The 58,614-nt window shown below is 33.7% G+C and overlaps 1 protein-coding gene and 2 pseudogenes across 8 annotated transcripts; all 3 read right to left on the bottom strand.

Moving 5' to 3' along the window:
* The window catches only part of LOC142610456 (TMV resistance protein N-like), a 7,324-nt pseudogene extending 2,954 nt beyond the window's left edge, over nucleotides 1–4,370 (bottom strand).
* Nucleotides 4,371–18,682: 14,312 nt separating this feature from the next.
* Nucleotides 18,683–32,265, bottom strand: LOC142610583 (TMV resistance protein N-like). Of its 8 annotated transcripts, none has more exons than XM_075782426.1 (8): nucleotides 31,941–32,265; nucleotides 30,982–31,498; nucleotides 24,097–25,252; nucleotides 22,812–23,090; nucleotides 21,744–22,622; nucleotides 20,930–21,669; nucleotides 19,845–20,091; nucleotides 18,683–19,703 (listed from the first exon to the last, which is right to left on the bottom strand). In XM_075782426.1, exons 1-6 carry the CDS (start codon nucleotides 32,062–32,064, stop codon nucleotides 20,980–20,982), a joined length of 3,645 nt encoding a protein of 1,214 aa, XP_075638541.1. In that variant the 5' UTR covers nucleotides 32,065–32,265; the 3' UTR covers nucleotides 18,683–19,703; nucleotides 19,845–20,091; nucleotides 20,930–20,979. The 8 variants fall into 8 exon arrangements, with proteins under 8 accessions (XP_075638541.1, XP_075638543.1, XP_075638542.1 ...); XM_075782428.1 differs by having other exon boundaries at nucleotides 18,683–19,446; XM_075782427.1 differs by having other exon boundaries at nucleotides 18,683–19,440.
* A 3,358-nt stretch (nucleotides 32,266–35,623) lies between these two features.
* On the bottom strand, nucleotides 35,624–56,052 carry LOC142610584 (TMV resistance protein N-like; annotated as a pseudogene).
* Between the last annotated feature and the right edge of the window lie 2,562 nt (nucleotides 56,053–58,614).

Below are 58,614 nucleotides of genomic sequence, written 5' to 3'. Positions count from 1 at the left end.
GTAATTAATAGATTGTAGTACACTAGTACCGCATCATATTTTAATTATATAGTGTATTACATATTTAGCCATATTAGTAACTAAAAGATCCTAGTACATCATATTTTAAAGATTTTATATTATTTTTTAATCAATTTGAAACTCATACTGTACATTAAAACAATAAAGGCGCACTTTTACGCATGGTTTAAAAACTGGAACAGTTAGAGAATAAAAAATGGGTTCGGTTCCTAGTTTTTACAGGTTGAACAGGCGACTATCATGGCTTAACCAATGGTCATATCATGTAAAAATGTGCTTTTTGAAAAAGCTACAATAACCATGTAAATATAGAGGTTACTATAGTTTTGTATTTCATTTTTTAATTCTCTCTCTCTCGGTTGCTCCCCAATCCAAACAGTCCAACCACCACTGCAACCCAGCACCACTACCACAACCCATTACAAAATTTGATCATCCTATCACAAAATCCAATTGAGCCATCAACCGAAAAATCCAAATCAAACCCAACAGTCTCTTAAACTCATCAACCCAAACCTAAAATTAAATCTAATCAGCAACACAAAAAATCATACAACAAAGATCCAAGATGTGGAGCAACTCCGAATCTTGCCATCGGTGTATAAGGGAACTCAAAATCATCAACTAAGGTCGCCAATCAGACTAAGGAGGATCTGGTTGTTTGGATCTTTGCAGAATTGGTTGTGGATGGATTTTGGGTTGATATTTGATGGCGGGATAGGTGGCAATGACGTGAGAGAGTGCTTTCCTCGCGCGCGCGTGTGTCTTGGGTTTGATGAGTTTGGAAAGGTAGAAAGAGTGAGTGAAACTAACTGTGTGTGAGAGAGATAGTGATTTTTGTTTGAGAAGAAGAGAGATATGATTTGGGAGCATTAATAAATAAAAATTAATAAAGAAATAGTATTTTAATAAAATGTAGTGTAAATAGATAATCTAATGTGGATGTTTTTAAAAAATAGTTGTGTAAAATAGAACAAGTAAGCTCTTATACTAAAATTGACAGTAAATTTTACATAGGCTAATATGAATGCTCTAAGAAATCGTTATAGACAATATATTAGCATGTTAAATGAACATATTCTATATTCTGTTACTTAGATACTTAGGTAACCACTTACCAATCGAAGTTTTTTTTTTTTTAAGAACTAATTTATTGAAAACAATTATGTAACTATACCTACTCAATCTTATTTGCTAAAATAAAATTACAAATTCTTACCATATTTTTCTCCAATAGAAACAAATCCTTAATAAGCCACAACCTACTTTGCCTTACAAGCTTTCCACATGATCGTTGACGAACAATTTTTTCACCCATTTCTTTTAGGAGATCATGCATCCCCAATGTTTCTTCATCGCAATAGAAAGATCTTGTGAGAGTCAAGAGAGATTTGTCCATGAGAACACGTATACCAATACTTGCATAAAAACCACAGTTCTCTAATATATGTGTTACTGTACTTTTGGGCCACCCCGTAAAGAAACATGCAATATCTAAGAATACCTCCTTCAGCATATCCTCTAGTCCATCAAAACTTATTTTAAGTATATCAAATATTTCTTTTGGAGGATTTTTTTTAAAATAGTCCAATGCACTTTGCCATTCACCTCTTGTTCTTCCAACTAAAAAGGAACCCAAAGTAACAAGAGCTAATGGAAGACCATAAGAATATTTTACCACATCCTGAGAGAGCTGCACATAACCTTCTTTGGGTTGTACATTATTGAAGGCTTTCAAACAAAACATTTTCAAAGCATCATCATAATTTAGTACTTTAGGCTTATATATTTTAAGAACTCCATGTGCAACCAACACATGTTCATCTCTAGTTGTTACAATGATCCAACTCCCCAATCCAAACCAGTGATGCTCTCCAGCCAATTTTTCTAATTGGTCCACATGATTAACATCATCTAGGACAAGTAGAACTTTTTTATGATGTAACCTATTTTTGATCATGTCAACTCCTTGATGAACAACCGATATATTTGTATTTGTTACCCCCAAAATATCATCCAAAATTTTTTTTTTGTAATTGAAGCAAACCATATTTTTTCGAATTTTCCCTAACATCAGCAATAAAACTAGAAGCTTCAAATTTATCAGAATGCATATCATAAACAACTCTAGCAAGAGTAGTCTTTCCAATTCCCCCCATACCACAAATCCCTATCATGCAAACATTATTCCCAAAATCTAAATACGAAGGGATCAATTCTGCCACAATAGATTCTATTCCTATAAGGTTTTTGTTAATGATTAAGAATTTTGAATTCAATTTCTTTATCGTCTCTTCAACAATTTCTTGGATAAATTCTGACTCATACCTGCAAAGAAGATAGAAAATCTTTATGTGATGGCCCAAACTAAATATAAAATATTATTTTTTCACAATGTGCTGGATGAATTCTAACCCATGCCAATAAATGAGATTGAAAATATTTACATGATGGTTTATACCAATAAAAAAACCCCAATTAGGAAGAAAAATATTAGCCTACTTGCTCAAACACATTTGAATTCATTTGCTCAAGTAACGTGGATAGAACTATCCATATAGGAACACAAGGGATTTACTTGGACTAAATAACATGCATGTAACTACCCTTCGCATAAGCGGAAGTATAAAATAAAGAACATATGTGAGTTATGTGGTTTAGTCTAGCGGTATACATCCACGAAGGAAACCCTTGGGAGTTATATCTTTGATACTCGAGTGAAGTACAAATCTTGTATTACAATGAATCCAATTATGAGTGCAAGCATAAATTTTTGTTTGGGGGGAGAGGGACGAGACTAAACTATCATATTAATTTACAATTCAAGAAAAACTCAAGGTACTATACACACACACACACACACACACACGAAAGTTACACATCAACAAAATTATCTTATATGAGAATTTTACATCCTTTTAAACTTTGCTTGAGTGTACATGAGTTTTTAAATTTGCCATTGATATATATAATAAATACTCAAAAAAAAAAAATCATTTAGCATCTTCCATTAAAATTATAATCAACAGTGGTCTTTCATAATAAAAATTCATCCATTATCATCTCCATTGTGAAATTTTGAGCAATTTCTTTTTCAATGTAAACTATCAATTAAACATTATTAAGGTCACTTTTTGCTCTAAATTTCTCAACGCCAAACCCGAATGGAAAAAAGACTCTCCTCCCTTGAGGTTTGAAAAAATTAACACCCACCTTTTTGTTTATATTAGTAACGAAATATTCTAAATTTCTATAAGAATCTCTTTACAAAAGTTTAACAATGGTTAATAAAAAAAAAACTGATAAATTTATAATAAAAATACAAAATTTATCAAGCACCAAAACACTTGCAACAGCAAATCTCTCCATAACTTGTTAAAAAAAAAAAGAAGAAGAAAGGGTCACATACTATTTTCGACCATATAACAAAGTTTAACAAGTAAGGCCCGTTTGGTACACTCACTCAAACACATGTTTTCAGTTTTAAACAACATTACACGTATTTTCATACATTTTTTCACTCACATATATTTCCACACATGTTTTCAGTTTTTAAGTGCACGTACTAAACACCCCATAAAGGTTGTAATATTTATTTTTATTTGAGAAATAAATAAAATATACTGCTAACTCAGTAGCTCAAACCCTTTCCCCTAGACCCCCAAGCATTTTGTAAATAGGAATGTGTCAATTCAGCTACAAGACCTTTGACAAAATGCTGTAATATTTCATTCCATGCATATTATGCCACATTCTAATAACTATTTATATTATATACTTCATGATATATGAAATAAGACAGGGCATTTATATATAAGAGAAATAAATTTGTCATGAAAATTATACCTATTCTGTAAATCCCAACCAGAGAGATTAGCCACTTCTGTCAAAGTACATCTCCATGTTTCCACCATCTCTATGCTCTCCTTAAAACATTCTTTATGTTTATCAAATGCTTCTGCAAAAGTTCCCTTCTGTTTCCGTACATCAGATGGTTCCACATGGTAAAAAATTGGAAAAACTTCTAATCTTTTCTCTTTCTTGCATCTCACAATATGCACTAGTTCATCCAAGCACCATGTTGAAAATGCATAGTTTATTGAGAAAATAACAATAGCAAATCTTGATTCTTCAATAGCTTTCACGAGCTCTTGTGAGATGAATTTTCCTCTCTCAAGTTCTTCATCGTCCCTAAAGGTGAAAATGCCTTTATTTTTCAAAGCATTATATAGATGATCCGTAAAGCCTTTACGGGTGTCGTCGCCTCTAAAACTGAGAAAGACATCGTATGTCCACCGCGTTGTTGAAGAAGAAGACGGTGATGAAGTTGAGGCTCCTTGGGTGCTCATGGAAACCTGTAAATCTTGAGCTATAATATAGATCCACAAAAAAAAAGAAAAAAAAAAAAAGAAGAAGAAGAGACGTTCAATTAAAATGAAGAGAAATATATTAAAAGGAAAGAAAATTAAGGAAAGAGAAAACAATTTGATGTGGATTTTTCATCTCAAGGGCGAAGTCAAAGGAAAAATATAAAAGTGATGAATGTGTGAGAAAATTGAGAACATACAGATCGAAACTCTCCTGAAACAACGCCCGATTTAATTCCTACTAGATAAGTTTCCCGTTTAGTAAAGGAATGAGTTCTGTGCTTTCTCCGTGTGTGCATGTGTAAGAGAGAAATAGGGGGATTTATTCACAGTTTCGGTAATTTCGCAGTGACCAGGCTAAAAACAATGCCCCACAGCTGGTTTGTCTTTTCCCTTAGAAAAATAATGCTTTATAGCGTGGCAAAGGTCAGAGTAACTTCGCGGTGACGAGCTGTGAAATACCGTCTAAATTTCTTGTCTAATGGTAATAAAATACTAATATTTGTTATAAAATTTAAATTACAAATGGCAAATTTTAACTTTGTGCCAAATTTAAGTAGGATTTTACTAACGTGTGCCCTTAGGACACACAATAGTATACTATTTTTGAAAAAAAATTTATCGAGAATTTATCGAGAATTGAAAAAAATTTCAAAAATGAATGGTTTAATGTGTGCTCTTAACCGGGCTCATTTAAGTATAGTTCTAGAATCATAAATTATTTCACAATTGTTTTGTCACAACTTTAAGGTTACAGATTGTAAGTAATTAATCATCACTTATACATGAACTTATCATTTTTTTTCATCAATTACTCTTTGCCATGTCATAATTGTGGCAAGAAGTTGTAAAAAATATTGTGGTCTTAGACTTTTTTGAAATTTAATTCAAAATAAGAGGTTCAAAGTTCAATTCCCACATTTAGGGGTATTCATGATGCAGTTATTCGGCAAACTTGCCACTGTACATTAGGAACCGGTTACCACTTCATTAGCTCCACTCATGATTGCCGGCAATTAGTTCTTTGATCTCCTAATTTTTGGGCACCAGTGAAGCTTAGTTCGGTCGGCACAACCACAAATCCCACAAATTTCCCAAATCTAACCTATAGCCAAAATCCACTAATCAAGCCCACAAATCGTAAATCAAACCCATAGATCCAACAAATCAAACCCACATATCAAAAAATTAAAACCCATATATCAAAACATCAAATCAAAGAGAAAATATGAAGGGCTAGAGAGACTCACCTTCAATTGACCTTAATTTGCTTCAAATTTGCTATAGTTTGTTTTAGATATACTTCGATAATTTCGATTCGCTACAGTTTGTTTTAGATATACTTTGATTATTTGGATTTATGGTACTAAGTTATTGGGTTTGGTGTGAGTTTTTGGGTTTAGTATGAGTGTGGGTTTTTGGGCTTGGACTTTGATGAGAGAGAGAGAGAGAGGAGGATGGGTTTTGTGAGATATACATACATATATCTGTGTGGTTCAGTTTGTAGTGAAATATCATATTCAATTCCAACCACTTCTCTAAACCAGTGACAAAATGAGAGGTTGTCTCCGGTCACCTATTTCAGTCCAGTCAATTGTCTTGTTTTCCGGTGCGGCACCTCGATCTTTGTTCGAAGCTTCAGTGCAAATCAGTTGCTGAATACCACTACTCATAATGCCCCTTTCTTTTTTCAAAAAATAAAAAAAAATTTGCTTGAAAATCAAATCAGTCCTATAAATTTACTTTCATTTAATTCAGCCCTTTAAGTTTCAATGTTATTTAATTAAATTTTTTCCATTAGTCTTTGTCAAAATTGGTGTTTGTGATCCTAAAAAAACGATCTAGTTTTACTTTTGGCAAAATTGTGTGTTGAGCCTTGATTTGTTTTAAAAAAGATTTTTATTAATTTTTCATAAAATTAATATGAAGCATTAATTTTTTTTTTTAAAAGCATTAATATTTATGAAAAATTAATAACAATATTTTTTTGAAAAAATCAAGGCTCAAGTCATGTTTGAAAAAACTTAATATGTTTCTAAACAAAGTTTTTATGAAAGCTAGTGTAAAAAAATTTCTCCAAACTAGGCTAGGTGGTACTTTATAAAGTTGACATATGTACTTAACCCGAGTAAACCAAAACCCAAACCCCTCTCTCCCTCCACTGGTTTGTCTCTGTCTCTAAGTAAGGAATTATATGATCTCCTTTCAATAATCACTCTCTTTTATAATTTTTGAGAGTTGAACCTTTTTTTTTTCTTTTTTTCTTTTTTTCTTCTTCTTTGCTTTTCACTTTTATTCAGATGTCGTATGGTGTGTGTGTGTGTGGCTGGGTCCCAATTGAATAGAAAAAGGAAAAGGAGAAGACAAGATTTAAAGGTGGTAGTGGGTAAAGCAAAAAAGCTAGCTCTAAATTGAAATAATGCAACCACTCAATAAAGTTGAGATGAATTGTGTGTGTTGGGAACTTAATAAATTATAAACTAGGATATCTTTTCTTTTTTAGTTTAGTTTAGTTTACTTTTCTTTCTTTTTTTTTCTTTTTTTTTTCCTAGGAAAATTTTCAAGGTAAAATTTAAAATTTCCAATGTAAATCCTAAATTTATCTAAAATTTAACAGTGAATATACTATTATCATTATTAGGGCAAAAATTTCATAGATTCCCATTTTCAAATTCAACCGTGACAACTTTTTTTCTCAGGAAAAAAAAATAAAACAGCTTCACATCATAGCGTTAAAGCACCTTTTATTTTGTTCCTCATGAGAAAACCCATCATTTTCTCATATGGGGCAAAGACAAACACTTTGTTTAGTTACGAGGGATTTGGGAAGAAAAGAAAATGAAGGAAATAAATTCCTCCATGGCCCATCATACTCTTTCCTCGAAAGAGAGAAGAGAGAAGAGAGAGTACTTATGGTGGGACCCATCAATAAGGTGTGTTTCCCTTCATTTCTTCCTTACAAACCAAACAAGAGAAAGGAAGAAATTTATCATTTCTCTTCCCTCTCCTCTCCCCTATCTTCCCCCCTTTCCCTTCCCTTCTCTCCCCCCTTTGTTTTACCAAACACAGTGATAACGTACACCCACCAAATTAAAGAACTCCAATATTAAATTGGACAACAAAAACTAAAGACAAAGTCTTTGCCCATTTGAAGCTGATTTACACAAAACTCAATCAAAGACCAATTCTGATTATCAAAATTAGACAAAGGCCCATTACTCAAAATTGAATAACAAGAAATGGAAACTTCTCTGACATTGAAAGGGGACGAGAACATTTTCGTAGAGGGATACACATCTTGAAAGATTCACTCTCATTGCATGAAATTCATAACAAATCAAAAAAGCTTTTGATTTGGTTTAGTTGTTTTTTGAGATCTAAGATCTCAAAGCACAATCCTGGTCCTAAAAGAAGGGTTCTAGAACTTCTAAAATATGTTGTCCATTCAACTAGCTTTTAGTTTTTATCTCTTATGTACAGCTTTTTAAAATCTCACGTTTTCCTCACGTCTTATCACTTTTTTCAAGGTATAAGTATACTTAGAGTCCGTTTGGATAGAACTTATTGCTGAAAACTGAAAACTGAAAACACTGTACAAAAATAATTTTTTAATGTGTAAAAATTACTGTTCATCCCAAAAAGTACTGTTCATTGGCCTAAAATCACTGTTCATGGCCAATGAACAGTGACACATGCGCATGGAAAAAAAAAAAAAAAAAAAACGGCCAGACGTGGACGCAACTGTGCTATCCAAACGCCCTCTTAGTGTGTGTTTGGCTCCAGCTTAAAAAACCAACCTATTTTACTATTCAGTTTATTTTTGCTACTATTCATGGGCCCACTGCACTTTTTGGTACTATTCATAAGTCCCACTATACTATTTTAGCTAACTTTTTTCTTTGGATCGGTATAGATTCAGCGTTTTGGGCGTCTGGCGTTTTGCGTTTTCAGCTTTTTTTTTTTTTTTTTTAGCCGTGAATGTTGACTTTCAGCGTGAACAGTGCACCCATGCACTGTTCACGAGACTTACAAATATCACTTTTTAACAACTTTTTTATTAAAAATGGGTCTCATGGTACTATTCACACATTTAAAAATTATTTTGCTACAGTGTTTTCAGTTTTCAGTTGTATCCAAATGGACCATTTATCTACAGTATTTTTAGCACAAAATTTTCAGTTTCAACAAAATAAGTGGATTCCAAACAAACCCTTAAGTTGCATTTGGGATAGCTTATATTGGCCAGTTTGTTTTACTATTTAACTTATTTTTATTACTTTTTATGGGTTTCATTGCAGTTTTTAGAACTATTCATGAGTCTTACTGTACTATTTCAACTAACTTTTAGCTTCTATTTACAGTACTTTTTACAAAAAGTTTTCAATTTGAGTTAAATAAGTTATTCCTAAACAGACCCTTAAGCACACTTTCAATAAAAAAATTCCAGCAAAAAGTTAAATAAGTTATTTCCAAACGAATAATTTGAGATCTGATCTAAAAATCACCATCATATATCCTTTCTCTGGCTTTTACATCAACGTAAATCCAACTAAACATTTATTAGGAGCGAACACTATTGGAACTTTCTCCAGCTAAGCATTCAAAATTTGTTTAGTCTCAGTAAGCCTAGAATGTTTCACTTACCACTAGAGGACAATTATTAGATTTTCATAGGATGAGATGTGTGTAACCACTTCTGTCAGTCTGACCATATATATATATATATATATATATATATATATATATATATATATATATATATATATATATTTTTTTTTTTTTTTTTTTTTTTTTTTTTTTTCTTTAGATAAAAATCTTCCCTATTTAGCGGACAATCAAAGTAAAAACATAACATGAGCGTCATCCTCCTCATACATTTCAACCATTATCATCTCCATATTCGTAAAAACTTGAGTTAGTATGATACTATAATCAAAACAAAAAATAATGATAATGCACTCATTAATAATCAGTATAATCGAAGTTCCTCATTGCCTTCTCAGTTTTCTAGAAGACATGGCACCATTGATTATGAAGTACAGACATAATAGTGAAGGAAGTACTATACAGACTATAGCTTTCACGTTTCAAATATTGACGATGAAAAATTCTCTTGTTTTTGCTAGCACAACACGAGGTGAATATGAAAATTAGCATAATGCTTGAACATTTACAAATGGGATGATAAAATTGGTCTGAACCATCTATCTTAGCAAAATCCTTAAACTTTGAAATCGAAAACCTCATAAAACGACGACAGAGTGGGCACTATTACTTCTAAGAATTTAAGTAAATAGTAAACAAAAATGGTTTCCTTTACTATATCCATATATTTACTAAACAAAGAAGCTGAGCTGGGAAAGTTAGCACTCAAAAAATTTAGATATAAAACAACAAAACAGCTTTATCTCTGCTTTCTCATCATCTAAAGAGGAATTAAAGAAATTTTAAAAACAAATTTAAAAAATCTGAGAATTCATAGAGCATTGCTTAAGAAAAGAGAGAGCCTTGCAGATGCGGATATCAACAGAGAGGCTTGAATAATTCATCGCAACAAAACTTTTTTGTTTTTAGGCACATACTGACATGATTAAAGTAGGTGACAACTACAAATTGGTAATGAGCTACTATTTGTAATTTAATTTGGATGATAGAAAACAACGTATGTTTGTATAAATTTATCATTCTTATTTCAATTATAATTTGTGTAATTATGCACATACTGACATAATTTAGCTGAGGTTTTGAGTTCAGTCAAACACAAAGGTAGTCTAGTTTCAACTTTCAAGTTTTCAACCATACCGAAGTTTGGATAGCCCAATAAACAATTGAGCTGAACAATTTTGCAACTTTGTTATACATATATTGCATTAGTGATTGGTAAATCCAAAGGTGTGCCTTCTATTCTACGCTGATAAAAGCAGGGCATTGGCACAAACGCAGAAGCCATTGGAAGGAAAAGAAAGGTGAAGTCTCTCATTTGACAGCCGTTAATTTGGTTGGTCTGAACAATCAAATCCAATAAGTGGCAAGCCACAATCAAGAAGTGGTTGGTCTAATCGTAAAAACCTAAATGAAATATGCTAATAATATCCTAACACATATTTAGAATCCTAAACATCATTTTTATGGCTTAATCACTTTTAGTCTAAACTTCTAATTAGTGAAATATAAGTGATTAGCCAATTTCCATATATCAAACACAAAGCTACTATAAACTAAACAAGTAAATAACAAAATGGAAATAAGGTAAATGAAAGCAAATCAACACCAAACACAAAGAAGTGTTTAGGAAGAGGAAAACCTGAGACTTGGGCAAAAAACCTCTCCCCTAACAAAAATCTCTGCTAGGTAAATAATTGCAATACAATAGACATCCTGAGTCCTCCAAACCTAACTAGCAACCAACTACTTCCTCACTTGCCAAAGACACCTCCATTGAACCACCAATAGATAACCACTAATAAGATTGAATTTGAGATGGTTTCCTATATTTCCACAACTTCACTTATATCTCGCCATGATCTGTGTGTGTATGAGATGAAGTGAATAAAAATCTCTCTCAAAGTATGAGAGGGATGAAGAGAGGATGAGAGTTTCTTGGCTCAAAACTAAAAACTTTCTCTTTTCTTACAAAGGTGACTAGATGGATAATAAGAATGATGTGTAGAGATTAAGTTATACTCTGATCACTCTCTCTTGCCACATTCAACATACACATAATGTGTGTGTTGGCATTTTTACAGCGGACAGAAAAATATCATAAAACAGAACAATCTGATTATGCAATTTGTGACATTATCACAACCTGGCTGGTCGCAAGATGCCTAGTCAACACTTTGATCTAATTCTTCTGTCACATGTCACTTGTGAGCTGAGCAAGTCACCTGAGGTCACGAGTTGACCCAGAATGCAACTTTCATAAATATCACAAGGCTCAAGTACTTTTTATCCCAAATACAATTAAGACCAAAAAGATACACATAAATTTGTCATTGAATAATGCCAATTAAAAACATGAAATTTACAATCTCCCTCTTTGGCCATTCTAGGACAAAATACACCTATACAGACTTTAAACTTCAATGTGAATTAGAAACCTACGAACAACAAAAGACTCACACCTAACTCTAATGACTATAGCAAAACTTGAACTTGAAAACCAATGAACTTAAGGCAAGTAGAATAAAGTAAAAAAGAATAAACAAATACAATGCTATAAAGTATATATGAATTATATGCATGAATGAAACTTGATCAATCAAACAACAACCATTTTAAAAAAATGGCTACCATGATCAAAACACCAAGTAGTGATCATCCAAACATGCAAGCAATTAAGCACACAAGCACAAGATAATTGCATGTCGAACATTAAAGAACAATGTAATGGAAATAGTTAAGCATAATATAAAGTTTTAAATCCAAAACACCACACAAGTCAAATAGGCCTAAACACAGCCATAAGTACATACTAGCAACTAGAGTTATAAAGACTATAAATAAAGGCTAGATAAAAACAGTACGCATATAAAATAAGTTACAACAAAAGGAAACGAGTTAGATTTAAAGTCCGTTTGGATAGAACTTATTACTGAAAACTGAAAATACTGTAACAAAATAATTTTTAAATGTATAAATAGTATTGTAGGACCCATTTTTAATAAAAAAAATTGTTAAAAAAGTACATGAACAGTGCGCGCATAGTACGCACACTGTGCACTTTGTCCCCAGTAGCAAAAACGAAAAAAAAAAAAATGTAAGTTTAGAAAACGCAGCCACAACCATCTCTATCCAAACACATTCTTAGTGTAGCTAGTCAATCTTCTCTCCCCCTTTTTGGCAGAATAGGCAAAGGTAGTTCTCTAATCCTCCGCAGGAGGTGAAGGAGGAGGTGGAGACGAAACATGTAGAAATTGCTCAATCCAACCAACCCTTGAGTCAAGAACGCAAGTTGAGTGTACAAGTCAACAAAGCGAGAATCCACATGGGAGAAACTCGATGCGAATCCACATGGTAGAAACCCGATGCAATCTGAATCGATATCTCTTTAAACATTGCTTGGATATCAAGCATATCGAATGGAGGAGGGGCACCCTATTCTACCATCCTTTCAGTCTCCGCATCAAGGTCAACATTGGCACCACCAAATCCAAGGGCCTCTTGGTGACTAGAAGAACCTATCTCTTTATTCTTCTCAATATGTGCACAAATCCTTGCAAGAATGGAGATGCCGATCGGTCACCGAAAAATAGTCACAAATCTTGAGCACAAGAGAGGGAAATAATAAGCCATTTCTGGAAGAAGTTGGGGGGACCCTTCTTGACAAAAACAATGATAGATGTGGTAGCAGATGTCAATGGAGACGCACTTGATAAGATCATTGAGAAACCTTGAACGACCGGAGTTGAGAGTTGTCAAATGATCAATAGGATATAGATTGGTGCCCATGATGGTGAGCAAAGCCTTATTCTTAACCGAGAAACCTTTAGTCATTATAGAACTACGTCCAGGCTGACACCGTCCACCAAGGAATGATGCAGCTTAATCAATATTGTGGAGTAGTAGGCTTCTGTCTCGACTCTCGGAAGAAAATTAACAACAATGATACAAGATATGTCACCCGGCGTGAGTTCAAAACAAACACCTCTAGAATAGCGTAAAAGACTCTCAATACCGCTAAGATTTGCATATAACTCTCAAACTAAATTTGCTGTATATCTAGACTTGGAAAAAATGAAATAAACCTTTCTCAATGCGGAAGAGAGTTTAGAGGAAAGAGCAGATGAATATATCACCACACAACACTAACTAGTAACCTCTTCTGGACTTGAAGTGTTTACCATATGTGAATTCAAATCAGGGCTGTCCACGGGTCGGGTTTATGCCCAACCCGGAACCGACCCGCCCACCTCGGATTTCTCATTTCCAGACCCGCCGCCGACCGGTGATCAGAGTCGGTTCGGGTGGTTGGATTTTCTTCGGGTACAGATCGGTCCTCGGTCGGTTTCGGGTTGTGAGAAACATGCCGGATTTCACTAAAAGCCGCCCGATCTCGGCGAGATCTCGAAGAGATCAGGCCAATCTCGGCGAGAACTGGCCGGATCTCGATGAGATCTCGGTGGATCTCGAAGAGATCAAGCCGATCTCTGCGAGATCTGGCCAGATCTCGATGTGATCTCGGCATATCTCGAAGATCAAATAAGTTTTGATGATTTTCCGGTCAGTGTGTTCTTGTTTTCTTGACAAATCGGACAGAAAATCGGCGACATTCCTCACAGATATGGTCGGGTCGGTTAAAATCGGTTTTTCAGCCTCAAAACCGCCAACCGACCCGCCGTTTTCGGGTTAAGGAGGCTGAGACCTGCCGCCGACCCGTCACCGACGTCGGGTCGGCCGGTTGTCGGTCTGGATCGGACGGTTTTTGCGGGTGGGTCGGGTCCCGGTTTTGCTTGGACACCCCTAATTCAAATAATTCATCCTAGTCTTCCTACTGGCATAAGATTGATAAGTCGGAAAATTACCTAATTACCTTGACCAACTATATTTGGCATTATCAAATTGATATCTTTTCTATGGAATATTATGGTAAATGTACGGTCAGTCTCGGATATGCACTGCAAAGTAATGTCAAGCACCCAGCTTCTCCTTCCCTAGTATGGAAAGCCGACAAGGCATTATAAGTTTTAGTTCCATTTGGTGGGGGAGACATTAATCCCCCTTCAAATTTGGGTCCTCTCTCTAACCTATAAAAAAAAGTAAGGGAAAATTGGTCAAAACAAACCGAATGGCAGGTCTGCTGATTAAACCAAATTATCAATGAGATACGAGAAATCACCTAAAAGAAGTTTCGTCTGCTTCAATTCTATAGATCATGCTCCATTTCTCATCAGCAAGAGGAATCATGCTTCATTCTAGCATTCACCATCAGCACACAGACGGATTAAAAACCATATGAAATGCAAACAAGCTCGGCCTTCCTTCACAATAACGCAACTAAAACCTGGTGGGTTATAGCATCATTGTGAAACATACATAACATGGTCAACTGTCTAAGTTTTTCATAACCACCTCATCAACTCAACCTAAACTAGATTCAATGGCAAATCACATGATGACACCCAAAATTGCAAATGAGCATGGCGGCATCATGCAGTGGCAAATTAATGACAGACCTCTTTCTCATGCCAAACCAACTCACCATATATACAAGCCTAACTTCACAGCATACTTTAAACTTTTAAGAGTAATCCTAACAATGATGCTGGAAGAATTTCACAGAACTAGGATGCACAACAAACAAATCATAGGACAGCTAGAAATACAAGTTAGAATAGGAAACAATAATTCGAAACAAATTATATACACTACAAAATTCGTCAATTACTATAGTCAATTGCCATCACAATCTCTCTCTCTCTGAACAGTAAAACAACTCTTTATATTCTAGAATGGGTTAACAATAAGGAAAATCCAAGGCAGAATTGAATTATGACTAAAAATTGGTGAGGCTTTGAAGGGGACAATCAACCATGCCAACTCTACTTGAGCTTGACAATAATAGCTCTTCTATCCACTGAGGAAGCAATGCACAAATCATAGTATAGTCTAATAGTATTGAATTCCATGTCGTTTTACCCATCCGTAGAGGGTCATATTAGCAATATCATTCAAATGAGTTAACCAAGTCAACCAAGATCACACCTGAAAGCAAATACAAAATTTGTTGTACCTAAATATCTCCGCCCTAATTTCTTATTTAGATGAAAGAGCACATTTTTCTAGACAATGTTTCCTCTAAACCAATTTGAAGGGATGTCCTTCAACTTAATATATGGTGATCAGACAATCCTTAATGTGTATTTTATTTACAATTTCTTAAACAAGTTACATTGCTTATTAGGACATGTGAATAATTATTTGAATTGTCACGTATTATATTGGAGGAGAATTCTATTATGTTTTCATCATGTAAATGATGAGTTTCTTTTTTCACTAGCTGATGATGATTAGGGACAATGGTGGCGATAACATAACAAGAACGAGATGCACGCAAGCATCAAACTGATTGGCTTTTTTCAAATTAGTATATTACATAAACAACACATCTTTATTTCTTGTTGGTAGAGAAGGCTAATACTAACAAAAACTACTCTCCTGTTAACGAGTACAATTCTGGGGATTAGAAAAAATATCTTCAGCTTGACTATGAGCAAATCAAGCCAAAGCATCGACACTTTAGTTAGCCTCCATAAACATATACAATATCATTTTACAAGAAAACTGGTGGAAGAGACCTATAATCAACAATGAGGCAAATAAACCAAGATTAGTTTTCGCCTAACCCTTTAAGAAGGACCATCACTAGAGCATCTAATTGTACAACCAAACTAGTGAACCTCAAAGAAAGCACGAGATATAAACCATCCCTTTCATGCCCACAATTCAACCACAACACTAGAAGTTATGCCCCCTAGAAAACCCATAGATCCAAAAACCACAATGATCCCGTTGTAGGCCCCCTTATGTTGCCAAATCAAGACTACCCAACGCCAAAAATTCACATTCAACTTAACTCAATCAAGATCCAAATGAATCATCAAACTGCCATAGACATCTCTAAGTGATTAGATTTTGCATCCCTAAAAGATCATAAAGTTCAACCACTCTATGTACACAGTGGAGACAAAATAGATCGAGAAGAATCTCAAAAGACTAAGTCGTTTCTATCAAGCCAAAGACTCCAAATCCATGGGAGACAAGAATTTCCAATGCACATCTTCTTTATGCTTTATGACCTTCAGAGAAAGATCAACTCTAATTTGACTACACACCTATTGTCATCCTTGTGCTATTTTAAGGAAACATGAATTACAAGATTATACTTGAACTTCTAGTGCTTCCAAGGTCAGTGGCTCCAATAAGAACCTTGGTTAAGCCTCAGTTGATTTGTGTGTTTTTTTTTTTTTTTTTTTTTGAAATTCAATAGTTACAACTTACAACTAGAGGAGGAGGGGATTTAAACACGAGTTCTCCTAATAAGGGAGAACATATTGTGGCATTACACTACAAGGCTCTTGGCAGTTGATTTGTGTTTCTAGCCTGCCTTTGGGTCAAATCTTTTATTTTCAGGCAATGAACCAAATACGCCTCTAGTCTCTTTGATATGAATTGAAATCTTCCACAGTTAACCACCACCAAGGCTCCACCCCAAAATCTGTATTATTTCCATCCAACCACAAACAAAACTCTTAATTCTTAAATGACAGCTTTCCTCAATGCTCTGCTCCTTACATTAAAACCAAACTTTCATCATCCAATTCCACAAACATTACCGGGACCCCTTTAATCAACATCCAAACATGCAGCACTATTCTTAACTCACATGTGTAAGCTAGGATTTTTCTTCTATACGCACAACAAACCAAATGGTCAAGACCACAAACAACCCAAATTAAGCCTAATTACATTACAACAACTTCAACCGAAGTAACAAATGAGAATTCCAAACTGGGCTGCAATTTCATTTCAATGACTTAAAACAAAGGATGTTTTAACACTACAATGACATGGAAACAAAGAGTACAAATGGTCCTAACTCCTAAGAACATTAAAAAGCTTCCCTACAAGCCACATACAGATAGGAAATTACATACAGTGACACAAAAGACTGAATTTGTTTTAACACAAAAGACTGAAATGTTTGTTTTTCAATGGGATGTGAATGTGAATGTGAATGTGTTTGGTGGGAAAACGATTGAAATTATGCATTTACCAAACGGGAAATGGGATAATGTTGCTTTGTGTATTTGATATATAAAGTGGGTCGTGAATGTTCTTGGGAGATGGTAAAGGTGGTGGTGTTTTATCTAATGGAAACTGAAGAAAAAAAAATGAGACCGGATTTTTGGCTTTTAATTTAAGGCATGTTTGTTTGGAAAATGGATCAAGGGTAGTGTGAAATTATAACTTGAATTAGAATATGCTTTAAAAATTGTGTGGGAATTTTGAACTTTTAATGAAAATTTTCCCCAAAAAATCTGGGTTGCTTTTGATTAATGACTGAATTTTAGTTTGATAATTTTGAAGAGATGGCGGTTTGGCAGTCAAGTTTTCAACAAATTCTTGTATGTGAGAATGGCTTTCTTGGAAGATTGTCACCCAGGTATATAATCTATATAGTTTTATTTATTTATTTATTTTTATTTTGTATATATGAAAGACTGGTGTGCAAACAATTTCATTCTACTCGTGCTATCAGTTTTAAAAAGACATCCCAATCAACTTGAAGAATAATGTGCAATAGAACAAACGCACCATCATTAGATAGTCACCATTACTATTTTTGAATTTTCGCATAATATTTAAATCCTGTCTTAAAGCCCAAATCCGGCTACAAATCAGGCATACAAACACTCAGACTCTTATCTCCTCTCTGATACTGTGAGGGCTGTCCTTCGAGCCATCTGTAACAAATCGACAAATTGCACAATATTTAGGTTCTCGAGGTGCAACCTGTATTCCCAGAGCATATTGTTGATGCACACCTCAACAAGCTCATGTTCCTCATTGTCGTCATAACAATCCAAGGCTGTGTCCATGAATCTTCGGATGAATTCCACCACACCTTCATTCATATTTTGCTTGGTGTTAGTACGAAGACTGACTGACAAGTGTTATCCTCTCCTCAACCTAGAAGAACTTACTGCAGAAACCGTTTACCATCTCATCCCGAGTCCTGATAGAACCTGGTGGGAGTCTGGTACACCACGTGGAAGCCCAATCTGTAAGGGATTTAGAAAACTCCCTTAGGCATAGCTCTTCGTTACCAGCATATTGTCCCATTGTATTGAGGAACTTGCTGACATGCTCTATCGCGTTCCCCTTTGTCCCATCATAGCTGACGAAGATAGGCATTTTGTAGTTCTTTGGATAGGGCTTATTCAATAACTCTATTGGATAGGCCTTCGAACGATAGATTGCTGGTTATTGGCGGTAGAGCCAATCTCCTCATTAGACACAGCATTTTCCTTCTGCTTGCTTATAGTCTGTCTGTTGCTTGACTGACTCAACAAGCTCTAGCTATTCTCGCTGCATGGTCTGCAACATTTTATAGAGGGTGGCAACATCTGGTATTGGTACGTGGGAAGAGGCATCATTGCTCTCTCTCTTGATGCTCTTTGACTTTGGAGGCATTTTTGGACACGATGAGGAAGAGGTATTAGGACTATTTGATCCAAGATGCATAGAGCAGAGAATTAAGGAAAAGAAAAAAGAGCAAAAGAGAAACAAAATTCAAAGCTTTTCTGTATTCTCTCAATGATTGTGATCTCTCTTTTCTTTCATCTGCCCCTACAAGTGAGTCTCTTTACCCTTACATAGCGTGAGAATTTAGACTTGAGTTTTCGTAAGCCCCCCCTTTTACCTCTTGGTTTCTCTAGCTTATTTGGGCACTGCCTGTTATCCTCTGAGAAGAGGAAGTCCTTGCCTCGCTTTTTCTTCTCCCTCCTGCTACTGGAATTTCTCACCTCAAACAAGCTTTCAATATGTGATCTCGTTTTTTGCATCTTGCTTTGTCTCCGAGGTGCTAGGCCATTTGACCCTGCTCCCTGGAGTTGATGGTGGCCCGATACAGGACCGTAGGACCTGTCCTTTCGTGAATCTTTGTTAAGGCTACTGAACCATGGCCGAAGTGAGTTCTGAACTTTCCTTGATTGCTTTGCTTGAGGAAGATGCTTGTATTGATGAGGACTGGACCTGGGGTCTTACTTGAATTTGTGTGCAAGTGGGACCCCTACTTGCTGCGGGAACTGCGGATATGTGAGTAGGCGAATTCAGGAAAAACCACTTTAGACCTCTCTCTTTGTGGGTTGTTCCGATACTTGAATCTGATGCTATGTATGGGCTTAACCGAATTAGCCCTCAACAGCTTCCAAGTCCATAACCATCTATCAACTACATTTCTTCAAGTCTCAGTGCCATGAAATTTACTAAAATCAATAGATGGGTGGATCTCAACCAAACTATCACAACAAGAAAAGTCTCCGAACACCTGAAACTTGGAATAATATATTTGATTTATTACTCGATTTCTACACGAACTAATCTTTTTATATAAGTGTTAAATGTTAGCATTGATACACCATGTTGAATATGCTATTATGGATGCGAAAGCGAAAGCATAAAATATAGAACACAATAACACAAGATGATTACGTGGTTCAGCTTAACGGCCTACATCTACGGAAGAAACCCTAAAGGGCTATATATCTCAACCAAACTATCACAACAAGAAAAGTCTCCGAACACCTGAAACTTGGAATAATATATTTGATTTATTACTCGATTTCTACATGAACTAATCTTTTTATATAAGAATAACAAAATTCAACTCCAGAAGACAGCAAACAAATAACTTCATTGTTATAACTAAACAAAGATATAAAGAAAATTTACTTGTATGAGTAAATAAATTTGTAAACAAGGACAAGGATGGTGTACACAGACGGTCATTTAAGACAATTAGCAAGATACTTATCATATGACAACTGCCTCAAATCTTGATTTTCATTTAACCATGTAAACTTTTTAAAATATGTCATTGAATCTTCCTGTTTTCAGTCTCTCTTTCTTGAGATCCAACGAAAAAAGAGCCAAAATAGGTTCTTTCTCCAATTCCCCTTACTCCACAGTCTTTTCCTAACTGCAAAAGCAAAACGAATTAACATGCAAGCCTTAGAAAAATCACGAACAAAGAACAAAAATACATAAAAATAAAAACTCATTCAGACATTTTCACAAACAATACATATGCACTCATTGATGTACTTGAATCTTCAATTAAGAACTAAAATTCCAAACAATAAAAATAACATTCTCAAATTCCTTAGCCACTTCATCAACTATAAAACCCAATGGCAGTATCATCAATATTAATCCAACTAAAAAATTGCACATGGATGTATTTTTTTTTTTTTTTAAAACCTTCAATGTCGAAACAAATCAAAGAGTGGGTAAGAGAAATTGCAGAAATATGAATCTGCCCCCAAAAAATCTCTTTATTGATGACTATTAATGTATAATTTCCTCAAATCTTATCTGTAAGAGTTAACCAAAGAATCATTAGTGCAAACTGCAAAATATCAATGGCAGTAAAAGCAAGAAAAAAAAAAGAAACTATATGAGAATTCTTCAAGATGCAGAAACTTCTCTACTCCCCTTGTCTCTCTCCCTCAAATTTTTATAAAGAAAAAAAAATTTTAACAAATGGTACCAATCTCAAAAACCAACAAAATTTACTCAAAGCATAAATAGCAAATACACACAATGAGAGAACTCGGTTTTCAGTTTTCATATAGATAAAAGAAGGAACACTGATCAACCATAAATAGGATGCAAAATTAGGTTTGAACCATCTACATTAGCAAAATTTCTTATTAGAGCAGTATAATGATCTGACAATGTTGGAGTACGGCAAGAAAGAAAATAAAATAAATTAGGATTAGACTTATAATAGGAAGAATGCTGGAGTTGGTCATTACCATTGGATGAAGAGGGAAATATTTCATTTTTTTTCACATTAAATAAATGCTTAGTCATCACACTCATCAAAGTCATCACACTCATCAAACTCATCAGAGTCATCACACTCATCACAGCTTCTCTTTGAATTGACAAATCCACAATGGACACCATCCCAACCTTCATAAGTATTTGAATTGACAAATCCACAATGGACACCATCCCAACCTTCATAAGTAATGACACCGCTACTGCTGCAGCATTGTGCATTTGCTTGGTTTAACTCTTCCCTCAGTTCCATGTCTTGCTCGTATACCAAACTGACCCCACATTGCAACACATCATCTGTTGGCTCATAGTCCACTCCAAATACAACCTCAATTCGATTGCATTCACCATTCCCAACAGTACTAAACCAATCATCACGAGACAAATACAACAACCAAACGTGGTCCGTCCTAAATGACCCAAAATGAAATTTAGAGACATACTGACTGTGAGGCATATCACCAATGGCTTTCACATGAGCTCTCCAACCAGAATTGACATATCCATTGAAAAAAGCACATAGAGTGAATCCCATCCACCTGCTATTACACCAATTTGGAGACAACACTACGCTTATTGAGTTCCCCCAACTTCGATGAGTTAACCACCGTGGAACTAAACATCCAGGAATAATGATTTGAAATTCAGTTTTAGATCCATCCTCTTTTCTTTTGGTAGCAGTTTCATATCCAAGTTTTTGACAGAAGAGTCCCTGTACCCAAAAAAAAAGATATTCCATTTAACAAGTGAAGAGAAAGAGTCAAAGAGAGAGAAATAAGAGATTACCTGTAGGTAATGGTTCAATATTGTAAATGCCACTCCACCGCTGCTCTCATCATACCCACGAAAAAATGGGGCAGGATAAGGTCGTGACAAATTGCTTTGTCTAAGCAGTGCTGGTAATGGTTCTAGGGAACAACAACGTTCCATATTTATATATCTTAGGGTTGATGGAAGCTCTGACACTGATCGAAGCTCCTCGCAGTTGCTCAAATCAAGAGCTTCAAGTTTTGAAAGTTGACCGACGATTGCAGGCAGGGTGACAAAATCGTTCCAACTTAGTGATAAATATTTTAACGAGGACAAGCAGCCTATACCATTAAGTTTTATTCCTTCAAGTCCATAAGTCCAACTCATATCAAGTCCTTCCAAACACTTTATTTTCCATAAGTTCTCTGGCAGGTTGGCAAGTGTTGAGCATCCGGAAAGATTGAGAAATTTAAGAGACCTCAAACTATCCATGTTGCTTGGAAGACGATTGAGATATCTGCATTTTCTTAGATCTAGAATTTCAAGGGCAGTCAAACACTCGATTGATGAGGGTGGTAGTTCCTCAATAGCAGTCCAACACAAACTAAGTTGCGATAGGCTTTTCATAGTTCCCTTAAATTCTGGAATCTTCTCGATTTTTGAGCAATCAGAAAGATCAATAGACGTAAGGGACTCCATTTTAGCTGACAAGCTGGGAAGATTGGTAAGAGATTCGCAGGAATTCAGATTTAAACTTTTAAGCTTGCTGAGTTGTCCAATAGATGGGTGTAACCCAACCAAATTAGTGCACTGTGCAAGTGCTAGTATCTCAAGTCTCGTAACCCCTGAAAAGTCAGGTGTCCTAATAAGTTTCTCGGAAGAGGAAAGATTGATTGACTTTAACTTTCCTAAACACTGTTAAAAAGAAGAAAAAAAAATCCATTAAACATAGAATTTAGTTTAATAAGTAACGAATTCTTTGAAATTAAAACAACCTTATTAATGAAAGGAGGAAGCACAAATACACCGGCACTATATTGTAGCTACACTTAAAGAAAAGAGAAATAATAAATAATAAAAACGAAGTTAAAAGAACCAAATTACCTTTGCTCCTTCCCAAAGATATTCACACTTGCTATTCTGCAAGTCAAGCCCAACAAGTTCCTTTGGTTGGAAACTAGATGGCAAACATTTTAACGGACAGAATTTCCATGAAAGATGTCTTAGGCCATTAGGAACACAATTGAGAGCATTTGGGATGCGCAACCCATCAATTATTAATAATCTAAGATTAGACATCTCTGAAAAAACTTCAGGAAATTCTTCAAAGTTGAAATCTGCTTTCCAATTGGTGATGCCTATGGCTTGAATTGCATTTGTTGCCTATGATTTCCAAAGCAAACACTTGAGATTTACACCAGCAAATGATAAGAATTAAGAACATTAGAATTACTACAGTAAAGCCTTTAAAGGAGAAAAAAATGTGTAAAACATTTACAAAACTACATTAACCATGTAAATATAGAGGTTACTATAGTTTTTTATTATATTTTTTAATTATTTCTCATCTCTCTCTCTCTCAGTTGCTCCCCGACCCAAACCGTCCAACCACCATTGCAACCCAGCACCAGCACCATAACCCATTACAAATTTTGATCAAACCCAACGGCAACTCAAACCCATTAACCCAAACCCAAAATCAAATCCAATCGGTAGCACAAAAAAGCATACAATAGAGATTCAAGATGTGGATGAACTCATAATCTCACCATCGGTGTTTTGGGGGGGGGGGGGTTGTAATCATCAACTATGGTCGCCAATCAAATCAGGGAGGATCTAGTTGTTTGGATCTTTGCAGAACTGGTTGTGGATGGATTTCCGTGTGGACCGTGTGTGTGCGTGTGTGTGTGTGAGAGAGAGAGAGAGAGAGAGTGTGTAAGTGTGTCTCGGGTTTAATGGGTTTGGAAAGGAAGACCATGTGTGAGGGAGATAGTGGTTTTTGCTTGAGGAGAAGGGAGGTATCGGGTGAATTAATAAATAACTAAAAGAAGAAATTGCACTTAATGAAATAGTGTTTAATGAAATGCAGTGTAAATAAATAATATAGTGGGGTGTTTTTGAAAAATAAGTATGTAAAATAGAACAAATAAGTTTTTATGTTAAAATAGACTGTCAATTTTACATGAACTAACGTTAATGCTCTAAGAAATCGTCATAGCCAATATATTAGAATGTTAAATGAACATATTCTATATTTTGTTACTTAGATACTTAGGTAACCACTTACCTATTGAAGTTTTTTTTTTTTTCAAGAACTAATTTATTAAACACAATTATGTCACAATACTTCCTCGATCTTATTTGCTAAAATAAAATTATAGCTTCTTACCATATTGTTCTCCAATACATTAAACAAGTCCTCAACAAGCCACAATCTACTCTGCCTTCCAAGCTTTCCATGTGATTGTTGACGAACAATTTTTTCACCCATTTCTTGTAGTAGATCATGCATCCCCAATTTTTCTTCGCCTCCTGTTAGGAGAGATTTGTCCAGGGGTCGATGAGCTATCCCGAATACTTCATTGTCTTTTATGACAGTTATTAGAGATTTGTCCAGGAGAACACTTATACCAATTCTTGCATTAAAACCACAATTCTCTAATATACTTATTACTTCATCTTTGGACCACCTTTTAAAGAAACATGCAATATCTAAGAATATCTCCTTCCACTCTTCTTCTAGTCCATCATAACTTATTTTAAGCATATCAAATATTCCTTTTGCAGGTTTTCTTTTAAAATAGTCCAATGCACTTTGCCACTCATCTATTTTTTTTCCAATTAAAAAAGAACCCAATGTAACAAGAGCTAACGGAAGACCACTAGCATATTTTACAACTTTCCGAGAGAGCTGCTTATAATCTTCTTTGGGTTGCTCATTTTTGAAGGCTTTTGAACAAAAAAGTTGTAAAGCATCATCATTATTTAGTCCATTAGGCTTATGTATTATAAGAACTCCATGTTCAACCAACACATGTTCATCTCTAGTTGTGATGATGATCCAACTCCCCGATCCAAACCACTGATGCTTTCCAGCCAAATTTTCTAATTGCTTCACATGATTAACATCATCTAGGACAAGTAGAACTTTTTTATGACGTAACCTATCCTTGATTATGGCAACTCCTTGATCAACATTATATATCTCTGTATTTATTCCCCCCAAACTTTCTTCAAGAAATTGTTTTTGTAATTTAGGCAAATCACCTTTTTCTGACTTTTCCCTAACATCAGCAATAAAACTAGAAACTTCAAATTGATTAGAGTACATTTCAAAAACAACTTTAGCAATAGTTGTCTTTCCAATTCCCCCCATACCACAAATTCCTATCATGCAAACATTATTCCCAAAATCTAAATATGAAGAGATCAATTCTTTCACGATAGATTCTATCCCTATCAAGTTTTTGTTAATTCTTGAGAATTTTGGATTCAATCTCTTCCATATTTCTTCAACGATGTCTTGGATAAATTTTGTCTCATGCCTGCAAAATAAGATGGAAAATATTCATGTGATGGCCAAACCAAATATTTTATTATTTCTCCCAATGTGTTGGATGAATTCTAACTCATGCCAATGAACATGATAGAAAATAATTACATGATGATCCAAACCAATTATAAATAAATAAAACAAAAAAAAAACCCAAGAGGAAGAAAAATATTAGTATCCTTGCTTAAACACATTTGAATTCATTTGCTCAAGTAGCGTGGATAGAACTACCCATATAAGAACAGAAGAGAATTACGTGGACTAAATTCGTGGATGTAACTACCCTTAGCAGAAGCAGAACTATAAAATAAAGAACACATGAGAGTTACATGGTTTAGTCTTGCAGTATACATCTACAAAGGAAACTCTTAAGAGCTACATCTTTAATACATGAGTGAAGTACAAATCTTGTATTATAATAAACCCAATCAGGGGTGAAACTAGAATTTTTTGTTTGGAGGAAGGGGGGCGAGACTAAACTATCATATTAATTTGCAATTCAAGAAAAACTTAAGTTACTATATATCTATATATACACAAAAGTTACACATCAACAAAATTATCTTATATGAGAATTATATATCCTTTCTATACTTTTCTTGAGTGTACATGAGTTTTATAATTTTCCATAGATATATTTAACAAATATTAAAAAAAAAAAAAAAAAGAAAGAAGTATTTAGCATCCTCCATTAAAATTATAATCAATAGTGGTCTTTCATATAATAAAAATCCATCCATTATCATCTCCATTATGAAATTTTGAGCAATTTATTTTTCAATGTAAACTATCAATTAAACATTATTAAGGTCACTTTTTGCTCTAGATTTCTCATATCTTTTGAACAACCATTAGTACATAACATTCATAGATATTAAATATAAGTATATAACAAGAAATTAAATTTAACAAAATCACTATAAGCAACCATAAAATAATGGAGAAATTACACTTTTCCACCCTAAATTATACCCCATTTACACCTACTCCCTTGAACTACAAGACTGTATGATCACCCCCTCAAACTAAAACTTGCGCAACACTTTATCCGCTTCCTTCACTTTTCCAATTAAGTTAGATTAAAAAAACATAGTCACGTGCAACTCATGTAACACTTGCTAACATGGATCCAATAATGCCACTTGGAATGACCGAAATGCCCCTCATTATTAGTAACTTAAAAAGGGGAAAGAAAATACAAAGACATAATAGCCAAGCGCGTAGTTTAATTTCTCGTTGAACCAAATTAAATAAAAAGAAGTGAATCTCTCTCCAAAATGAATCCATAAGAGTATGTGAGAAACCAAAAACAGATAGATCATTCTCCAAATTCCTTCTCGTTGAACCTAAATTCCCTCTCACTGAACCTAGATTGAATCTCTCTATCTCTTGGTTTGTGTATATACTATTGACATAATAGCTTAGCACGTAGGAACCACACACCCAATAAGCCTTGACACGGACCCGAACCTGATTACCCAACCACAACCTGCCGACGACGTAGAGAGAAGCTAGTTGTACAATAACCTCAACCCAAACTCGTCAACAAGAAAGAGAAGAAGCTAGTTGTATGAACTCACAAGAATGTGGTCAAAAGTGGTTGTTCTCCCACCATTCTGACCATCACTACAACACGTGTTAGGTTAGGGTTTGGGTTTTAGCACCTCCTTCAACTGGCAATGATTAAGTAGTTTTGTCGATTTGCTACTTGGGTGTGAGGCAATCAACCTAAAATTTTGACATTTAGGTCAAGGGTTTTCATATCTAGCTGCCTATAAAGCCGAAATAGAGAGTTGAATCAAGTCTGGGTTTGGAGAATTGGGATGAGGTTTGTGTCTGAGTTTGATTTGATGTTGTAATCTTGGGTTTGCTGTTTGATCTCTTTGTGGCATAGTTCATTTTCTGGGTTTGTTGTTAATGTTTTGGGTTTGTTGTTCATCTAGATTTGTTGTTTGATCTTTCTGTGGCATATTTCATTTTATGGGTTTGTTATTTATTTGAATTCGCTGATCATCATAGTTGATTTGTTATCTGATCTCCTATGGCATTGTTCATTTTCTAGGTTTGTTGTTCATCTTGTTCATTTTCGTTTCTTTCCAACCAAACAAGATTTTAGGGGAAATTGGAAATTTACTTTTGGTTTAAGGAGGGCGTTGTGGTCATTTCAGGTGGTGTTAATGGGTTCAATGTCAACAAGTGTCACATGACTCAAGTGCTTTTCCCTCCAACTGAACTAAGAAAATGACAGGAGGGGGAAACGTGTTATACATGTTTTAGTTTAGGGGGCTGATTGTGAATCCTTGTAGTTTGGGGGGTAAGTGTAAAATAGGGTCTAGTTTATGGTGGAAACATTTAATTTCCCATAAAATAATTTAAACTCAACCAAAATAGAGATTTATGGCCAAAAAGGGGGAAAAAAAAAAGAGTTAATATCACTTTTACATTTAAAGGCATTGTCAAATTTTGAATAATCAGGTGATGCCCCTACTAATAATTGCACCAATAAATTTTCATACATCAAATTTTCTTATATATAAGTAAAATTTTTATTAATCAACTAAAAATGTGCCTCCAAGTACACAATAAGAACACAACATTCAGCATGAAATCTTTTTCCATTCATCAACTTCAAGATTTGCTCTTCTTCAAATATCAAAGGCAAATCCAATATTTTATTTCCGACATGTGTATAAGGTTTTTTTTTATAAGTTAGTGCTACCAATTGATTTAATAAATTAAAGGAAAAAGAAGAAAGAAAGTTATAAACTATAAGATAAATAAAAAGAAATTAATCTAAAATATAATTGAAAAGGAAAAAGAAGAATTTTGCACATCTCAAGATTTTAATGTCATTTTTTCCTACCTACAAATAAAAAACTTTTTATTAAGGAAGATGGATGAATTGAGTGAGAATGTGAGAGCATTTGGATGAAAGTGAGAGGCTTTTGCCTTTGGGGAATTGGGTAATTGGCTTCTGTAAGAATTTTGAGATATGAGAATAAAATAGTGGCTTCTAAAACAAGCTAATACAAAAGGCTAAGGATAAACTAAGGTATAATACCTTAAGTGTAGTACATTAGGTTCCTAAATTAAATTAAACACCTTATTGCATTCATCAATAAATACAATATTATTCTTTCCAAGAATAGGGAACTAAATGTAATGCACTACACCTATAAATTAAAGGCTAAACGTGTGAGGGAGGGAGTTTCAATTCAATAGAAAAAGTCAAAATAATAATAAAAGAAAATCAGTATGTTAAGACGAAGAGAAAGCTTAAGGAAAGTGTGGTAGTTGAATTCGAGGATAGCTAGGCCTGCTAGAGATAAGAGAGAAGAGTAACAAATGAGCACACTCTTATTGCTTGAATCATTATACAAATTGTTCTATGCTTTATAGATTTTTTCATTGTGAAAATAATATTTTTTTTAAAGTAAATTTTTTAACAAAATTGGACAAAAAGCTTAAATTGAATAAATTTGAAACTTAGAGGACTCAATTGAACAAAAGTAAAGGTAAAAGATTGAAATGAATTTCAGCCAAACTTAGTCGATGCAATTTGCATTTTAACCTAAATTTTTTTATTCAAATGCTGATGTGGCATTTTTTATTATTATTTTAGTTGACACGTAAGCTTCAAGTGTTTCAACAATGCACACCGTTTGCCATGTTAATGTTTTCCATACTAAGTTAACTGTAAGATTCAAATTGACTGTGATCCAAAAATGTAAAGATCAATATAGTATTTTCACCTGAACTTATCTTATTTTACCAAAGGAACAGAATATATATAATTTATCCATTGATTTGGCCATTTCACAATTTAGTATACAAAGTTTCAATTACTCTTTAAATCCTAAAACCATTAGGGCTCCATCTAAATTAAAGTTCTTTCACACATGTGAGACTTGTGAGCAACTTTATGGACTAGCTTGAAGAAATAACCCCTCACAATTCCAACCCAAGTGCTTGACCATGCTGCAATGGACGAAGAGGAAGAAGAAAAAAGAAATGAAATTGAGGGATGAATTAGTCTAAAAAATACAAAATCTATTAATTTGGGTAGAATCCTAATGGTTTCATTTCAATCCAAAATTTTGGGTATGGATATAATAAGCGAAATTCTGCGAAATCCCAAATCACAAAGAGTAAATTTTAATTTACCAAAAAAATATAATGAAAATAATAGATTGTTAAGTACAAGTTTTGTTGGCTTATTTAGTGACAAATTTTATGTACTTATCTCTCTTTTTTTTTTTTTTTTTGGTATTATGTACTTATTCTCTCATTTTTATGTAGTTTTGTGTGCGTAATTGTATTTGGGATAAGTTTTGTCAAAGTTGTTGGAAGTGCAATTGTGACCAACATCCTAGTTTGTAAATTGGTCTTTATTTTACCATCTAAAACGTTAGACTATCTATTATACCAACTTGTTTCTATTCTTTAACCGCTTAAATTAAATATTAGTTTTTAATTCTTTATTTACCATTTCTTTATTTTTATTTATTATTTCCCTCTCATTCTTTTTGGACAAGAACCCCCACGAATCTACTGACACCACCACCACCACAATCTCACCACCCTGCACTACACACACCTGACACCACCACCGCCGCCACCACCACTAGCAACCCACAAAAATCTACAATCCACCATCAACGCCAAAAAAAAAAAAATTTTGAAGTGGATAGACTAGCACCAATCCACCATCAACACCAAATGCAGCAACCCACAATCCCCGCCGCTGTGAGCAAAACCCAAACTCACGGCAAGCAAAACCCAGGCCCACCGCGAGCAAACCCACGGCCACAATCAACAAACACCTCAAACCACAAATCCAAAACAACAAACCCATCCATCATCCACCACTTACCACAAACCCATCGGAACAAATCAAAACAACCACATCACCACACCCAAATCGGAATAACCACATACCCATACCCAAATTGGAACACATCAAAACAATCACATACCCATACCCAAACCAGAACAACTAAACCCATACCACCGAACCAACCAACCAGCCACCACCACTGAAAATCTGAAGGACACTTCCCTCAGACCTCAAACTCCAACCATCAACACCATAAATTAAAAACAACAATCCACGGTCCCCACCACCGTGAGCAAAACCCAAACCCACCGATCCACCACCATTAGAACACGGAGAACTTAGAGATGAGAGAATCGGAGATCCTACCTAAAATCACGAGGGAGAGTTGAGAGAGAAGAGTTTCAGATATTGAGAAAGCAGTGCAGAGAGTTGAGAGAGGAGAGTTTCGGAGATTGAGAGAGACTGAGGAAGAAGTGCAGAGAGACAGATAGTGAATAAATTTTTTTTATTTATTTCAGAATAAATTATTATTATTTTGTCCACAAACTCGTGAACAGTAATTTGTAAATATCAGTACTTCCTCCTCGCGGATTCTAAAATTTTTAAGTCCTTATTATAAAAAAAAAAAATTATGTCCCTATATAAAATAGTTCTTTTTTTATTATTAGTCCAAAGAAGAGGTCTCACTAAATATAAATAAATAAAAAATAAAAAAGGTCACCTACTATTTCTAATAACAAAAATTAAACAAGTATATGTTGCAATATTTCAATACATGCATAATATACATTTTTTTAATAACCATTTATATTATATACTTCCTGATATATGAAATAAGACTGGGTGTTTATATATGAGAAATAAATTTGTCATGAAAATTATACCTATCTTGTAAATCCCATCCAGAGAGATTAGCCACTTCTGTCAAAGCAGATCTCCATGTATCCACCATCTCCTCCTTAAAAACTTTTTTGTATTTATCAAATGCTTTTGCAAAAGTTCCCTCCTGCTTCCGTATATCAGATGGTTGCACATGGTAAAAAATTGGAAAAACTTTCATTCCTGTCTCTTTCATGCATCTATCAATATGCACTAGTTCATCCAAGCACCATGTGGAAGATGCATAATTCATTGAGAAAATGACAATAGCAAATCTCGATTCTTTTATGGCTTCCACGAGCTCTTGTGAGATGAATTTTCCTCTCTCAAGTTCTTCATCGTCTATAAAGGTGAAAATGCCTTTATTTTTCAAAGCATTATATAGATGACCCGTAAAGCCTTTACGGGTATCCTCGCCTCTAAAACTGAGAAAGACCTCGTATGTCCACCGAGGTGTTGAAGAAGAAGACGGTGATGAAGTTGAGGCTCCTTGGGTGCTCATGGAAACCTGTAAATCTTGAGCTATAATATAGATCCAAGAAAAAAAAAAAAGAAAAAAAAAAGATACGTTCAATTAAAAAGAAGAGAAATATATTAAAAGGAAAGAAAATTAAGGAAAGAGAAAACAATTTGATGCGGATTTTTCAACTCAAGGGCGAAGTGAAAGGAAAGACATAAAAGTTATGAATATGTGAGAAAATTGAGAACATACCGTTCTTTTTTTCCTATCAAATACAAAGATTCAAACTTCAAAAAGCAAAATCAAACTAAACCTCTATATCAAACACAAACACACATTGCATCTAAACACTAATACATTGAAATCCAGAATGGAATTTACAAAAATCCAATCCAAACTAAATTCACCAATTTCTCCGCCAAACAAAAACTCCATAGCGATCCGATACAAACTTCAAAATACCCAACTTCATAAACAAGAAGAAGAAGAAGAAAAATGACAAACCTGCGCGAGTACCAGTGGAACCAGCTTGTTTAAGACCCTTCCTCTTCAAGATGAATTCCGTCCCAATGAACACACTCGACGCCACCGCTAGTATCAGCCACTTCGCATTGTCCAACATTCCCATCTCTCTCTCTCTAGGTCAGAGAAGAATTAAGTGAAAGAATCAAACTATAGCTTCAAATTATAGGAGAGTGATCGAAACTCTCCTGAAACAACGCCTGATTTAATTCCTACTAGATAAGTTTCCTGTTCTTTCTCCGCGCGTGTGTGTGTGTAAGCGAGAAAGAGGGAGATTTATTCACAATTTCGCATCCCCTGTTCTGAGTCAAGCCAACAAGTCTTCTTCTCACCTATAAAGTTCGGTGATTTTGCATTGACCAGGCTGTCAGTTAATAAATATTATTAAATGTCTTTCGATTTAACAATGCATCACAGCTGGTTTGTCTTTTCCAAGCCCTCAGAGTTCATAAAAGAATAAAATAAAATAGAACGGAAAAGAATGATCATAATGAAAGGAAAAAGAAAAGAATGAGATCTATATAAATAAGGAAAAGAAATGAAAAAAATAAAATAGAATTAAGTAATTTTGATTAAATATTTTAAAATAAAAAAATGGAAAAAAAAAATGTAAGTAATTTTATTTAGAAGTAACATGAGAGAATGGAATTAAATTATTTTATGACAATATTATTATTAAATCTCTATTTTAAAATAAAGAGTTAAATATATAGGGCTATTTTGAGAGTTTTCGTAAAAAATTCATTAAATCTAATTTTATTTCTTATCAGTCCTCCTAATTTCGGAGAATGAAAATTTGAGATTTTAAACGAATAGAGAGGAATGAGTGTCCCCTCTTACCTATTTCATTCTCTCAAACTTAAACTCTTAAACAAGGACTTTTTATTTCCTTCATTAAAACTCACAAACAAAAAAAAAAGAAAAATATTTTAAAATTATTCTTATCATTTATTTTCATTTCATTTCCTCCTTCTAAACCAGGCTTAATAAAAATAATGCTTCATAGCGTGGCAAAGGATGAAAGGACAGTGACTTCGTGGTGACCAGACTGTAAGTTATTAAATATTATTAAGAGAGGTGCTATCATTTCTCTTTAAACAATGCATCACAGCTGGTTTGTCTTTTCCCTAAGAAAAATAATGCTTCATAATTTGGCAAAGGATTGAAGGACAGAGACTTCAGGGTGAGCAGCTGTGAAATACCGTTTAAATTTCTTGTAATATTTACTGTAATATTTACTATAAAATTTATATTACAAATGGCAAGTCTTATCTTTGTGAGCGTGGCAAAGGACCGAGACTTCGTGGAAACCAGCTGTGAAATACTGATTAAATTTCTAGTAATATTTACTATAAATTTTAAATTACAAATGGCAAGTTTTATTTTTGTTTGAAATTTGAGAGTAGTTCTATATGACAAATTATTTCGCAACTAATTTGTCACAAGACCCACAACTCTGAAAAATTATACAGTTTTTTAGTGGATTACATCATTTGTCTACTATTTTATTAAAATATTTTTATTTGTTTAAAATTACTGAATCAGTAATTAGTTTTTGTTTAAAAAAAATTTATAACTTAACAATTTTAAACAGATGGAACTCTTTTAGTGGAATAGTAGACCACGTTACTTGTCTACCATGAGGACCTTATAATTTCTCTACAACTCTAATGTTGTAAATTGTAAGTAATTGACTGTCATTTATATATAGACCCACCATTTTTTTTCACCAATTACACTCTGTCATGCTCATATCATAGTAGTAGCATGTAGTTGTAAAAAAAAATTATGGTCCTAGACTTTTTTGAAATTTAATTTAAAGTAAGAGGTCCAATGTTCAATGCTCACATTAGGGTGTTCACGATGTAGTTATTCGGCAAACTTGCCACTATACCTTAGGAACCACTTACCATTTCATTAGCTTCAGTCATGATTGCCAACAATTAATTCTTTAACTTCCCAATTGTTGGGCACTAGTGTGGCTTAGTTTCATTGGCACAACCAAAAATCCCACAAATTTCCCAAATCTAACCTACAGCCGAAATCCACCAATCAAACCCACAAATCCTAAATCAAACCCATAGATCCAACAAATCAATACCACATATCAAAAAAATTAAAATCCACGTATCAAAATATCAAATCAAAGAGAAAATATGAAGGGTTAAAGAGACTCACCTTTGATTGACCTTAATTTGCTTCAAATTCGCTACAGTTTGTCTTAGATATACTTTGATTATTTGGATTTATAGGTTTCTAGCTTACTGGAATATTGGGTTTGGTGTGGGTTTTTGGGTTCAGTATGAGTGTGGGTTGTTGGGTTTGGACTTTGGAGAGAGAGAGAGAGAGAGAGGAGGATGGGTTTTGTGGGATATACATACATATATCCGTGCAGTTCAATTTGTGGTGAAATACTATATTCAATTCCAACCACTTCACCGAACCAACAACAGAATGAGAGATCGTCTCCAGTCACCTATTTCAGTTTAGTCAATAGGCTTGTTTTCCGATTTTTGTCAAAACTGTGTGTTGAGCCTTAATTTTTTTCTAAAAAAAGATTTTTATTAACTTTTCATGAAGATTTAAAACGAAGCATTGTTTTTTTTTTTAAGCATTATCGAGCTTTTTTGGCTAATATACTTCTTGATTTTTCTCATGTTTGTCCAAGATGTAATCTTCCTGAAACTACTTTGCATGTTATAAGGAATTGTATATGGGCCAAAGATGTTTGGATTGCTCTTCCTGGAAAAAGACCCATTAATTTCTTTTTGTTACCCCAAGCTTCTTGATAGAAAGAATATCTTATTCAATAGCATCCAGAAATTCACAATTATAATCCCCCATCTGCCACCCGTAAACAAATGGTGCACAAAACCCTTCACCTCTCTTCAGAATTTCTTCTTCTCATCCATCCTAGAGTTTCTAATATTCCCAAATGCATCTTAAATATATATTGGAAACCTCCTGTTGATCATTTTGTTACTCGAAATACCGATGACAGTACCTTAGGTAATAAGAAATTCACATGGGAGATGGATCACTGGATTTTATTCACATATAGGCTTAACAAAGAATAATATAGCTGAGGTAGACTCTACTTTAGTTATTAAATGTCTAACTTTTCCTAAAGTTATGGCTTAGGCCTTCGCCCCTTTAATTTGTGATTGCTGGATACTCCTGGCAAGAGACTGGATGCTCCGTCCACATCATACTTACCATGAGGCAAGTGGAGTGGCGGACGGGCTAGCAAAAAGGGGAAGGGAGCAAAGCAATCAACTGGAAATATATGCACAATGTTCGTCTTAATAACCTTGTGCAGAAATGCACTCCTAGAGAGTGCTCTGTGAATCCATTTGTAAACTGACACCAACTACATGTGTCTAATGGACTTTGCTTTTAAATATTAAATAAATTCTCCATTTTCACCCCAAAAAAAAAGGAAAGTTATTTTCTTAGTCCTGATAAGCGATAATGAGTGATTGTCTTGTATAACTGAGAATCTTTGCTACATCACTGGCTTTTTAGATTTTGTTTCAATTTATAACGAGTCATGTTTAACTTAATCTATATATATGAAAAGGCACTGTACAAATCATTCAGTTGCCGCAATCCTGACCGCTCAGGTATAAAAGCCCACAGTACCTATATACATGCTTCATTACAAGTTACTGGGAAAGAGACGAATGCTCACATGATCTTTTAATCATCATTTACATTGCACCATAATAATATCGTAACATATTGACATAATGTTAGTATAAAGATAGAGCACGGAATTATAGGATCAGTTTTAAAAATAAATATAAAAAATAAACATAAATTCTCTCTGTATTGTGTTATTTGCTACAAGAGTCTCCTCCATATATCCTCTCTCTAGCTTTAAAAACCTGAAACATCAACAAAAATTCAACCAAGCATTCAAAACTAGTTTAGTCTACAAGCCTGGCACATTTCAGTTGCCACCAATTTTAACAAAAGATAGATTTGATTTTCTAGTCTGGAATACATAGAGAAGCTTTCGAAACTTCATGCTATATGATATAGTTGACATAAACTGCAGTATAAAGAAGACAAATTAGAAGAAGGGAAGAGGGGGAGGGGGGACAATTTTGTAGAAAGGAAGAATCCTTTGTACTAATAACCTGATTTTGCCAATCTGTGAAATTTGTTCCATGAGCATACAGAAATGCTTGTACATTTTCACAAAATAGATAAATATCAACTCAAAATTTTATCCATTGCTTAATAGGGTCTATGCCTATGTACCAAGCCGATGTGTGCTCTTAGTTTTTTTGTTACTATTCCAATTAAGTGAGAAATAAGGCGTAAATGCACTTTTGGTCCCTAGGAGCAAGATCAGTTTAGGGACCAAATCGAGGAATGACCCAAAACGTAGGGACCAAAAGTGCATTTACGCCAAGAAATAATCTACTACCAAATTAAGGTGCTCTGTCATACCCTATGCGTTCAAATTCCACAATCTAAACTCAAATAAGCAGTAAGAATTGGAGTTTTTGAGCAATAAGTTAGTTTGGGCCAGCCATGTTAACCAGACCCAGACTAAGAGGCCAGGAATAGGCCAAGCTAGTCTTAAAGGACAGCAGGTGCTAACCAAACAATAGACTCAACCAGGTTAAAAACAACTTCAAACTGATTCAAGAATATTATGATACCCTCACATCATCCTTTGATTCAAAATTAATTTTCTCTATATCATTTAGAATGGTGTTCATCAGCAAAAGCAATTACAAGTAAACATAATTATTGTTGTTGGCACAAGAAATACAACATCTAAAAGCAAGCAATAATTAATTCACAGGGAATGCTGTTATAATAAAATTAGCAAGCAAGCTCAACCCACACACAATTTAGAACACTTCATCTAACCTTAGTTTTCCTTGAGCCATTCCACTACATCTCTATGTATAATTCATACTAATAATTTTTTTGGTAACTCTTACAGATAAATGGTTAAAACTTGGAATAATGTATTTGAGTTATTACTCGATTTCTACACCAACTAGTCTTTGTATATAAGAATAAAAAAAATCAATTCCAGAAGACAGCAAACAAATAACTTCATTGTCATAATTAAAAAAAATGTAAAGAAGATTGACTTATATGAGTAAATAAATTTGTAAACAAAGACATGGATGGTGTACAGAGACCATCATTTAAGACAATTAGTAAGATGCTTATCATATGACAACTGCCTCAAATCTGGATTCTCATTTAATCAGGTAAACATTTTAAAATGTGACATTGAATCTTCATGTTTTCAGTCCCTCTCTCTTGCTCGATATCATAGATCTAATTCATACCTAATCTAGAAGATCAAAGCCTTAAAATTGCCCTCACTTTTTCACAACAATAATGACAAAAGAATTAATCAAATTATATAAAAGAAAATTTCTAGCAAAATGTAAATTAAATAATGCTATTTAAAATACTTACATGAGATCCAAAGAATAAAAAGCTAAAATAGTGTCTTTCTCCAATTCCACTTACTCCACAGTCTCTTTTTTCTCAAATTTGGTTCTAAACTGCAAAAGCAAAAGGAATTAACATGCAAGCCCATGATAAATCACTAACAAAGAACAAAATACATAAACATAAAAACTCATTCAGACATTTTCACAAACAATACATATGTACTCATTGATGTACTTGAATCTTCAATTAAGAACTAAAATTCCAAAGAATAAAAATAACATTCTTAAATTCCATAGCTACTTCATCAACTGTAAAACCCAATCGCAGTATCATCAATATTAATCCAACTAAATAATTGCACATGGATGAATTTAATTATTAAAAAAAAAAACCTTCAATGTCGAAACAAATCAGAGAGCGGGTAAGAGAGATTGCAGAAATGTTAATCTGCCCCAAAAAATCTCTTTACGGATGGCTATCAATGTATAATTTCCTCAAATCTTAACTGTAAGAGTTGACCAAAACAATCATTAGTGCAAACTGCAAAATATCAATGGCAGTAGAAGCAAGAAAAAAAGAAACTAAATGAGAATTCTCAAAGATGCAGAAACTTCTACTCCCCTTGTCTCTCTTCCTAAAAATTTTACAGAGAAAAAAAATTCAACATGTGGTACCAATCTTAAAGCATGAATACACACAATTTACTCAAAAAACCAATCTCAATTTACTCAAAAACCAACAAATGGTACCAAGCTCAAAAACCAACAAAATTTACTCAATGCGTGAATAGCAAATACACACAATCAGAGAACTAGGTTTTCAGTTTTTACATAGGTAAAAGGAGGAACACTGATCAACCATAAATAGAATGCAAAATTAGGTTTGAACCATCTACATTAGCAAAATTTCTTAGAGCAGTGTAATGAGTGAAGCTTAAGAATGTATTTCCTATCTGAATCATATTCTTAACTCGCCTAAGGTTTTCTACTAGTTATTAAGCTTCTTGAAAGTGATGAAGAAAAACTAAAAGACAACTGGACTATACTTGTTAGCGACCAAACTAGCTGTACGGCAAGAAAGAAAATAAAATAAATTACGATTAGACTTATAAGGGGAAGGATGTTGGAGTTGGTCATTACCATTGGATGAAGAGGGAAATATTTCATTTTTTTCACATTGAATAAATGCTTAGTCATCACACTCATCACAGCTTCTCTTTGAATTGACAACTCCATGATGGACACCATCCCAACCTTCATAAGTAATGACACGGCTACTACTGCAGCATTGTGCATTTTCTTGGTTTAACTCTTCCATCAATTCCATGTCTTGCTCATATACCAAACTGACCCCGCATTGCCCCACAGGATTTTTTGAACTAAAATAGCTTGAACCAGAGTCATTTTCAAATACAACCTCAATCTGACTGCATTCGCCATTCCCAACAGTACTAAACCAATCATCACGAGACAAATACAATAACCAAACGTGGTCTGTACCCCATGTCCCAAAATGAAATTTAGAGACATATTGACTGTGAGGCATATCACCAATGGCTTTCACACGAGCTCTAAAACCAGAATAGGCATCTGCATATTCACTGAAAACAGCACATAGAGTGAATCCCATCCACCTACTATTACACCAATTTGGATACAACACTACGCTTATTGAGTTCCCCCAACTTTGATGAGTTAACCACCGTGAAACTAAACATCCAGGAATACTAATCTGAAATTCAATTTTAGATCCATCTTCTTCTCTTTTGGTAGCAGTTTCATATCCAGTTTTTTGACAAAGGAGTCCCTGTACCCAAAAATAAAAATAAAAAAACACATGATAATCCATTTAACAAGTGAAGAGAAAGAGTCAAAGAGAGAGAAAGAAGAGAGTACCTGTAGGTAACAGTTCAATATTGTAAATGCCACTCCACCACTGCTCTCATCATACCCACGAAAAAATGGGGAAGAACAAGGTTGTGACAAACTGCTTTGTCTATGCAGTGCTGGTGATGGTTCTAGGGAACAACAGTTTTTCATATTTATATATCTCAAGGTTGATGGTAGCTCTGACACTGATCGAAGCTTCTTGCAGTTGCTCAAATCAAGAGCTTCAAGTTTTGAAAGTTTACTGAAGATTGCAGGCAGGGTGACAAAATCGTTCCAACTTAGTGATAAATATTTTAACGAGGACAAGCAGCCTATACCATTAAGTTCTATTTCTTCAATTTGAGGCATCTCACTCAATTCAAGTCTTTCCAAACACTTTATTTTCCATAAGTTCTTTGGCAGGTTGGCAGGTTGGCAAGTTTTGAGCATCCAGAAAGATAGAGAAATTTAAGAGACTTCAAACTATCCATGTTGCTTGGAAGGCATTTGAGATCATTGCAGCCTTTTAGATCTAGAATTTCCAGGGCAGTCAAACACTCGATTGATGAGGGTGGTAGTTCCTCAATAGCAGTCAAACCCAAATGAAGTTGTGATAGGCTTTTCATAGTTCCCTTAAATTCTGGAATCTTCTTGATTTTTGGGCAACCACTAAGATCAAGAGACGTAAGGGACTCCATGTTAGCTGACAAGCTGGGAAGATTGGTAAGAGATTCGCAGAAAATCAGACCTAAACTTTTAAGCTTGCTGAGTTGTCCTATAGATGGATGTAACCCAACCATATTAGTGCACCCATTAAGGCCTAGTATCTCAAGTCTCGTAACCCCTGAAAAGTCAGGTGTCCTAATAAGGTTCACGGACCAGGAAAGATCAATGGACTTTAACTTTCCGAAACACTGTTAAAAAGAAGAAAAAAAAACCATTAAAAACATAATTTAGTTTAATAAGTAAAGAATTCTTTGAAATTAAAACAACCTTATTAATGAAAGGAGAAAGCTCAAATACACCGGCACTATATTGTAGCTACACTTAAAGAAAAGAGAAATAATAAATAATAAAAACGAAGTTAAAAGAACCAAATTACCCTTGCTCCTTCCCAAAGATATTCACACTTGCTAAACTGCAAGTCAAGTTCAACAAGTTCCTTTGGTTGGAAACTAGATGGCAAACATTTTAACGAACAATATTTCCATGAAAGATGTCTTAGGCCATTAGGAACACGATTGAGAGCATTTGGGATGTGCAACTTATCAACTATTAGCAATCTAAGATTAGACATCTTTGAAAAAACTTCCGGAAATTCTTCAGAGTTGAAATCTGCTTTCCAATTCCTGATGACTATGGCTTGAATTGCATCTGTTGCCTATGATTTCAAAAGCAAACACTTGAGATTTACACAAGCAAATGATAAGAATTAAGAACATTAGAATTACTACAGTAAAGCCATCAAAGGAGATAAAAGTATCTAGTCCCTCAATTTTCCATATATATAACCTCCTCTAAATTATTGGCATGCTCAAGAAGGCTGTGAACTGAACTCAAAATAATTTAATTTTTGCATTCCACTTCTCTCCCAAAACAATGGGTCCAACTTTCAAATTTCATAATAGAAAATAGTAAGATGCACTACATATTACCAATTTACCATTTGGCATTGCGATTATGTGGAGAAAAAGAGCAATTTAAATGAAAATATATAGAGATCGGTTTTTAGCCTTGCAATTTTAAGATAATACAATTCATGGAGTGTTTTTTCTTTTCCATTGCATTTTCACACTACGACTTTTTGTATCAAAAATACTTTCCAGTTTCCACAGATTTTATCAAACACTTAATTTCATTTTTAAAAAACGCATTTTTTTAAACAACCCAAACCGACACCAAGAGTTGCATTCGTAATTAATAGATCATGGTACAACATCACATTTTAATTATAAAATGTATTACATATTAAGCCCTATTAGTAACTAATAGATCATAGTACACCATATTTTAAAGATTATATATTTTTTAATCAATTTAAATCTCATACTGTCATACATTAAAACAATAAAGGAGCACTTCTACCTTCTAGAAATTTATGGCCAAGAGGGGAAAAAATAGGAAATGACAACATTACTTTTTGAAGTGATGGAAGAAAGAAAATAAAGCCAAAAGAATGAAGTTTTATTATTATTATTATTATTATTATTATTATTATTATTATTATTATTATAGAAAAAAAATGTTAATATAGCATTTTCTTCTATGCAATAACCAAGAGATTAGTGAATGGTATTACATTAGGAAATATGAATTCAATTTAACAATTACTTAATCATATTATGATTTTAAAATATAAGATCATTCACATCAGTCTACATAAAATAGACTAAGAGTCATATTTTAGCCAACCAACCCAAAAACCACCCATATCATATCATTTAAACATGTATAAAACATTTACAAAGCTAAAGAGAAAATTTGAATTAGTATGTGTATAACAGAAAAATGTGTCAAATTTACACATGTAAACCTCAAAATCACTAACATCAGTCAAGCTAAAAATATATAAATTTGCAAAGTTACCACATTAACTGTGTATTTTACGCGGTCATTGTAGCTTTGTATATCATTTTTAAAATTTTTCTCTCTTACCTCTTGTCCCATCAAATTCCCCTCTCTCTCTCTCTCTAAAGATAATAATAAACAAAGAATGAAGAATAATTATTTAAATAAAATAGAATGTATAATAGATAATCTAATATGAGTATTTTTGAAAAATTGTTGTGTAAAATAGAAAAAATAAATTCTTGTGCTAAAATAGATATAAATTTTTGCACAAGTACTTGATGCGAATGCTCAACCATGTAAATATAGAGGTTACTCTCTCTCTCTCTCTCTCTCTCTCTCTCTCTCTCTCTCTCTCTCTCTCTCTCTCTCTCTCTCTCTCTCTCTCTCTCTCTCTCTCTCTCTCTCTCTCTCTCTCTCTCCCTAACTTGTACCATCTAACTAGTCAACCACCATCGCAATTTAATCATCCTATCACAAAACCCAATGGCAGCTCAATCCATCAACCTAAACCCAAAATAAAACCCAATTGGTAGCAAAAAAAACCATACTACGGAGACAGTGCTGGCTCAATGGTATAAGCCATTGATGCGGCCGCCTAAGGCCCCAAGTGAAAAAAAGGCCTCTAAATTTTAACCAATAGTATTAATTAAGCCAAAATATTAACAAATAAATAAAATAATATTTTATTATCAAATGAAAAACAAATAAAAAAGAGAAAGAAATGTTATATTCAGAACATTTTTCACAGCATTTTTACCACCAAAAAAAAAAAATCCTAAATAACAAATTGTTAAGGGTTGTTATTAACAACAACAAAATAATTTTGGTGATAGGTTCAAATAGAAGACAAGAAGTAACTTAACACCTAAGATTTGTTATGAAAAACATTGTGAATGTAGCATTTCTAAAAGAAAAAACAAAAAAAAAAAGAAAGCAATCCACAAAAAAATTAACAACATTTTTCACAATAGTCGAGTTAGCAAACTTTTACTAGTTTTCAACTAGATTCACTACTAACATCATTCTTTTACTCACTACTATCAATCTACCACATCTACAAATGTAAAAAGTTTTGTCAAATTTTTTTGTGTTTATAAACTTCTACGTGGTTCATGTTAATTAAAGTAATTTTACATATGAAACAAGATAATTAATTTTCGCCTTAGGCCCCCAAATGCATCAAGCCGCCCCTGTACAGAGATCCAAGGTGTGGGGGAACTTCGAATCTCACCATTGGTATATGGGGGAACTCGAAATCATTGACTAAGGTCGCCGAATTGGTTGTGGATGGATTTTGGGTTGATCTATGTGGCAGGGTAGGTGGCGGTTATGTGAGAGAGTGATTTACATGTGTGTGTGTGTGTGTGTGTGTGAGAGAGCGAGAGAGAGAGAGAGAGAGAGAGAGTCTTGGGTTTGATGGGTTTGGAAAGGAAGAAAGAGTCAAATTGATCGTGTGTGAAAGAGACTAGTTTTTTTTTTTAATTTAAGGAGGAGAGAGATATGATTTGGGAGAATTAATTAAAAATTTTGATAGAGAAATAGTATTTTTATGAAATGTAGTGTAAATAGATAATATGACATAGGTGTTTTTGGAAAATAGTTTTGTAAAATTAAACAGGTACGTTCTTTATTAAAATAGACAACAAATTTTGCACGAGCTAACGTGAATGCTCTAAAAAATCATCAAAGACAATATATTAGCGTGTTATATGAACATATTCTATATTTTTTTACTTAGATATTTAGGTAACCACTTACCTATTGAAGTTTTTTTTTAAGAACTAATTCACTGAACACAATTATGTCACTATATCTACTCAATCTTATTTGCAAAAATAAAATTATAGCTTCTTACCATATTGTTCTCCCATACACGAAACAAGTCCTCCAAAAGCCACAGCCTACTTTGCTTTCCAAGCTCTCCACATGATTGTCGACGAACAATTTTTTGACCCATTTCTTTTAGTAGATCATGCATCCCCAAATACTCATAATTATAGTCATATTTGAGAGTTAGGAGAGATTTATCCACGAGAACTCTTATACCAATATTTGCATCAAAACCACAATTTTCTAATATACGTATTACATAATTTTTTTCCAACCCCGTAAAGAAACATGCAATATCTAAGAATATCTCCTTCCACATTTCCTCTAGTCCATCATAACTTATTTTAAGTATATCAAATATTTCTATTGTAGGATCTTTTTTTAAATATTTCAATGCACTTTTCCATTCATCTATTGTTCTTCTAATTAAAAAGGAACCCAAAGTAACAAGAGCTAATGGAAGGCCACTAGCATATTTTACAACTTCCTGAGAGAGCTGCATATAATCTTCTTTGGGTTGCTCCTTTTTGAAGGCTTTCGAACAAAAAAGTTTTAAGGCATCATCATTATTTAGTCCATTAGACTTATATATTTTATCAACTCCATGTTTGACCAACACATGTTCATCTCTAGTTGTTATGATGATCCAACTACCTAATCCAAACCAGTGCTGCTCTCCAGCTAAATTTTCTAATTGGTCCACACGGTCAACATCATCTAGGACAAGTAGAACTTTTTTATGACGTAACCTATTCTTGATTATGTCAACTCCTTGATGAATATCCCATATTTTTTTATTTCTTTCCCCAAAAAAATTTTCGAGAAATTGTTCTTGTAATTGAAGCAAACCACCTTTTTCTGACTTTTCCCTAACATCAGCAATAAAACTAGAAACTTCAAATTGATCAGAATATATATCATAAACAACTCTAGCGAGAGTTGTCTTTCCAATTCCCCCCATTCCACAAATCCCTATCATGCAAACATTATTCCCAAAATCTAAGTACGAAGGGATCAATTCTGCCACTTTAGATTCTATTCCTATGAGATTTTTGTTAATTCTTGAGAATTTTAAATTCAATTTCTTCATCATATTTTCAACAATGTCTTGGATAAATTCTGACTCATGCCTGCAAAGAAGATAGAAAATATTTATGTGATTGCCCAAATCAAATATAAAATATTATTTCTCACAATGTGTTAGATGAATTCTAACTCATTCCAATAAACAAGATAGAAAATAATTACATGATGGTCCAAATCAATTAAAAACCCCCTAGAGGAAGAAAAATATTAGCCTCCTTTCTCAAACACATTTGAATTCATTTGCTCAAGTAATGTACATAGAACTACCCATATAAGAACACAAGAGAATTACATGGACTAAATAACGTGGATGTAACTACCCTTAGTGGAAGTGGAAGTATAAAAGAAAGAACACCTAAGAGTTACATGATTCAGCCTGGCAGCATACATTCACAAAGGAAATTCTTAGGAGTTACATCTTTGATATATGAGTGAAGTACAAATTTTGTATTACAATGAACCCAAACAGGGGTGAAACTAAAAATTTTTGTTCTAGGGGGAGGGGGTGAGACTAAACTATCATATTAAATTGCAATTCAAGAAAAACTCAAGGTACTATATATATCTATATATACACAAAAGTTACACATCGACAAAATTATTTTATATGAGAATTTAACATCCTTTCTAAACTTCACTTGAGTGTACACAAGTTTTTAAAATTGGCATAGACATATTTAACAAATATTCAAAAAAAAGCATTCAGCATCTTCTATTAAAATTATAATCAACAGTGGTCTTTCATATAATAAAAACACATCCATTATCATCTCCATTGTGAAATTTTGAGTAATTTCTTGTTCAATGTAAACTATCAATTAAACATTATTAAGGTCGCTTTTTGCTCTAGATTTCTCATATCTTTTGAACAACCATAAGTAGATAACATTCATAGATATTAAATATAAGTACATAACAAAAAATTAAACGTAACAAAATCACTATAAGCAACCATTAAATAATGGAGAAATTACATTTTTTCACCCTAAACTAATACTTCATTTACACTTACTCCCCTAAACTACAAAATTGTACGATCGCCCCCTTAACTAAAACTTCTGTAACACTTTACCCCCTCCCGTCACTTTCCTAGTTAAGTTAGATATAAAACGTAGTCACGTGCAACTCATGAAACACTTGCTGACATGGAACTCACTAATGCCACCTAAAATGACTGAAATGCCCCTCACTATTTGTAACTTAAAAAGGGGAAATAAAAAAATAAAAAAAAGACATAATAGCCAAGCACATAGTTTAATTTCTAACCAAAATGAATAAAGAGAAAGTGAATCTCTCTCCAAAATGAATCCATAAGAAAAAGTGAGAAACCAAAAAAAGATTGAATCATTCTCCAAAATCCCTCTCACCGAACCTACATTCCTTCTCATCAAACCTAGATTGAATCTCTATATCTCTTGCTTTTTGTATAGACTACATACATAATAACCTAGCACGTAGGAACCACACACCCAATAACCTTGACACGGACTTGAACTTAATTACCCAACTACAACTTGCTGGTGACAAAGAGAGAAGCTAGTTGTACGATAACCATAACCCAAACTTGTCAACAAGGAAGAGAAGAAGCTAGCTATACAAACTCACAAGAACAACACGAATCAAAAGTGGTTGTTCTACCACCATTCTGACCATCACTACGACATGTGCTAAGGTTAGGCTTGGGCTTTAGCACCTCCTTCAATTGGCAATTATTGAGTGGTTTGTTGATTTTACTATTTAGGTGTGAGGGAATCAACCTAGAATTTTAACATTTAGGTCAAGAGTTTTCATATCTAGCTACCTATGAAGCAGATGACCAAAATAGAGAGTTGAATCGAATGTGGGTTTGCCGAATCGGGATTAGGTTTGTGTCTGAGTTTGATTTGATCTTGTAATCTTGGGTTTGCTGTTTGATTTCTTTGTGGCATAGTTCATTTTTCTAGGTTTGTTGTTCATCTGGATTTGTTGTTCAGTTCAATGGGTTTGTTGATTGATCTCTCTGTAGCATATTTCATTTTATGGGTTTATTATCATTCAAATTCGTTGTTCATCACAGTTAATTTGTTGTTTGATCTCCTACGGCATAGTTCATTTTCTAGGCTAATTGTTCATCTTGTTCATTTTCTTTTATCTCCAACCAAAAAAGATTTTTGGGAAAATTGGGAATTTGCTTTTGGGTTAAGGGGGAATTGTGGTCATTTCAGTTGGGGACAAATGTCACATGACTCGTGCTTTTTCCTCCAAATTAACTAAGAAAATGACGGGAGGGGAAAAGTGTTATACAGATTTTAGTTTAGGGGGCTGATTGTGAATTCTTGTAGTTCGGGGGTAAGTATAAAATGTGGTATAGTTTATGGTAGAACCATGTAATTTTCTATAAAATAATTTAAACACAACCAAACTAGAGATTTATAGCCACACAAAAAAAAAAAAAATTAAGATCACTTTTGTATTTAAAGGCATTGTCAAACTTTGCAAGAATAATCAGGTGGTGCACCTACTAGTAATTGCACCGATCTTACATACATACATACATATAAAAGTAAAAGTTTTATTAATCAACTAAAGATGTGCCTCCACGTACACAGGAGGTAGACAATAGGAACACAAAATTCAGCATGAAAATTTATTCAAGATTGCTCTTCTTCAAATATCAAAGGCAAAGCCAATATTTTATTTCCGACATGTGTATAAGGTTTTTTTGATAAGTTAGTGGTAACAATTGATGTAATAAAAAAAGAAGAAAGAAAATTATAAACTATAAGATAAATAAATAGAAATTAAACTTAAATATTATTGAAAAAGGATAAGAAGAGTTTTGCACCTCTCAAGATTTTAATGCCATATTTGCCTACCTCCAAATAAAAAACTTTTTATTAAGGAAGAGGGAGGAACTGAGTGAGAATGTGAGAGCATTTGGATGAAAGTAGGAGGCTTTTGTCTTTGGGAAAATGGATAATTGTTTTCTGTAAGAATTTTGAGATATGAGAATAAAAAGGTGGCTTCTAAAACAAGCCAACACAAAAAACTAAGAATAAACTAAGGTACATTACCTTGGATGTAGTACATTAATGTTTCGTTTGTTTTGACGTAAAATATTTTAAAAAAAATATTTTCTCATTTTATAGGGTTTTTTTTGCAATAAAATATTTAGTCAAAGTAAAATATTTTTAGTCAACCAAATTAACTAGTCAAATTTTTGTAAAATATTTTGCACTTATAATTTTGGTAAAAACATTTTTCATTTGCTTTACAGCCTTCACCCCAATACTCCCTCAAACTCCAGTCCCTCTCACGCTCTCTCCCTTCTCACTCTCAAGTTCTCCCTCTCCACTCTCAAGTTTTCCCTTCCCACAAACCAAAGCCACCAAACCACTCTCAGTTTCATCAGCACCACTCATCTCCGATGGTTCTCACCACCGGCTCCACCTCCACCATTGTTGCCTAACTCGCCTACACACCTTCACCCACCGAGTTTGGTTCAACCGCTCAAACCCACCAATTCGTTTTTTGATCTGACTATACACCAACTCTTAACTCCACCGATTCTTTTATCCTTCATCACACCGGCTCTACCCCCACCTTCATCAACTCATCTGCCTATAAACACCGTATTTTGTACCCGTTAATAAATTTTGGTCTCCGACTCCAATGATAAGCTTGACATATATTAACCAAGGGTAATTAAAGAGTTTATAATAGTTTGGAAGTAATCAAAACTCAAAAGTACTCAAATCACTTTGAAATCAATACTAAAAAATGATATTTGCTCACTATTTTAACCCTAACTTTTTATCCACAGAATTTTTGAGAGGTTTATTTCATTGGAAAGCAAACATCCTGGGCTTCAATTTGAACATAAATTTGAAGGAAAAAACTGGTTTTGTATCTCATACAAAACACATAGCGAAAGTAACCAACAAGAATCTATTTCATTCATGATTGATAACATGCACTATGTAAATTTTAGAATTTAAGAACAAGATAGCATACCTTGGTGTCGTGAAATTCAAAACCAAAGATTGAAATACTTGGGAAAACTTTTAATCTTCACTCCAATTCCACTTTACGCCTAAGATGTGTGGTCTCTCAATCAGTTTTCAAAGGGAGAATGAAAGTGTGTCTCACTCTCACATACAAACCATTTCTTATAGCACTAATAAAAATTATGTATGTTTCTCCCTTTATAACTAATTGATTATCTAATTAGGCTGACCTATTGGGCCTTTTCAATTGGGCTTTAGTGTGTGGGTTGGAGTGGGACCAAAATGGACCAATAAGACACTAACTCCAATTGACCTTGGGCTTTTCCGTCAACTCTTGACAAGTTTAAAGTTATCATTAATTATATTTAATACCACTATATAAAGATAATTGCACTCTAGACCTTATTAATAAATTATATCACAATACTTTATTATACATACAACCCCTTCATTAAAATATTCGTAGTAATACAAAGTCATGAATATAGACTGCCACTTTGAAGATTACTACATCTTAATCCTTGAGTATCCGGTTTAATCATTTATATTATTCATCATATATTTATGAAATTCAATTTCATAAATATATACTTTAGTAACTCTTTACTAAAGTGGTTGGGCCCAACACTCTGAATAACTAAGCCCATTAAACATATCTCAAGGGAATATTTTATATCTCCGTTAAGAGATTATGAATTCCATCTTGAAAATATATGTTCCATCAACACTAAATATGGTTGCCCAACATACTGAGGTTTTAACCGTGACTAATAAATCTTACTTCTGATATATCAAAGTAACCTACATCTCATGATCAGGTCGATTATTCTCTCAGGATTTAGAGTTGATGTAAATAGAAGTCGTGAGATTTATTATTCATTTGACAGTCATTATAAGAATAATAAATTTCACAGCGGTCCAGTTCAATATGTCTTAACTCTTAAAACATATCAACATACCAACTAGAAGTCTCCACTTCCATGGTTAAGACAAATCATCTTAGTTGATATGTTATATTCTTTGTAGATGAAACGCCCAATTTCATCACCGACTACGAACTACATTTTGAGTTTACAAGGAACTTGTAATTTACATCTTCTATGACTAAATCACATAAATCACATACAATGCATCTCATGGACTATGATAATGTCTCATTAGTTCATTTATAGATAGTCTCATATAATTAAACAATTTAATTATTTATGACATGCCAATAAATTGGATTTTAAGGCATAAACCCCAACAAAATTTTGCCTAATTTGGACTTGCATCGTGTAAGTTATGATCATTTAATTTTGGGTCTACTGAGCAGTCCAATTTTATGGGTTTTAAAACTTCATTTTAAGGGCCCAAAACATCTGACTTTGATGTAGGTCAGCCTTTAGACCCTTGGGAACGTCCAAAGACAATTAAAAACCATAATTTTAACTTATAAATACTCATCTTATGTCTCTAATCAAAACCCTAGCTAGAGAGAGTTATTTTTTGGCCCCCATCTTCTCTAAAACCATATTTTCTTTTTTCAAAACCCTAGGGCAGCACCTAAGCACTTTTTTACAAATAAAAAAGCTTTTTTTTTTTCAAAATTGCGGAAATTTGTTTTCAAAATTGTTTTCTAAAACTTTTTCAAAACTTTTTTGTTCTTAAGTTGTGATTACTAACTATTGTTGTGTTCTTTGATTATTTTTGTCTTTCTCTGATTATTTTTGTCTTTTCCATCTAATCTTTGTGTTATAGGCACTAAGGGGTCAATTAAAACAATATAAAATCTGTGATTCTAAAGCAAGGTGAGTCTCTTGTCCATGATTTCCCACCTTGCTACATAATTCACATGAGTTCTTGATGTAGTTTCTCTAGTTATTATATGTTATTTAACTGTTGGTTTTAATTATGTTTGATATGTTTTAGTATCTATTTGGATTGCGCTGAACGTGTCCACGTTCAGCATTTTCCTTCTTCTTCTTTTTTTCCCTGCTGCGCGTTTCAACTTTAGGGGACAAGTCACTGTGCAAGCACTATTCACGTACTGTTCATGCACTTTTCAGCAACTTTTTCATTAAAAATGGGTCTCACGGTACTATTTACACATTTAAAAATTATTTTGCTAAAGTGTTTTCAGTTTTCGGCAATAAATTCTATCCAAACGGACCCTTAATATGATTTTAGGCTGATTATAATCTGTTTTGGTTGTTCTTGTTTTGTTATTTTAGTCTCATGTAAAGTTTAACATGTTTATTTATTTTATGTTAGTTTAGTATGCTATTTGTTTTGTTTCATGCTTATTTGTTTATATTGATGTTTTTTTTTTCTTTATGTTAGTTTAGTGTTTAGAGTTTCTAATTTGTTTATTTGATCTCACATGCTATATCTTTGCTTGATTAAATCTATAAAAATGTGATAATCTGTTTTGTGCTAAAGGATGCATACACATTATCGAGTATGCGTGCGCATGGTTCAACCATACGTACGCATAGTTAAGTATGCGTACACACCCTGAACCCAAATTAGGAAAAAATCTTGTTTTTATTTGTTTTAATCATTTTTCGCATGTTGTTTGATTTTGTTTGACTATGTTTTAGGTTAATTATAGTGTTTAATTATTTTTCCATGTTTGCTTGTGTCTTTTTTTTTTTTGCCATGTTTGCTTCATTTGATATTTTTTTCCTTGTATGTTTTTATTTAATTGTCAACTTTCCATGTTTAATTTATTTTGTTTAATTGTGTTTTACTTGTTTCCTTTTATATTGTGATGTGATCTTTAATATGTTGTGTGTGTTATTTCCTTAAGTGCATGATATATGTTTAGGTTAAGGATTAGGGCTTTCTTAATAAACTCTTTAATTAAATATGCCCTAGTAACATATAATGGAGGCCGGCCCACAAGCCGGGCAGTCTTGGGTGCCTAACACCTTCCCAAATTGTACTGAAACTTCAGACCCATAATCTCGTATGCAAATCCATGCATGTAAGTGATTGGCCCAAAAGGCCCAACATTGTTCCTAGACCTAATCTAGGTGGCGACTCCACTTTTCTCCGCCACAGTCCACTCAACTGAGGCATACTCCCTTGTGCCCACGCCACCGATTCTCAGATCTAGTTTTTTTTACCACTGTAAGGGTTTTTGTTGATTTGGGCTTTTTGGCTAGTTTTATGGGTAGTGATGGGTGGTTGGGTTTTTGAGTTGCAGTGAGCGGCTGCATTTTTGGGTGGCAGCTTTTTTGAGTTGCAGTGATGGTTGTGTTTTTGGGTAGCTGGGATGTTTGTGGGTCCGTTGATGGATAAGTTTTTGGGTGGCTGGAATGGTTTGTAGGCCATGGTAAGGACTGTGTTTGTGGATTATGGTGGGTGGTTGGCTGAATTTGGCTGCTTTTTTTTGTTTTTCCTTGTCCAATTTGTGGATTTGAGTGGTCAATGGAGTGTTGGGGTGGTGGTGGGTGGGTTTTTGTTTATCTGGTGGTGGTTTGGGTGGTTGGTGGAGTGGTGGTGGTTTGGTTTTGTGAAATTGTTAAAATTCTTTCATTTTGCTGAAACACACATTTTTTTGCATTTTTAGGAATACAAACTATTATCAGTAAAATATTTTGCATGTAAAATATTTTACCTTTGCAAATATTTTACATCGAAATAAGCGAAGCGTAATTTCCTAAATTAAATTAAACACCTTGTTAGATTCACCAATAAAATACAATATTATTATTTTTAAGAATAATTAAATGTTTTTTTTTTGCTAAATTAAGAATAATTAAATTTAGCGCAACTATGTTTTTTAAATTTAATTAGAAAGCTTAATGTACTACACTACACCTCACCTAAAAGTCAAAATAATAATAAAAGCAAATCAATATGCTAAGACTAAGAGAAAGCTTAAGGAAACTGTGGTAGTTGAATTCGAGTACAGCTAGAGATTAGAGAGAAGAGTAACAAATGTGTACATTCTTATTGCTTAAATCATTATACATATTGTTCTATGCTTTTTTAGATTTGTTTATTGTGAGGTAAATTTTTTTAATAAAATTGGACGAAAACAGAATGACTGAATTGAATAAATTTGAAACTTAGAGAATTCAATTGAACAAAAATAAAGTTAGAAGACTGAAATGAATTTCAGCCAAGCTTAAAGGGTGCAATTTGCTTTTTAGCCTTAATTTTTTTTTTATTCAAATGCTAATGTGGAGTTTTATCATTATTATTTTAGATCATAGGTAAGCTTCAAGTGTTTCAGCAATGCACATTGTTTTCCATGTAAGCGTTTTCCGTTAGTGAGTTAATATTAAGAACCAAATTAACTATGACTCCAAAATGTAAAGACCAATATGGTACTTTCACCTAAACTTATTTTAACAAAGGAACTGGAAAAAAAAAATTATCCTTTGGTTTGGCCCTTTCACAATTTAGTATAAAAAGTTTCAATTACTATCTTTAAATCCATAAACCATTAGGGTTCTATCTAAATTAGAGTTCTTTCACACATGCGAGACCTATAAGCGATTTCATGGACTAGCTTGAAGAAATAACCCCTCACAATTCCAACTATATTAAATTCTCTTATATTTTTTTCTTGAAAAAGAGTAAGAAAAAGGTTTAAAAATGAAAAATGAAAAATACAAAATGGAGAAGATGAACCAAGCATTGAGCATGGCAACACCAACACAAGTGCTTGACCATAATGCAATGGACAAAGAGAAGAGGAAAAAGGAAATGAAATTGAGGGACGAATTTGTCCACAAAATACAAAATCTATTAAGTTGGGCAGAATCTTAATAGTTTCATTTCAGTCCAAACATTAAGGGTATGAATATAATAATTGAAATTTTGTGAACTAAATTTGTGAAATCCCTAATCAAAAAGAGTAAATTTTAATTTACCAAAACAAATATAATGAAGATAATAGACTGTCAAGTACAAGTTTTGTTGGCCTATTTAGTGACAAATTGTATGTACTTATTCTCTCATTTTTATGTAGTTTTCGGAGCATAACTGTATTTGGGATATAGTGTACTTAAGTTTCGTCAAAGTTGTTGGAGGAGCTTTTATCAAAGGGCAGTTGCAACCAGCTCACAACCTAACTGGGTCTCAACTAGGCCACGAGCTGCATGTAGACAAAATGTCATGCACTTTTATATGTTTATTCAGTTTTCTCAAATATGCCATTTCCAAATAACACACCTTGTGCATGCTGGACTTGAGAAATCAATGGGAGTTTAGTATATACACTTAGAGAGAGTTCATTTTATTCATCCCAAACATTCCATCTTGTTGAGAGAGAGAGCCTTAGCCTAGAGCAAAAAATTCCTTCATCCTCTCTTCTCCATTTCTCTCACAAATGACATATACTTGAGAGAAATTTGTAATCTTCACATCCATCATAAAACCTTGAGTGTTATGAGCTTATTGAATGGTTGGAAACTATTTAAAGCTAATCTCAAATCCAAATCATATTGGTGGCTTTCCGTTGGCAGCTCAACAGTGGTCTCTAGTAATTTAGTTGAAAAAAGGACTCGATGAAGTTGGTTGCTAGCTAGAGCTTGGATGGCTCAAGTACTTATGGGGATATGGGCTTTGAGGGTTCATGATATTTCATGTACTGCAACTATTAAGGCTAGTGGAGATTCCAATGGTGGTGTCGAGGGAGAGGTTTTCTATTGAGGGCTCCAATTTCCTCTTTGAAAACTCTTCTTAGTGTTTTTTGAGTCGTTTGTCATTGCTTATTCTGCATCTTTCTTATTGCTTCTATTTATGTACTTTGACTTTATTGTATGAATGCAATATGAAAATTAGGTTAATAACGTAAATTTGGTTTTAATGTTAGTTTAGGATTAACTGAGTATAAAGTCGCAAAATTGATTATGGGTCTAAATATGTACTTGGGTGTTAGCATCTAATACTTTCATAGACAATCTCAATAGATTTGTAATTCTTAAAGAATAAAAATAAATAAATAAATAAAATAAAAGCTTTTATGTCCCTAAATCAAGTAGTTCTTTTTTAATTATTGCAAAGGAGCGTAACGAAAGTCCTAAAGAAGGGGTCTTGCTATAAAAAAAAAAAAAAGTAATTCTTAGGCCCTCCTAGAACATAAAAAATGGTGCTCCTTCCTCGCACATTCATGGTGGGACCCGTTCATTAAATGCATGGTAGGACCTACTATGAATGTGAGAGGAGAGAGCACCATTTCTCTATATTCCGGGACTACCTAAGAATTTTCCTAAAAAAAAAAAAAAGTCACATACCATTTCTTATAATATAACAAAAGTTTCTATTTCAATCCATGCATATTATGGCTACATTTTAGTAACTACTTATATTATATACTTCATGAATATATACATGAAATAAGACTGCATTTATATATAAGAAGAAATAAATTTGTCAAGAAAATTATACCTATTTTGTAAATCCCAACCAGAGATATTAGCCACTTCTCTCAAAGTGGTTCTCCACGTTTCCACCTTCTCTATACTCTCCTTAAAATTTTCTCTGTGTTCATCAAATGCTTTTGCAAAAGTTCCCATTTGTTTCCGTACATCAGATGGATCCACATGGTAAAAAATTGGCAAAACTTCCAATCCTTTCTCTTTCTTGCATCTAACAATATGCACTAGTTCATCCAAGCACCATGGTGAAAACGCATAGTTTATTGAGAAAATAACAATAGCAAATCTCGATTCTTCTATAGCTTTTACGAGCTCTTGTGAGATGAATTTTCCTCTCTCAAGTTCTATATCGTCCCTAAAGGTGAAAATGCCTTTATTTTTCAAAGCATTATATAGATGATCCGTAAAGTTTTTACGGGTGTCATCGCCTCTAAAACTGAGAAAGACATCGTATGTCCACCTAGGTGTTGAAGAAGAAGACAGTGATGAAGTTGAGGCTCCTTGGGTGCTCATGGAAACTGGTAAATCTAGAGCTATAATATAGGTCCACAAAAAAAAAAAAAAAAAAAAAAAAAAAAAAAAAAAAAAAAAACGTTCAATTAAAAAGAAAAGAAATATATTAAAAGAAAATTAAGGAAAGAGAAAACAAATTGATGGGGATTTTTAATCTCAAGGCCGAAGTGAAAGGAAAGATATAAAAGTGATGAATATGTGAGAAAATTGAGATCTTACCGATCAAAACTCTCCTGAAACAACGCCTGGTTTAATTCCTACTAGATAAGTTTCCTGTTTAATAAAGGAATGAATACCGTTCTTTCTCCATGTGTGTGTGTCAGAGAGAGAGAGAGAGGGTTATTAAAATCAAGCACCGCCTCTCTCTCATTCTCTAGAAAATTCTCTTGCATTCCGGAAATTTCTCCATGATGCTCTTTCCGGATTTCTCTACGAGATATCTCTAGAGACTTCTATGTAGAAGTAAAACTCAGCCACAAATTGTTGTAATAGTCTAGAGGGTGTCATGGGCTAGATATTAAAATAATAATAAAATAAAGCCTATAACTACTAGAACTCTATTGTGGCGGAAATTAGATGAAGCTAGAAGCTTCCATGTCAATTACTTAACCGACCTTATTTTGGTTCCTACTTGTGATATATGAGAGGTGTAAGAGACGTGTAAGGTGAAGCGTATTAGGTGAAGAGAAGTGAAGAGAAGTCAAGTATTAGGTGAAGGAAATTAAAGAGAAGTGAAGCAAAGTCAACAAAGGAGAGCTATAGTGTCACCAGGTGTGCATGTGTATTTGGTGAAGTGAGTGTATGTAATAGTGCCGTGTGTATTAATGCAATAATAGTGCTGGTAAAGTGTTGTAATTCAAAGAGTCTAATTTTTAAATAAAAACTTATTATTCAGTCTTTTGTTTAATAATTTAGTGTCAGAGTTTCTGCTAACTCAACAAACAAAGGTGAGAGATGAGAGGTGGAGGATAGAGTCATGTCAAGTGTGCATTGTGTTTTCCCTAAAAAAAAAAACAATGCTTCGCAGCATGGCAAAGGATAGAGCAACTTCGTGGTGACCACTGTGAAAAAACCATTTAAATTTCTTTTCTAAAATGGTAATAAATACTGGAGTAATATTTACTATAAAATTTAAATTACAAATTGCAAGTTTTATTTGTCTAAATTTAGTTCATAGTTTCATCAAAAAAAATTTAATTTAGTGTCCGTTTGGCAAATATTATTTTTGCCAACTTATTTTACTATTCAGCTTATTTTTACTACTATTTATGGGTCTCACTATACTATTTCAGCTAACTTTTACATTTATCTTTAGTACTTTCAACAAAAAATTTTCAGTTTCAGCAAAACTAGTCACTAACCCGTGCAGTTCTTAGAAATGCTAAATATTTTTTTTAATCAAATTAAAGAGAAATTTAGTCAACTTAAATGAACCGTTTCACTTTGGATTTTAAGGAATAACTCACACAAAAAGGAATATACAAATTTCATTAAGATTTGAGCTGGTCAACCAAGGTAGGTGTGTGTGTGTGTGTGTATATAGTAACCTTGTCAAATATTTCTTAATCTGCCAACAAAGCAAATTATTGCTTATTTGAAGCAATTTACAATGTTCATTCTAGGCAGAAGCTTACATACTTTTTGTTGTTGTGATTTACAATTTGAGTAGATGAAAAATAATATGATGTTCTATCACTAGTTATTGCCTTCACAACAAAAAGGGTAAAATTTCAAATCAAAAGATTACATATCACATTTAAAGAAAACACTAACAGAAAGTAAAATATATGACATGCACTAATAGCAAATGATCATAATATTCAAAGAGTTTTGTAAATCAACAACAAAATCTTATTAAATTGTTGGGGGCGGCTTCATAATACTTATTTAAGTTATCATATTAAATATGAGAAAACAGGTGTAAGCATATTGTTGTTGACTCTACACTGTATCACAAAGAGTCTGTCTTGGTTGCTTCATTCTTCTACCTGCTCTACAACTAAAGCTCCCCCATCAGAAGCTTCCTGCTTTGCAAAACTGTGCAGACAAAAGCAGAATTCCAGAATTTTCATTTCTTACTTTTGCAGGCCTCAACAAAAGTTAAGATTCATGATTTTATCAAAATCTTCCATGCCTTTATTATTAAAATTCTCAATATATACACCATTAGCATAGATACAAATTGATTCAAAAGTAGCCTTATTTTAAAAACACCATGATGCAGAAATACCACCAACAAATAATCGTAATATTTGAAGAGAGATGAATGAAGCAAAATAAAAAATAATTGAAATTCACAAAATGAAGAACCAAATATCAAGAACATAGAGGGAGATTGTTGGAAGCAGAATTAACAAACCTAGCATAAATTGTTAAGATTTTAGACTCGATTGGAAAGGAAGTAACTCTAAAAGTTTTAGCTCGCCAAGCTTTCTTGCATTGTTTTATACCTCTTGGAGCAAGAATATCAAGGGAGTTACAGGATGAGCGGATAACAAACCATACAAATTGACATGTATATCAACCATCAATAACACCCAAAATTATAAAAATCTAAATAGATTAAAATGTTAGATTGAGAAAGAACTTCTTCTTTTTTGCTGAATAAATACTTTATTTATAAGAAGAAACAAAAGAAATACAATCCAGGGAGGGCCTATGACCATCTCTATCTAAAGCCTTAGCTAACATCGGTGACAAGTTAGAGATGGGAACTGGCCCACTTCAATTCAAAAGAGCAGCCCATTGGGCTAGAAGGTGGGCGGTAACATTGTCGTCTCTACTTATAAAAGAAAATGATACATTATCAAAAGATTTGACTAGAAACAAAATATCCTCTAGCACTGCTTTAATTCTCCAGTGAGAGACAACTGCTTTGTTCTTCAATGGCTCAATGACATTCAGTGCATCTCCTTCAAGTATAATTCTCTTGAATCCTTCATCTACCACCTTTTTGATAGCTAACCAAGCTGCTTTGGCTTCTCCTAACAAA

Source organism: Castanea sativa, chromosome 9, assembly GCF_040712315.1.
Source record: "Castanea sativa cultivar Marrone di Chiusa Pesio chromosome 9, ASM4071231v1".
Lineage (NCBI taxonomy): Eukaryota > Viridiplantae > Streptophyta > Magnoliopsida > Fagales > Fagaceae > Castanea > Castanea sativa.
Note: the sequence above shows the minus strand (reverse complement) of the source record. Positions and strands in the feature narration are given on the sequence as shown.

Coding starts and splice junctions, on each gene's coding strand:
- LOC142610583 (XM_075782425.1), bottom strand. CDS start 32,064: ATGGGAATGTTGGACAATGCGAAGTGGCTGATACTAGCGGTGGCGTCG. Junction 22,623..22,811: donor ATCTTTGGGAAGGAGCAAAG/GTAATTTGGTTC, acceptor TCTTTTTAACAG/TGTTTAGGAAAGTTAAAGTC. Junction 21,670..21,743: donor TATTGAACCATTACCTACAG/GTAATCTCTTAT, acceptor TTTTGGGTACAG/GGACTCTTCTGTCAAAAACT.